Source organism: Manis javanica, chromosome 7, assembly GCF_040802235.1.
Source record: "Manis javanica isolate MJ-LG chromosome 7, MJ_LKY, whole genome shotgun sequence".
Lineage (NCBI taxonomy): Eukaryota > Metazoa > Chordata > Mammalia > Pholidota > Manidae > Manis > Manis javanica.
Genome location: NC_133162.1, coordinates 76,476,577 through 76,548,665, shown reverse-complemented (window position 1 = coordinate 76,548,665; position 72,089 = coordinate 76,476,577). Strand labels below are relative to the sequence as shown.

Sequence of the window (72,089 nt, the reverse complement as noted above, 5' to 3'; positions counted from 1 at the left end):
AAATATTTTGATGGCTCAGCCTGGAGGTGGTTTATTGGTTTTGGCAGCAGACAATAAGTGAATATTTCGTGAAGGAGAGAGGCCTTAGTAGTTGTTTATACCATCTGCCCAGCCTTGGCCATGATTATTTACAATAGTGAATTGGACAATATTTCATTTCTCATGAGCTTGATGACTTCTGTTAATAGGTTGATTTTGTCACTATTCGCTCCACATGATTGGAAGAAAGTTCTCACTTCACGGTTCTACTCTCCTGCTCCCTGGAGGAACATCACCTAGGGTTTGGGGTGCCTGCATTAGACAAGCTCCTCTGGTCCAGTTGGGCGGTGGCCTGAAGAACATTCCTGCTGCACCTTTCTAATAAGCTTGCAAGCCTAGATGGCTGCCACGACTCCCACTACAGGGTGCCTGTCATCACAAGAGCTTGCCTATGCTTGTGAGCGTATCACAGCATGGTGAATGTCCACTCCACCAGGGATGCCCACTGTCCCAGGGCAGGCTGTGCCACATATGCACAGTAAGGAGATCCTCAAACACTCTGATGTGGGAGACTTGTGGATCTGTGTGGCCTGTTTATGCTTACAGTATGCAAAACATGCTCACACACACAAATGCAAAAACAAATCAATGGATCTCTTAAAGACACCAGGGGGTACAATAAAAGGGCATTTCCTTAAGACATGGGCCATCTGGCCTGTGCTGTCAGTACTTACTAGCTTTGCAACTTTGAGTGTCTGCCCTCTTTGGGGAAACCTGTCTCTAGCCTGATATGTTGAGGGGTTTGGAGAGTTGGCCTCTAAGCTATCATCCAGATCTGACATTCTATGATAATGATAAAAATAAATGATTTGAAGCAAATTTCTCTCATCATAGAACTAAGAAAGGCAAGTTTTAGTGAAATAACAGAGGTCAGTAGGTATTTGTTTGCTGCAGAGTTGGACAACAGACCGGTCGACAGGATTTCCCCTCCTCTACTTGCCATGAGCCATGGGCACATCACTGACACCCTCTGAGGCTCCATGTCGGCGTCAGGAAACTGGAGCCACAAGACCTGCCTCACCCTGATGTGAGGGACCAACAGAGATCATAAACGAGGATACACTGATGAAGAGAAAATACTGCACATGCATTATTTGTAGCATCAAAATAATTTCTTCAGTTCAGCCCACATGCTAGATACCATTTTTTCCAGGCTCCACCATTGGGAAAAGTAGTCCCTCTAATAGTTCCATTTATTATCTGCCAGGTGCTAAGCATTTAAATGGATTATCTCATTTAATTCTCAGAACTTGGCAATGACTGTGTCATCAACTACATTTCACAATTGAGGAAATTAAGATTTAAGGAGGTAACATGCATGTGTAGGTTCCACAGCTGACTAGGGTCAGGGCCTTCAGTCCAGCCTAGCTCTTTATGAAGTGATGAAGTTGTTCATAATCTCTCTACAGAAAAAAACTACCCAAGGGTAAGGGAAGCTCCTGAGCTCCTAAATCAGACTCTTTTTGGTGGATTTTAATATCTGAATAGCATTCTCAGTGCACTATAGTTTGTCACATGTTCTTTCAAGGCCTGTCCGATGACCTGGGCCTCTGGGACACCCACCCTGTCAGATGTGGGCTATGATGTGTCTGCACGGCCCGTAGGCAGGGTAGCACTGAATTGTCTCACTCTCATTTCTTCTCACAACGTGAGACATAAGCAGGGTATAATGCTAATCTTAGTTTTGGAGATAGAAAAATGTGGAGTTAGGGGTGTTCTTTTCCTGTCTCATCTCGGCTTCCCTCCTAAACAGAGCCACTGCTCATTTTTGTTCCATGTGAAACAGTTTCATCTTGAGGGTTGGGATAACACTGTCATCTAACACCCTCTGGTGACTCCCCACGGCTCTACTGTTCCCATTTCCAGTGACACTCGGGAAGGAGAAAATGAAATTTTTAAGTGAACCTGATTAGTTCAGGTACTTCCATTATTCATCTTCAGATTGGGGTAGGAATTTCCTTTACTTATTTTCAACCCATCCTGCAGCACAACTTGGTTGTAAATTTCAGCTGAAGGTGGTTTTCTACTTGTTCAGGAGGTGAGGGTGTGGCTGGTGGACCCAACCCCTCTCCCTGCAGGCTGAGGGGCACTGCCCCCGGTCCTGCGTGCACATCAGCAGCCTGGATGTGATGGCCCCTCCCCTGCTCTGTGTGCCATGACACCACCTGCTCCACTCCACGTGTGGTACTGCTGAGTACCACACACACACACGTGGAAGAATGCTTTCCCGTGAGATGAACATCTTCAATCATAACAATGTTTTATGTATGTGTGTACATGCACAAGTGCATACATATATATACACACAATATGCATGTAGGTGGCAATCTTGCATGCATACATAGGCCCCGCACAGGTAAGGCTTGGACCACTGATCCAAGTCTTGGCTGAATGCCTGTGACTGTCCAAGGGGCCTCTGAGGAACTGAGGAACTGCTGCAAGGCCATCTGCTTATCACCAGCCTGCCTCCCACGGAAGCTGTCAGTAGACTCTCTCACCTCCCAAATCCTGGTGAAGTTGGAAGCCTTCAGGCCTCCCCTACCCAGGGCACGGTTGTGGGCTCTAGAGCCCCTGGCCCAGGCTAGAAGTGGCCCTGCACCAAGGGCACCCACCACTCATGCTGCAGTCATCTAGCCACCTGAGCTTGGGTATCACCCTGGGTTAGAGCCTCAGGGAGCTGGTACCCTTGGCTACTCCTCCTGCTGCGGCTACAGAAGGACTAAACTCCCTTGTCTCAACAGGGCGCTTCGCTCCTTTACCAGCTGAACCCGTCTGGCTTAGCCCTCACTTTCGCCTTGTACTTGACAACATGGTGTGTGTGCATGTGCACGTGTGTGTATGTGTCACGTTTGTATGTGTGTGCATGTGCATGTGCATGTTTGTGTGTGCATGTGCATGTGCTCTTACACACGTGTGTGTGTGGTGTACATTTTTTAAAAAGAGAGAGATGGTGTCACTGCTCATCCCTCTGCAGGGCCATCCTTGCTCTTAAGGCTATTTTATTTCATCTTTTCTGGTGTTCATTCATCTCTTCATAAATTTGAAAACATGAAAATACTTCCTTATTTTCAATGCTAGGCTAGTGTTCATGATGGATGTGATGTCTCGGCTCCCTAAACACAGCACTCTGAACCTCCCCTCGCTTGACCTTTTCCAAATTCATGGTAACTTATCAAATATGTACATAATCCTTGCTACCAGGAGGCACTAAGCACTTTACAAATATCAAGTCCTTCATAACAACCTTCTTCATAACAACCTTGAAGCAGGCACTATTGCTAATTATGTTTTACAGATGAGGGAGCAAAGGTACGAAGAGTGTAACTGATTCACTCAAGGAAATGATTGCCACCTACATGCATATTGTGTGTATGTATGTGTGCACTTGTGCCTGTACACACGTGTATGACTGAAGATGTTCATCTCACAGAGCTGGACCTGGGATTTGCATCCAGAAAGGCACCAGGATATGGGCTTGAAACCACTCCTCCATATTGTCTCCTTTTGGTTTGTTATTTTGTTTGTTAATTTAAATGACATATGTGCATTTCTATTGCTTATTCTGGGTTTCCCTAGAGAAAGATGAAAATATTAGTCACTACTCTCTCATCTCTACTTTCTCAGTTTCTACCTTCTCTACTTTTTCTCATTTCTACATTCTGTCAGTTTTATTTTTATATTGTCAAGGTTTTTACAGTCTCAGTCTTGTTTGTAATCATAGTTATGTCTTCCATACATTGTCTATGGTTGAATTCAAAGGTTTAAATGTTAGTTAATGCTATTAACATTGTTATTACTAAAAGTATTGTCCATTTTGTGGCAAAGTGGTCTGTGAGAACTGTACCTCATATGGTCTCATGATATGACCCCTGGGTGACAAATTTTCACAGCATTCAGAATATTCTGCATCAATTACTTAAAATATGGCACATTTGCCTTTGTTTTACATTTGGGTCACAGTTGTCAGGGCTTCTGTTTTTCTTGGAGTTTCTAATTGTCTTTCTTGTTTCTTTTGTAAGAAGAATAATGTGCCTTCAGCCTATCTTCAATTTCATCCAGGTTCTCAACTATGACGAGTATGGCATGAAATACTCTATGTTCCCCCAGAGAGACCCTTCCTGGAGTTTTCTGCTTTGCTACCACAATCTCAGAGTTTGGTTCTCTTGGTAACTGCAGAGCTGTCATCCCAAGACTTCCATTTACTGCATCTCTGGGCCTCCCATTTATTTAGGAGCCCATTTCTTTAATGTTGTGTCTGGTTACCCATTCTGCTGGACCAGAGCCTCAGGGAACATTAGCCGCAAGTGTTTCCTCGGCTCTGTCTGTATGAGGCTTGTTCAGATACTTTCTCTCATACATTTTATCTTGTCTCTCTTTTTGTCCTTCTTACTCTACAGCTTAAACTTCATTTATCTTCCTTTTTCTTTGCATTTTTAAACATTTTTTATCTTGAGACAATTGTAGATTCACATGTATTTTTAAGAAATAATACAGAGATCCTGTGTATGCTTTATGTGACCGTTTTGTGTATTGACTTATGTGACCACCAACAGAGTCAAGATAAAGAACATGCCCATCACACAGGTCTTTGGTGCTGCCCTTTACAGCCACAGACACCTTCTTCCTCCCCACTCAGCACCTAATAACCACTAATCTGTTCTTCATCACTATAATTGTCAGCAAGCATTTTGAACAGTAATACCATATTTCAAAAATATTGTATAAATAGGACCACACAGTATGTGACCTATGATTGCCTTATTCACTGATGATCTATCCAGGTTGTATGTGTCAATGGTTCATTCCTTTTCATTGCCTATTATTAATATTATTTCTATTGAGCTACATACAATAATATGCACAAATTGTAGTGTACAGCTTGGTGAATTTTATTGCTTTCTATTCCATGGTATGAATGTATCACAGTTTGCTTAAGTATTCACCCACTGAAGGATATTCAGGTCATTCCCAGGTTGGGCTATTCCTAACAAAGCTTCTAAGAATATTCATGGATAGGTTTTTGAATGAGTATGTTTCCATTTCCTTGGGGTAAATGCCCAAAAGAAAATCACTAAGTCATGTGGTAAGAGTATTCATTGTTTCATTTTTGTTATAAGCTTCCATATTCTTCTTTAGAGTGACTATATCATTTTATATTCCTCCAGCAACATGTGAATGGTCCTGTTTCTCTGCATCCTTGCCCACTTGTGACATTGTCACTTTTTATTTTAGTCACTCTGAGAAGTGTTACTGAGATTTCATGGTGACTTTAATACGTTCCCCTAGTGGCTAATGCTACTAAATATCATTTGCTGTGCTTTTTGCCAACTGTATATTTTTTTGCTGTAAAATGTCTCTTTATATCTTTTACCTATTTTCTAATTTGATCTTTTCAAAATTTTTTACTGGTGAGTTTTTGAGTTGTTTATACACTCTAGTTATAAATCTTTGTTGGATATGTGGCTTGCAAATATTTTCTTCCGGTTTGCAGTTTATTTTTTAATTCTCTTACCAGAGACATGGAACAAAAGACTTAGGTTTCATTGAGGTCTCAGCTTGTCAATTTTTCCTTTTATAGATGACACATCTGTTGCCAAGTCTAAGAATTCCTTACCCAGCCCTATGTCCAATCACCCAATGAAGGACATTTGGATTGTTTCCAATTTGGGACTATTACTAATAAAGCTTTATTAAAGCATTTCCATATAAATCTGAAATGCATTTTTAGTTCATTTTTGCCTAAGGTATAAAGGTTTAGATAGAGTAAATTTTATGTATTTATTTTTTTGCCTATAGATCCCCAATTGCTCCTGAACCATTTATTCATTTATTGAAGAGGCTATCCTTTGTTCATCAAAGTACCTTTCTCCTTGGGCATATTTATGTGGCTCTATTTCTTTGGTCTCTGTTCTGTTCCATTAATCATAGAATGTCCTCAGTCATTATCTCCTTCAGTCTCTCATATTAAGATAAGATAGGTGTTAATGGTTCAAGTTTCACTGATATAGTCTGTGAGGCTCAAAGGCTTTCAGTGATGTGCCCTTGGTTATATGGCCAGGAAAGAAGGGATATTCTGTTCTAATGCTTATCTCATGCTCATTCTGCAGCTTGTAAGTGTCTACTGTCCTCTGAAATTCCACTAAATCTTTCCTTTGATAATGAGGGAACACTCCCAAACTCACTTTACCCTAAGATGAAAACTAGACAAGGACCCTACAAGGAAAGAAAATTATAAGTCAATATCCCTAATGTACATAGAAGTAAAAACCCTCCACAAAATAACAGCAAGCTGAATTTAACAGCACATTAAAAGGATCATACACCATAACCAAGTAAGATTTACCCCTGGGATACAAGGGTCCTTCAACATCATAGAAATCAATTAATGTGATACACCACGATATGGGGATGGGAGATGAAAATTACATGATCATCTCAATAGATGCCTAAAAATCATTTGACAAAACTCAACATTCTTTCATGATAAAACTTTCAACAAATTAGGTATAGGAAGAATGTATCTCAACATAATAAAAGCCATATATGACAAGCCCACAACTAACATCATATTCCATGATAAAAAACTAAAATCTTTTCTTCTGTTATCAAGAACAAGGCAAGAATGTCCACTTTCATAGTATATGATCTCACTTAAATGTGGAATCTAAAAACGCCAAACTCATAGAACCAGAGAGTAGAATGATGGTTGCCAAGGGCTGAGGGGCAAGAGGGAATGGGAGATGTGGGTCAAAGGCACTAACTTCTAGTTACAAGATGAACATGTCCTGTTGATCTAATGTACAACATAGTGGCTGTAGTAGATATTGCATGTGTTAAGAGTAGATCTTACATGTTCTCACCACACACACCAAAAAGAGGAAACCATGTGAGGTGATGAGTGTTTCAATTACTGGATAGTGGTACTCACTCACAATGTATATCAAATCATCACACTGCATACCTTTAAGAACCTTATGGTATAACCTAAAAATGTACAATTTTTATTTGTGATTTATACCTCAATCAAGCTGGGTAAAAATAATGAACTCCTGACATCAAAAACTAGAGCAGAAGATACAAACAAAAAGACAAAGATAAAAATCCCACAGTCAGCTTTGAACACTGAGCCATGCATATTTGCACATATTTGCTACATGAGTTCTGAACAGCAGCAGGAACATAGTTCCCAGTCTAATTGCTGGCTGTTCATTGTTCCAAAATGCCTTCAGATATTTTGACTGAACCAGGGATCTCAGCATCCCCATTTTTGTGAGACTGTTCTAAGTGGTTGCCTATCAGTAAGCACTGTAGCGGGGACAAGTTATAGTCTGTTCAGCCTGATCCTCTTTCCCAGGTTCCCATGGAGAGATATGGGAATCAAGGGAACTTGTTCCAGAGAACACAGGGTACCATGTGAATAGGTCAGCAGAAACCACAGCTAATTCAGCGGTGATCAATACTGACTACGCAGACAACTGGAAAGAAGAAATCCTCCTCTGGCTCTGATTTGCTTTTTGATGCATCTCCCTTGGTAAAGACTAAAAACAAATCATGAGCTATTTTTAAACAGGGAAGAACAGCAAACACATGAGAGCATTTTCTTTTTCATTGCTCAATTCCAGTGGCAGTTGGTTTAAATTCTACTTTTCTTTTGATTAGTGTTATTTTCCATTTGTAAGTATTGGCTCAAGTTTGTCTCTTGATTAAAAAGAAAATGTAAAATTTTAACAATTCTTAAAGAAGCTTTGACATTCTTTTTTTAAATATACACAATCTAGACCCAAGGAACTTACTGTAAAGAAAAGAAACCCTTTCTTTTACCTGAATTATAAATGGAAAAACAATCAAGGATTTAAGATTGTTTTAATCTAGACATTAGCCACAGTTCCCTGGCTTATCTACACCTTTAGGTTTCTTGAAGCAGGACATGTAAAATGAATTATAGTCATATATTATGCCTTCTAATCTTGGGTTGTTTGTAAATTTGTGCAAAATGGAAGTTTAACACATTTACTTTTGCAATCTGAAGAGAGCTAATATATGAACTGTTTAAAGCTAGTTTAGTTAGGAATGATGTAGGTATTATAATTCAGAAATTCCTGCAAGATTTCTTCTTGAGTTACCTGACAGTCCCTAACCCACACCCTGAAGCCAGATGATTTCAGGCTGGGAGGGTGGTGAACCCATTCCACTACAGTCAACAGTCACCATGAAGTGTGGCTCAGCGTGAGTACTAACCCCTAGACCTCGATTTCTCATACTACTTTGAAATTTTTTGCAAGTCTGATTTTATGATGAGAGACATATTCCAGATTTTTGGTTTTGAAGTAAGCTTCCTTGTAGATTTACAAAGAACATTGCCAAGAAACTGAGCTCTAATGAAAAGTCATCCTGAGGGGCCCATGTTGCTTTGGGAAACATCCACTGAAAGGATGCACTCAGAGGAATTCAGACATCGTTCGATCTCTGGCTCCTGTCCAAATTGCACACAGGCCCCTTTGGCACTGGCTGTACTCCAGCTTTCCCACAAGGCTCTGGAAGGGCTCCAGCTCACTTGGGCTCTACCTCTACCTATGGATCTGAGCACAGAAAGGAATCACGGAGGAACCGGCGCTGGCACCAGAGTCACAGAAGAGACGGTGAGGAGATGTAAAGAAGCAAAGGTGTTTGTTGGGAATGTTTCCCCAGTGACTGGGGGAGTCAGACCCTAGGCAGGGACCCCTGTTCTGGACCCCAAGGAGGGGAAAGCCAGATCTTAGGAAGGAGCTCTCAGGTGTTGGTGCCCAAGTTGCTCCAGCTGCCAGTGTGCTCACAAACAGGACACAATTGCCAGAGAAAGTGAGGACATGGTGCCAGCATCCACGTAAACAAAACACAAAAGACATTCACAGAAAGAGGACCTGACTTTCCTTCAAGAACCAGGGAGGGAAACGCAGTTTTAATTCTCTGACACCAGTCTATGGTTTGACCTTTGGCAAGTCTTTCATGTTCTCCATGCCTCAATTTTCCCATCTGCACAATGAGACACTGCTTGAGGCAGTCCATTGGGTCACTTCTGGTTCTTTTATTCCTGTGGGCTTAAGAACAACAGAAGAGAGCTCCTTCCAACTGCCATTCCAATTGCAAGTCATCAGCAATCAACAGATCACCACAAATAGAAATGACATAAGTGGTGCAGATGTGAATCCACAACATACATGCATTTTCCTTCCAAGGAAAGCAAATTGCAGTTCTCAAACCTCTTGTCTTTGAACCATGAGCCTTCAGGAGTGACATATTAGCAGTTGCAAAATAGAGGTAAAAAGGTGAAGAGATGATAAAAATGCAGCTAATAATTTAAAAACATAAAGTTATTACCAAAACAGTAGAAAAAGTTGAATACCCTGGAAAATGAGAAAAGGATATGAGATATGAACAAGAAGTTACCAAAGATGCAAATGGCCAGTTGACACATAAATAATCTTAAAAGCTATCATGTAAGTGCTAATCAATGAAGTATTATATCCTTATGTTGTCAGTGAAATGAATCAGCCAAATGCTGGTAGAATTATTAATGAGTTGTGCTTTCAATTTTGGGAGAGAAATTAGGCAATATAAAGCAAGAGTTTTAAATATAGTAAGTCCTTTGATTAGGTAATTCTGTTTCTCAAAATATACTCTGAAGAAATAACCAAAAGTGTGCATAAAACCTATGTGCTAATGTTCACTGAAGCACTATTTATAATAATAAAATATCTAAAAAATCATTAAATTTATTTTGACACATCCAAATGCTGTCATTGAAACATTTGCTTTTGAAAAACATATTATTATTTAAAAATGTCAGAAAGTAAGATGAAAATAGGATATATAGCATGATCCCAATTCTGTAATTATAAAGACTAATATGTACTTTCATTTTGTTTTACTTTACTGGTTTCCAAATTACCAATGATAATATGCATTACTTCTATTATCTTAAAAATAAACATTGTTTTTAAATTAATCAATATTGAAAAATCCTTGGTAATATCTACTCCATCTCAATATCCACCTACTCTATGACTGAGCAATTCCTCTCCTAGGCATGTGCTCAACAAAAATGCATACACATATTCAACAAATTTCATATCTTGAAACATTCATAGCAGCACTACTTATATTACCCCAAATCTGGAAATGGTTCAAATGCCCCTTAGTAATAGAATAAATTAATAAATTTTGGTATATTCCCAGTAGAATACCATAAGCATTGAGAATAGAAGATGCATAAACTGTGCACAATGATTCAGATGATCCTTCAAATGTTTAATTAAACAAATAAACAACAGACAGAAAAAAAGCACTTGCTTTATCATTTCATTTATGTAAATCACAGAAACTGGCCAAATTAACTAAGTTGTTAGTTATTCTAGGGAGGTGTTTAGGGGAGAGAGCATGGGGGCTTCTAGGGGCGCTGACTGTCATGTTCAACATGTGCATCCATGAGAGTCCACCCAGCTGTGCCTCTCTGTGCCCCAGTCTGTATGTTTTTTATATTCAATAAAATGTGTAAAAATATGTTGATAATATATCCGGCTAGCGTGATAGGTGAGGTGGGAAAAATGGGAGGAGAGAGAAAGGAGCAGGATGAGAAGAGGAACAGAGGAGACCGAGGGGGTAGCGCCTGTTCCAGGGAAGGAATGGGAGGCTGGGGTGGGAGGCTGGGGGGGGCTGACCCAGCATCATCCTGCGGTCCACACAAGAGCCTCAGCTAAGGGCCCCGAACCTTCTGCTCACACCCCTCCAGCAACACCCTTTTGCCTCGCCTTCCCTTCACCTGGAACACTTATTCTCCCAAATATGTCCTGGGCTCACTCCATTCAGGTCTTTGTCCAAATACCACCTGCTTTAAAGGGCCACCTGTTGACCACTCATTTAAAATAAATAACTTCCCTCCAACCTCACACTCATCCTCTAGCCCTCAGGCGTCCTTTATTTGACCTCATAAGACTTATGCTATGTAGGATTAGATTGTACACACCCAGAAAGTGGAGAAGGTAGGTAGATATGTAGGTACATATCTAGGTGGGCATGTAGACACACACAGAGACACCTGTTTGCTCCACTAGAATGTAAGCTTCCCAGGGACACTCACTTTGTCTCATTCCATTTTTCCTTCTTTCATAACTTTGAACAGTTTCCAAAACATCACATGCTCAGTAAGCTCGTGCTGAAGGAACAGGACCCTGCTGGCCCCATCACCATATGATGCAGCCACACTTCATGGTGCACAAAGGGAAACGTCCTTTCCTGGTGCCCGCTCCCTGCATCTTCCTCTCCATGGCAGTCCAACGGTATCCTGAGCAAAGGGTGAGGCCCCGGCTGTAGCTTCCCAGGATAATTGGAAACAGCCTCAGCCTCAGCAACTGCTCACATTAAAGTGAGGCAAGTGGTTGTTTGGAGAATGGTTCAGTCCTAAGAGCCTTTGTGTTTTCCTTGGGCAATCTGAGCCGCTGGGCACATTTCGTGCAAAGGGTCAGCACCCTCCACTTGAGGACTAGATGATGAACAAAGGTCAAGACAAATTTGACTCCATATGGACCTTTTTAGTGTAGGGAACTGGTGTAAAATGCTGTGAAGTGTTCTCACGGGCTTGTGTGTAGTCAAGGCTTGAAAGTTCCCAGAGCGTTCCTTGCACATGTGATTGCCTCCCTTCGTATCGGATTACAGCGGCTCCTAGGAGAAGTCTGAGGTCTTCGCTGCAGCTGGCGGAGCTCCAGTGCTCTGTACCAGTTTGAGAAGAAATGTTAAAAATTCACCTATGGTCAACTTTGTGGCCCCTTTTGCAGACGTGGGAGCTGAGGTTCACAAGTGGTGGGTGTTGGGAGCCCATTTGCTCACCCCTATTAGGACAGTTACCCCAGATGGCCAGAGACACTTCTTGTCAGTCATCACCTGTTGAGATCAGATGGCAAATAAATAGTGCAGTTTGACCTCAAGTGTTTCTATTTTAAGATCACAAATAAAATCCTTAATATTTTGCATTTTTTCCTTGTCTTAATCATCTGTCCTTCCACTTCATGGCCAGCTCCTGGACTGTGTGTTTTAATTTTGAGAGTAATCAAATTAAAATGAGGACATCGGGGTGGGCCTTAATCAGGTATGACTAGTGTCCTTACAAGAAGGGGAAATTTGGACCCGGGCAGCCATATACGTGAACGTGAAAATGGCCATTGTTTAGCCAAAGAGAAGAACCTGAAACAGATTCTCCCTCAACCTCAGAAGGAGCCAGGCCTGTCAACAGCTGGATTTCATGGCTTTAGCCTCCAGAACTGAGAAACACTAACTACATTTCTTTGTCGAAGCTGCTCAGTGTGTGGTACCTAGTAACGAAGAGGTGAGCAGTTTGGGATGACTACCCAAAGTCAGGCACCCAAGCCTGGGTCCCACAAGACTGGCCAGGTCCTGGCTGCCCATCACCAGCCTGTCAGCTTGTGGTCAGGCCATGCAGCTCACATCCCGAAGTCTCCTCACTGCTCTGCACCCCGAGGCTGTGTTCCCTCCTTCTCCAAATGGCCTGTGCCTCCACTCAATCCCCTGCCTCCCTGACTCGGCCTGATTTTGACACATCCCCATTTGGATTCTGGATTCTATCTTGCCTCAGGCTACTTCCTGGCTTCACCTCTTCTTTGCCCCAGGTTTTCTTCTCCGCAGCCCCATCTCTTTTCCCAGCACCCTTAAGCAAAGTGCAGGGAGCCGTGCTCTCTTAGTACTTGTGGAGAAGCCTCATTGCTGAATTGAAGAATTGGGAACTTTATTACTGTCCGCATGCAGAATTTAGTCTCTCCCAATCAGAGTTCTTTCCTCATCAGCATATTTGTTATTTCCTCACATATACAGCAGCAGAGCCCTGAAAAGCACTTAGCACCAAGGGCAAAATATTCTGGTGAAGAATATTCAGCTTTTGAACTTTCTCTCTAAGGCCGGATCCTGTTCTTAAGAACAATGATGAACTCAGGATATTGTTACTACAGGCTTTGGCCCACTCAGTCTGATCTTTTTATTATCTTAGGAAGCTGGAAATGAAAAATCAAACACATGTCTGCTCCTACTTACAGCTGGATGATTGGTCTCTATAATGTAACAACCCACGGGCAGCCTTTCTTTACTCTGCAGTACTTGGGAAGCAGTGAGGCGTTTCTCTGTCATTGATTCAAACTGCCCTTTTCTGCCTGCTGAGTCTGCAGGGCACAACATAGGGGCTCTTCTGCCCTAATTCCATGCCTGATCCATCTCCACTGTGCACATCAGCAGCCCATCAACTGGGCATGTGGCGTGTTGGTGGAAAGGATGGGCTGAATGTGTGTCACTCATTTAAATAAGCACGGTAATGGGAAGTCCGTTGTGAGTATGTGTGCTTCAGCCAGCACAACCATCCTCAGAGTGAGATGTCCTCGGGCCTCTAAGACAAGAAGGTACCTTTGCTGTGCCCACACACAGGCTCACACAGGCAGGCCCAGGGACTGTGGCTTCCTGACCCTGTCTAATGCCTCCTACCTTTTATTTTCTGCCCAGTCTGCACTTTTTTGTTTGGCCACTGACATAGGTCTTTCATTTCATGCACAAGTCCTGCTCTGCCCACCGGGGGGTGACAGCCTAGTTCAGATGATAGCACCAGCCCCTTGGGCCCTGCCTTTTTGTACTTAGGGGTTGACCAGCTGGCCACTCCCCTGTCTCCAGGGTCATCCCAATTTACTGATGAAATGTGATTTGCTCAGTAGTTGCTTTTTTTTCTTTTCTAATCCCTTGAGAAGCTATTTAGTTTTGACAAGTAAAATATGAATATACCCATATGATGCATCTCCATACTTAAATAGAGTCCTCCACTGATGATTTATCATGTACATATGTGAATCTCAAGCTGAGTTGTCCATTAGAGAGCCATTGGCAACAGATAGCTTTTTAAATTCAAATGGTTTTAAATGAAATAAAATTTGAAATTCAGCTCTTTGTTCATAATTGTCACTTTTCACATGTCAAAGTCACATGTGGCCAGTAGCTACCATATTGAACAGAGATTACAGGACATTTCCATCATCACAGGAAGTTCTCTTGGGCAGCACTGATCTATAGAAATATACAGTTCTGTGTTTACATGATGTAGGTGCCTGTTTTTATTTTACGTAAATTTACCACACTGCAGATACTGTGCTGTGACTTTTTTGTCGCTGAATAATGTGTCTTACAGATCTTGGAATGTTACTGCATAAGTATGCCCCATGTCCTTTCAGTGCCTGCCATTTCTACAGTGATGGAGTTTAGGTTGCCATGTTTTTACTTTATGTTTGCTATGACAAATACTGTCATCATTAACATGTCTGCACATCCCTGTTCCTGCCTCTACATGAACATTCATGATTGTTTTTTAGGAGAATTATCAAGAAGTAGAATTCCTAATTCAATGTGTATGCCCATTTTTAGTTCCTACAGTTATCGTGAAGTTGCCTTTAAAGCAGCTATCTCAACAGATAGTCATTAACCCATTACCCCATGATAACCAGTTTTACCAACCTTGAACATCTTACCAGGGTATGACTTAAAATAATACCATTGCTGCTTTAAGTGGACTTTTCCAAATGAGAAACTGAGTATCAGTGAATACAGATTACAGGCAATTTGTATTCCCTTCACTGTGAACAACCTCTTCAAATATCTTGACCAATTGTCTGTTCATGCTTGGTTTTTATTGAGAAAAGATTATCTTCATTTATTTAGCATATCAGTCTTATATCTATTACATATATTACTAATACTCATTCATTACTATTTTTAACTTTTAAGTAATGTTTATTACTTTTGTTAGCCTTTAAAAATGTTTTGATTGTCTGGTTTTAAATGTTGATCCATTTGTCAGTCTTCATGAGTTTAGAACGCATTGCTTATTTCAGGCCTTTCTTACTCCAAGTCATAAACATTCTCCTGCCTAAATTTTTTTTTATTGTTGTTTAACTCTTTAACCCATCTGGAACTTATTTTTATGAATGGCATGTGAGGTACAGTGCTAACATTTTTTTTCCAAATTTATAGCTAAAAGTTCCCACACAATTACATTAGTCCATTTCTCTCCATTGATTTTAAACATTATTATCATGCATTCTTTCCCCACCTGTAATGTGAAATGCCTATACTTCCCATTCTTCGATATGTTTGTCTAATCTTGCACACTGTTACATTCCTTGCCTTTATTTAAACTATGACAGGCAGTAAGGAAAATGACAGCTTATTTTCCTTTTTCAAGCAATGCTGTCCCATTTGAACCATTGTCTTCTGCTTCAGGGGCTTGGTCCTGTAAAGTAGTTACTGATTTATGATAAATATTACATTGTTCAGGGAGGTGTCCCACTCTCACAAACTGGCATCTCAGCTATATTTTTAAGGTTATTTATATGCAGGCCAGGCAGGTGGTCTCTGGGGACGTGGTGTGTGAAGCCCACTGCACTGTAAAGCAGGCTGCTTGCCTGAGGTGATGTTGTGTGGGGTCCCATGTAGAAGGATTTAATGCTCCAAGCCCTCAGGTAGTGGGGATGAGAACAAGGACATGCAGACAGAAAAGGAGATCCAATACCCAGAACACATGATGGTCGCGGTCAGGACCATGCTTTACCCCTTTCAGGGTCAAGGGGTAACCAATTTGCCACCATGGGACTGGATGGTGTCCTTGATGGAAGGGGCTGGTGCCACATTGTGGCTTCAGTATCAGTCTGCTCCTGGCAGCATCACATTAGCTAAATCAGCCCTGTAAGTGGGAGCCACACTTTGGGTACCAACCTGCAGAGCCTCCATCCCTGCCACCCTGGATGTCCTGCTCATTCGCCCACAGTGCCAACACTGGGGTTGCCAGAGAATGGGGCTTTCTGATCTCAGCCAGCTGAGTCATTCTCGTGACTTGGCTGTCTTATGCCTTCTGTGTTGTGGGTGCTTTCTAAAGGGTGTTAACAAAGATACAAGAGTCTTCACACTCTCCTCTTCCATGGTCCACCAACATGCATGTTCCCCACGCCTTCTCGTTTCCAGTTTTCTCAGGTTTCTCCTTCCAGGCTCTTGGCCAGAAAGCCAAGAAATTTGACCTGCTCATGAGTTTATGTTTGTCCTTTCCTAAGACTACCGCTCTTTGTGTACATGTTGGATGGTTAGGTACACTGCCCAGTTGGCCCACTGGGAGTATTTTCCCTCCCCAGTGTCTTTCAGGGCTTCTGTGAGCGAAACTGGGATACAGCAGCCGTCCATTCTTGGTCTTGACAAACATACAAGCTGGCCCTCCTGTGAACCAGCCCTTTCCTCCCCCGTGAGCTGGCTGTAAGTGGCCACCATGCAGCCATGTGCTGGGAGTGGCAGGAATGCACAAGTGGCAGACGACACAGCCATCTGGGCCCTCTGCTCCAGCTGCCTCTTTGTGCTCTGACCCTCTCTTGTTCAATCCCAGATGTTCCACTGCATCCTACAGAAGGTTGTCCCTTGAGCTACCCAATTTTATGGACAGCTCTGCCATATGGTAAGTTGGTAACCATGATACCAGTCATAGAAGGTCAGATGCCCTTCCTCTGCCAGGAACCAGTAGTAAGCCCAAAGCTGTGTGTTATACATATTTTTTCTTTTGTTAAAGACGGCAAAGCTTTGCTCCAGGGCTTTAGAGTCTACTGTGTGATTCTCCAACTGGGGCTTTCCACAAATTCCACATGGCCTCTTTTTCCAATGAACATACTTCCAGTACCATAGAGTCTACTGAGCTGTATGGCCCATGCAGAAGATGTGCCTGCCCCACAGTCTGGACTTGCAACACAGTCTTTTATTGCCCTGAGTTCCTTCAAGGCTGGCAGCCTTCTACATCAGCAGTGAGTGACTTGGAGCAGTGCTTCAAGTGTGCTGGGGGCCGTGGGACCCAAAGGGACATCACAACCATCATGTTTCTTTCTTAGTTGTGAAAGGTACAAGCTGCATTAACTTATCCTTCACTTTGAAAGACATGTTCTGGCATGAACTAAAACCATGGGAACCCTTGAAAAATATTGATTGAATTTTCAGAGTTTATCTCTCATCCTCTGTAAACCTTATATCTTACCAAAGGTTACATGCAATTGCAATTTCTTGTTTATCAGTCTTACTAACATGATGTCATTGATACAAGGTAATGTCCCTCTCAGGCCCCTTTGGGTTGTTCTGTCACAGACAGTGGGAAAGTCAACATAGCCCTGAAATAAGACCATAAATGTGCACCTCTTCCCGCCCCACATGAGTGTGAACCGCCTCTGATCCCCCTTCCTGATGAGGATGGCAGAAAAAGCATCTGCCACTCAACGGAGGATGTGTTGATATGCTTCCTCTGGCACATCATTTACGATTAGGACAAATGATACAAAACATCCTCTGGCACATCATTTACAATCAGGGCAAATGATGCCAACAGTTAAGTTTAAAATACTTTACTTTCATTCCTCATGATCTATGAGGTTTTTGGAGAAACCAGGTGGATAAATCTAAATGGGGACATAAGGACTAGCAACTCTGTGTACTTTACGTCCTTACAGAAGGCACTGATCTTTGCTCTTCAGCCTGGCATATGATACTGGTTTTGCTTTTATATCTTGGCCCAGAGGGTGAGTGTACAACCAGAAGTAGGATTACTGATCACATGGTAATTCTATTTTTAACTTTTTGAGGAGCCACCACACTGTTTTCCATAGTGGCTGCACCAATTTATATCCCAACTGTGCACCAGCGTCTCCTTTTCTCCACATCCTCACAAGCACGTGTGATCTTTTTGATAGTGGCCATTCTGACAGGATTGAGGTGGCATCTCATTGTGGCTTTGATTAGCATTTCCCTGATGATTAGTGATGTTGATCACATTTTCACATACCTGTTGGCTATTTGTATGTTTTCTCTGGAAAAATATTTATTCAGATTCTCTACTGATTTTTTAATGGTACTATTTGGGTTTTTGCTCTTGAGTTGTATGGGTTATTTATATATGTTGGTTAGTAATCCCTTATCAGATACATGATTTGCAAGTATTTTCTCCCACTCTGTATAGTTGTATAGTTCATAGTAGCTCATATAGTTTGTATGTTCATAATCCTCTCTTAAGATCCGTTGTATTCTGTGGTATCAGTTGTAATACTTCTTTTTTCATTTATAATTTAATTTATTTAGGTCTTCTCTCTTTCTCTCTCTTTACTTAATCTAGCCTAAAGTTTGTCAGTTTTCTTTATCTTTTCAAATAACCACTCCGAGTTTTGCTAATCTTTTCTATTGTGCTTCTGTTCTCATTTGTTTCAAGATTTTTTAAATTTCTCCTTTGATTTCTTCTTTGGCTCATAGGCTGTTCAGGAAGTGTGTTGTTTAATTTCCACATATTTTCTGATTTTTTTTCCAGCTTCCCTTCTGTTATTGATTTCTAGTTTCATAACATTGTGGTCACAAAAGATTCTCAGTATGATTTCAATCATCTTAAGTTTGCTAAGAGTTGTGTGTACCTATTGTAAAATCTCTTGGAGACTGTTCCCTGTGCACTTGGGAAGAATGTTGGATGGAATGGAATGTATATGTCTGCTAGGTCCATTAGGTCTAAAGTGAGATTCAAGTCCAACATTTCCATGTTGATTTTCTGTCTGCATGATCTATCCCTTGTTGAAACTGGGATATTGATATTATTATTATATTGTCTATTTCTACCTTCATTTCTGTTAGTCTTTGCTTAATATACTGAGATACTCTGACATTAAGTGCATATATATTCATGATTGTTATACATTCTTGACTAATTGACCACTCTCACAATGACTTTCTTTGACTCCTGTCATTGCTTTTGACTGAAGTGTGTCTTGTCCTATCGAAGAATAACACCCCTGCTCTTTTCGTTTCCATTTGCACAGAATGTCTTTCCATCCCTTCACTTTGAGCCTATGTGTGTCCTTGGAACTGAAGTGAGTCTCTTATAGAGACTTTTGTTTTTTAGCCATTCACTATGTCTTTTGATGGGAGAATTCAATACAACACATTTAGAGTAATCGTTGGTAGGTGAGGACTTACCAGTGCCAGCTTACTTTTCTCTAGCTGTTTGTGGTTCCCTTTTTCCTTTCTTCCTCTCCTGCTGCCTTCCTTTGTGAACTGATAATTTTCTGTTGTGTTGTGCTTTGATTCCCTTCTCTTTATCTGTTGTGAATTTACTGCAGGTATTTAGTTTGTGGTTACCATGAGGCTTACATGAAATATTATGATACATATGGCAGTCTCTTTTATGCTGATAACAATTTAAATTCCAATGGATACAAAAACAAAAACTCTATCCTTCACTCCCCCTGACATTTCATGTCATTAATGTCACAGTTCACATCACATTATATTGTGTATCCAGTAACAAGTTTTTGAAGCTATTGCTATTTTTAGTATTTCTATTAACTTTTGCACTAGGGTTTATACCCCCATATTAGAGTGTCAAAGTATTCTGAATCTGATTGCATATCTACTTTTACCTGGGTGTTGTATATTTCACATGCTTTCATGTGACTAATTAGTATCCTCTCATTTCACCTTGAAGAACTCCTGGCAGTGTTTCTTGTAGGGCAGTTTTAATGGTAATGAATTCCCTCAGCTTTTGTCTATTAGGGAAAATTTTTATCTCACCTTAGTTTCTGAAGAACAGCTTTGCAAGGCAAAGACTATGTGCTGACTTCAGGGATGGAAGACTTATGCCTGTGGGTGGGAGCACCCTGGAGCCTGCTGTGACCCCAGGTCCAGTGGAGCAGGACACCAAGTGTGGGGGCCTGTGGTGGCACCAGTTCCAAGGCAGTGTGATGTCTCTCTGACTCAGCCACGGGAGTCCACAACACTGACAACTGTGGGCCTTGGAAAGCACCAAGGTGTGTCTACAGCAGGGGCTCCTTACCAGCACCCCCAGGTCCCGTGGCTATGCCTCAAGGCAGGCACTGGTGGTAGCTGGAGCCAGCAGTGTGCACACACTTACCTGCAGGGGCCAGCTGCAGTAGCCATGGAGTGGCAGTGGCCAGCTGCAGACACACACACACAGTGGCAAGCTGGGGCGGGCAGCAAGCTCCTGAGTCCCTGCAGGCTCAGAGGTAGCTGTAGGGGCCCTTGATGTCAGTGTGCTCTCCCACGGCTGCACACTGGCTCCCTGGGCATGCACACTGCAGTGAAGGCTAGTGGTGGGCATCAGACCAGCAGCCTGTCTGTGTGAAGATGGCCGGGCTAGCTCCAGGTGTGCACACAGCCGTGGCGGAGGGCTCTGGGCTGGCATCTTGCACTTGCAGAGCAACTGGGGCCTGAGTTTGCTGCCACTGTGGTCCCTGGGCTCCGATGGGAGAGGTGGAGGAGGGACTCAGACAGCTGGCTTCAGGTAATGCAAATACCTGCAGAGTGAAAGCTGGTGAAATCTGCGGGGCCTGCACAGTGGCTTTGCTGGCCATTGATCTCATCAGTGGTGAAATCTGAGCTATTTGTCAACAGAGCAGGTCACTGTAAATTTCAAATGAGTTGGGGATTAGAATAAGGTTCCCATTAGAAAGCACAAATCACATTTAGTACCCAGAGACCTGCTTAGACCTGTGTCCTCTGGAAAGCTGATTTATTTCCATTTATTAAATGCAGCTTTCCCCTTCTGGAGAGGCTATGTGGGGAAACTGCATATATGAAATTTCTATATTTCTATTTTTCTACCCATAAATACCACAAATATGCCCTAGGAAAACAGTCAGATTTTTTCATGTGTCTTAGGATGAGATTTAGGTGGGCCTAAATTCCAAGTCAGGTGATGCATTTGAAATTCATTCTAAGGGGCTCTAGGCACATTTCTTCTACAAGCCTAGTCAGCCTTCAGAGCAGCAAAAGCTAATGCACTATGAGAAAACAATCACCAGAGTGAGTAGTAAATTTTTTCCACATTAGCTAATGTATCTCTTGAGCAATGCTATGTAACCAGCTACTTGGGATATGTTATTCTGGACTTAAAGTCCCATCTTGCTCTATTTCTACAAAATAAAAGGAGCTTTCAACTTCTGGAGAGAACACGATAAAGAAGCAATGTTAGAATAACCCATATTGCATTCCTGCTGCTGGACTGACCGAGAGAAGCAAGAAAGGGCCTCTCTTCGCTGGAGGTAGGCACTTCCAAAAAGCCTCTGTGCAGCCGGGGTAAGTCAAGCTGGAAGACAGCTACACGCCCTGAGCTCTAGATCCAAAAAGGAGGCTGGTGGGAGGAGCATAACAGCCCCACAAGCAGGGGGACACACTTGCAGTAAGGATGGGGACATGGCGCATTGGAAACCAGCCTGAACCCAAGAAATGACATCCGGTCCATCTCCCCTGTCTCCAGTGTCGATGCTGTCAACACAAGTCACCACACACTGAGTGGCTTCCCTACATAGATTTGTTATCCTTCTTCTGGAGACTCTAAGACCTATTTCCTCACTTGGATCCATTTCCAGTGTCTAGAGGATGCCTGGAGTCCGGAGGCCCCTTCTCCATCTTCAAAGCATGTAAAGCTTCACCTTTGACCCTGTTCCCCTGAGCCTGCTCCATCAGCACATCTCTCTCTGACTACGGCCAGGGGGTTCTCCAGTTTCAGGACCCGTGCCATGACACTGGACCCACTAGGAGATCCAGACAATCTCCCCCTCCACAGTCCTTTACCCACCTTCAAGTCTCTTTTGCCATGAAGATAGCATAGGCACAGTTTCCAAGGTCTGGGACATGGACATCTTTGCGGGTACTATTCTGCCTGCCACACCACCCAGTGTGATGAATCATAAGGAATTTATGGTGAGAGTGGAAAGTGAGATTACATCTTGAAAGAAATAACTATGGTGCCAAGATTTAGGTGGGCCTAAATTCCAAGTCAGGTGATGCATTTGAAATTCATTTGCATTTCTTTACAGCTGAACTAAAGATTCCCTCTAAGTGGTGGGGATTCATCCAGTATCCCCCCAGTTACATTATTGAGGTCCATCTGTCTGTCAAGGGATCTGGTGAGCTTCTCCCACACATGGGCTATGCTTTGTAGAAAGTGGGCAAAGCAAGGGTTGAGGTGAGAAGGGGAGTGGGGTTGTCCTGAGGAGAGTCTTGGGTGACCTGGACAGTTTCAGGAGGAAGCAGCTGGCAGAAGCTCCTGCCTGTGGTGTGCACAGAGAGGGCCAACAAAGCCAAGGACTCCCTGAGCAGGCCTTTCAGACAAAAAGGCAGGGGAGGTGGAGGACACAGAGACTTGAGGATTTCAGGACAAGTTCATTCTGGGTCCCGAGCTCTGAGGAGTCTGCAGCAACAGTCTCCTCTGGGGAATTCTGAGACGACGGCGCTCTGACATGCCCATTGCAAACAGAACAGAGTGGGCCCAGGGCGTTTTCTGTCAAGTTATTTTCTACAAATGAATAATTTGGGGCTGACCTCAAGAGTTAGTTTTGCCAGAGGTAAGATTTCTAGGTGGAAGTCAGTGCCACTGAGAGCATGCCAATGCTTGCTGCTTGGTTGAGTGATTTCTTGTTTATGGTGCCCAGCTGGCTTCAGAGATGAAAGCCAGGAGCCATTTTGACAGGCAAGACTGGAAGAGACCTGAACAGATACCAAACTGGACCACAGAAAGGGTGATTCTGAACTGAAATCTTCCCCAAAACTGTCTCCAAGGAGCAAATTATATTCAGGATCTGCGAGCTTGTCTAACGTTGATGTTTCTGGGCTTTGGTAATGCTTCCCATGCCCAGGTCTTGTTAGTTGGCCACAGCAGTGAGCACGGCGGAGGCTCACTGCAGGAAGACAAAGAAACCAGGTCAGGATGGGCAATGAGCCCAGCATGGGTAGGAGAGAGGTATGCCCGGAACACCCACAGATGGTGTCCTCTGAGCTCCGGGCCCCTCCCAGGGAGAGAAGCCAGGGAATCATGACCAGAAGGGCCGTGATCCAGTGGCTTCAAGGGATCAGGCACACAAACCACAGGGAGGCACCAGAGTAGGATGCAGGAAAGTACCAGACTCGCCTTTCTTGGCTAATACCTGCCAAATTCCATTAGTGCCTCGGGTATTGGGCACAGGAGGAACAGAGATTGGGACCGCTAGAGGGCAAAGCACAGCATGGAAGGAAGGACCATGGGCTGGGAACCAAAAGAGGGGGTGGTGGGGTCCCTCCCACCTGTGGCTGATTCTCCTAAGCCCTAACTTTAGAAGAATGTCACTTATCTGCCTGCCCCACAGAAACACTATGAGCATCAGTCAGTTCCCAGGACTAGGATGACCACAGGGCACATCTGAGTCCTGACAGTGGATATAGCTTCAGAGGATTCCATCAACATTCAGATTTCTTTCTTGGCCTTATCCTTCCCTGTGCCTCCACCATAAGTATGCACAGGCACACACATGATTTACCTACATATCCTTTGGCATGTGTTGAGCTTGACTATTTTCATGAGTTTTTGTAAAGTGAAAAACCATAATATTATGTCTAGTTGTGATAGCAAAATCAACATCTGTGTGTGAATACAAAGATAACAGAGATGTTTTGCAAAGTAGGTATGCAGTCAGAAGCAATACTTTGGGCATGCATAATGAGAAGGAAAAATTGTGCTGAAAATTTATTCTAATTGAATATTTGTAGCTCATTTTCAATGGGCAAAAGATGCCACAACAAAGAGATGAGAGATACAGTGTGACTCTCTGCTGGAACTGGATGACACCCACAAAATCTGTTTCTTATATACTCTCAAGGTATGATATTTTGGATCTCTATATTTTGTTCTTGACATTTAGAAATCAGTTGTTTATGAGGGCTTGACATGCTAATCATTTGAATTAATGTTTTTCCTTTTCAGAAGAGTCTCCTCTCCTCCTTCATCCTGGGCTCTGGACTGGATTTGTACTGTGAGGGCCAGCTAAGGCCAGACACAATATTTACAATAGCTAAATTAACCAAAATTTCAAAGAAATTATATTGAGGTAGTCCTAAACATTGATAGTAGGAACATACATTGTTTCATCTTTGTGGAAAGTAACCTGAAAGTTCCATAAAGAGCCTTAAAAATCTCCATTTCTTTTAACATGTTTTTCTACTTCTAGGAAATTAGAAGCTTGGACACATACATGTGATAATGCGTTATTTATCCATAAAATGCAGCACAAACCAGCTCATTAAAACAATGGACTAGACCTGTACTTATTCAAAGAGAATGATACCTGTGATATTTCAATTAGTGAGACAAACAAAAACTATTTTAAAACCCTGCATACTGAACTCCTTATCCTATAAGTGCATGTGTGGGTTTGTGCTTATCAGCACATTTTATGCTTATGCATAAGGACAATGAAGGCAAACTGTGAAGATAAACAGAATCCCACTAACATATGTAGCAAAATTGCAGATGATTCCACTTATTTTGATTGTTTCAGTTATTTGAGATTACAGAGCATTCATTATATGTATAATTAGAAAAAATAAAGCTATTTTCATTTCAAATGCATTCATTGTTGAAAATTCAGAAAGTAAATGAAAAATAAAAAGTGAAAATCACTAGAGTGCCAAGATACAGATAACATCTGTGTGTATTTTCTATTTTTTGTTCCAGACTTAGATGGATCAGAAACACATGTAAATGAACATGTAAGTATAGATGCATGTATGGGTATATGTAATACTTAAATTTTTTATTTTAATCAGTACATAATAGTTCATCAAACCAATGTGGCTGCTATTATTCATGTGAATTTTCTCTTATTAAATATTTAACTTATTTACAGATATTTTGCTACTATAACAGTGATGAAATCTTTGCATACGGCTTCTTGCATACTCTCTGGTTAAACAATGGAAAATAAAATAATATGAAAAAATGATGAGCTGAAGTACATGCACATTTAAATATAAATCACACACACACACTCACACAAAGCCAGAGGGGTATGACAAGCAAACACATGGGAGAAACCCTAGGGAGTGGTCTCTTCTTCAAAATACAAACCCCGGACTCCTAACGGCTCAAGGAAGATGAGCTCCAGAACAAGTTCTTGCTGAAGATGCTCAAAAGGAATCATCCCTCTGCGTCCTGCATCTTTCTTCTGCTTGGAGTTTCCATCTAATTCCTGGTGCAACCCCAGATCCTTCCCCCTCCATATGGGACATCCCTTTAATTATTATTATTTTTTAATAACAGACCCTTTTTTTTGTTTGGTTTGCACCACAGATATGCTAGCATTTTCACTGAGAATTTATTAAACCTAGTAAAGAAAATGTGGGCAGCATAAAATAGCATGCTTCCTAAGAGATACCTATTCCCATCTGTAAGGAGGCCCGGGGCCCTGCACGATGACTCTCTGGCCTGGGGAGGCAGCCCACAACTGCTCTCTCAGCCAGTTCAGCCTCAACCACGTGGCCAGGTCCCTGAGGCTGTTTTCCTGGCCCCCTCGCTTTGCCTCTCACTGTAGACATTCTAAAAGTCAAGGGGGCTCATCACCTTAGCAAAGCCAGGAGAACCAGCTGGGCTCTGCAGACAGCAGATGCTTCACTTACGCTGGGGCCCATGGTGACCGCCCAGTGCTCTCCTTGGTGACATTACATCCCACATTTGTTTCCAAGGTGACTGTTTTCCATATTGTTTGAACATTTGTTTCATATCATTCTATCATTTTCCCCTCACCGGTTTATTTCAGTTGAAAAACAATACAGCTGATTTTTCTTATTCTAGTATCTCTAACATGTCCAGACTCCTCATTATAGCTGTGCCCAGGGATACCCCGCTTAGTGATCTAGAATGTCCAGGGGACTTTAGACCTCAGCCCCAGTGTCCTAAGAGAAGAATGTCTCCCAAACAAGGGATGAGACAACCACAAACTCTTCTTAGTCGAATGCCATTTCTATTCCAGTCATTTTAAATATTACTTCATTTAATGATTATACTGTTTCTCTGAGGTACATATTATTCCCATTTTACAGATGATGGATACTGAGTTCAGAGAGGCTAGGTAACTTGTCCAATGTCCCTCAGCCCAAGGTCACTCAGTGTGTTCATGTGAGAGCAGAGATGGAAACCATATATGACTTTTTCCAAAGCTGATGTTCTTCCTGTTATTCCACATGGACTCCCTAAATCTCAACTATGGGAATTTGTCTAAATTCCACTTATGAGGAAGAAGGGAAGGGTCTGGATGGACACTGTGGGTCATTATAAGGTGGCATGAAGTCCCATCTGCTTTCCCTTGGTGGATATAATTATTATTCTTTCAGTACATTAGGCAACTGATGGTTGTTTCCTGTCTTCACTCCTTCAATGAAGGATTTTAATCCCTTTAATCTGAATTTTTAACAAAAGGCTGTGTAAAAGCCATTTAAAAAGATTGACAGGGAGGGAAGACTGATCTCTGCCCCAAGTCACACCATGAAACGGCCCCTCGCTTGGGGATGAAGTACAGAGTGGATTAAACTGGACATCAGGAGGCCAGACCCTGCTATAAGGGTCCTTCACCTGAATAAACCCATGGCTATTCATTAGCTATAGTCCCCACTTTCCAAATGGCCTTCAGGTTAATATATTCATTTGACAAGTATTCATTAAGCATCTACTATGAGCGAGGCATGGTATAAATTCAACAACCCATTTAATAACCCAGAAGTATCTCAAATCCATTTTGTCCATGCCTGCCTCAAGCCCGGTCCTCCTCTGCATGTCCAGCTTAGAAAGTGTCCCCATCGCCACCCCATGGTCCAAGCCAAATGCTAGGCATGGCTCTCTTTCCCCTTCTGGCTCACTCTTCATCACCTCACCAATCTCTAGTTCTTCTGTCCTAGGACCAACACAGAATCTGGCCAGAAGGAGCCCCTGAGCTGTCTCTGCTCCAAGTGTATGGAGTGAGGGCCCAGCCAGTCTTGTAGCACATGCTTCCTGTTCTCTAAGCAGAAAGCTCTAACACCCACTTCCCCTTAGGTTCAGCAGGCAAGCCATCCTTTCCTGATTTGCCTGGTGCCAACAGGGCTGGTCCCTGGGCAGCAGTGGGGCTCAGACCTGGTGGGCGTGGCCAGTGCTGCTGAAGCTGCAGGGCAGGTGGGGCCCCCAGGTGGGACAGGTGTGGCTCCTGGGTTCACACCAGACCAGCTCTGGGTGTGATCTGGCAGCCATCCTGCCTATGGCTTAGCTTCTGCTGTGCCTAACCATCGTCTCAACTCTGTTTCATGGCCTTCCCAGGGGTTCTCTGGGCTGCCCAACAGCCTTCAGCAAATCCCCCTTCTTGATATGATCACCCACGGTCAGTTTCTGTTGCACAAACAAGGATCTCAGCTGAGTATTGGGTTTCTCGGTACCCTTTCCTGGTGAGAGGAGGGGAGGGGGTGAATCCTGGGGATGCCTGGGATGCTGGGACAGATAAGGTTCAGGCTGCAGGTGGAACAGGAGGGGCACATGCAGTCTAGACAGGTGCTCATGACCCAGCTAGTGAGGAAGGAGCTGAGATGAGTCCCCAAGTCCCGTGAGGCAGGATGGGAGCCTATGGGAGCAGTGGATAGGTGGGAAGAAGCACAGGATGAAAGTCCTAAGAAGAGAGGAGGGGTGGCCGGACATCCTGCCTGTGCTCCTGGGTCAAAGCCATGGGAGCAGAAATCAGCAGTGCTTGCTGACATCCTCAGATCCCTGCAACTCCTCCACCCTCCACATCTGGACTCACCCCACCTCCTCAAGTCCCCACGGTTCCAGCCTCTGAGTCGTTCACTCAGTGGTCCTCTCAGAACCACAGGACTCCAGGCTGTGAGAGGGAGAAACCAGGTCTGCATAGACTCAACACCATGCTCCAGGGCAGGGCACACACAGGCTCAATTATTGCCTGTTAATCTAGTGCCTAGGACAGGAAAAACCGACGGTTACAGTTAAAGGAATCTTAGCATTCCACTCCACAAGTCAGCAAGGCAGGGTCACTGCCCTGCCTTACAGTGGGGAAACCCACACTGATAGCACACTGTCATTGGCCCAGGGTCAGGAGAGCCTGACCCACTCCATGCCCCATTGTGTTGCACAGCCTCTCGTCAGCTCTATGCTGACGTCTAACACATGCAAGGGTCCCAGGGGTCACTGGGTTCCGCCGCTCTCTACCTGCTGGCTTTTGGGAAGCTGCTCCGCTCTTGCTCTAATCCATTGCCAGGAAGTTAGGTGGGAGCAGGGTGTGAGGCTGGTGGCAGGTGCTGCCCCAGGGCTGCTTTGTGTGAACAGCACATTGTCTCAGGACCCCGTTCAAGCCTTAATGCTACCTGCTTGGAGTTTGTGAGATTATACGCCTTGAGCTCCAGGACTATCTATCTGCACCCTATCTGCAACTCTGCAAACAAGCTTGTCTCTTTCCTCCTTCCCACACTGTTTGATGAGCCCGGGGTCTGCTAAGACCCAGACCCCCAGACCCAACAAGAAGATAGGTTACAGGATGGCTGCCTTCTTTGCTGTGCCAGTTATCCAAATGCTATTTAGAGCATTTTTAGGATAAAAGCTCAAAGATGTATGGAGACTCTCAGGAAAAAAAAGGGATGCGTACAAAAATACCTCGTATTATTCAAAGGAATTTAAACCATGTGTTTCTGCTTCTTTTACTGATTCTTTTACAAGTAAACCATTAAAATGCACTCCTCTAAGAGCTGTTTGATGTCCCAAGAGCTCCCAAATATTTTACAAGATGTTTTCCTTAGAACCAAAGGATATATTCAACTTATTTTAAAGGCATGGAAGATCTGAATGATTCTTTCACAAGCTTTGAGTTGGATGTAATAAACTGCCCGCCTCCAACCTCTGTGATGGGTGAAATGTGTAACCGTTCTTGTGAATCCAGGCTGATTGGTTTCTCAGAGCATGAGAAAGACTGTGCACAGAAAGAGGAGCCAGGACTTTAGGAAAATTGTGAAGTCTGTTGATGTGGCTTTCCTGATGCTGGGTCCCACCGTCCCAGCTGGAAGTTGCCAGGGACTTGGCCCAAGACAGCTGAAGGCCAGTGTCAGCAGCCTGCCCAGCTCAAGGATCTGCCCCTCTTATTTTCTTTTACAGGTTTGTGTTTACGAATAAATGTCATTTCTTTTTCCTCTCTAATCAGCACAGAAGATCACACTGCTTCACCAAGCAGATTCAGGCCCAGCAGAAAATAAAACATGTTGCATCTTCACCAGCTGGCCCCATCTTGCTGAGAATCAGTGCATGATTCACCTTGGCCCATGCAAGGCAGCCATCTTCACTTTCTCCCATCTCCACTTTCTGGCGCTGTCACCAAACAAGTTTCCCCTCCCAAGATATTATTTTTCATCCTGAACAAAAAAAATACAATAGTGGCTTAAACATGTCAGTTTGTAGAGTGATACAGTCTTTTCAAATTCCCACATGAATTTTCTGAATTAAGTCCTACTTATTATCCTTACAATAGCCCTGGGACAACTTCCTCATCATCCCATAATCCAGAGAAAACAAATGATGCCCCAGGTGACATTAGTAAAGACAAAATTGAATCTCAAGTTTGTTGATTTAAACTTCTGCTTTAGGGTGCAGTAAAGTACCCCTTGGGCACGCGTGACTGGCTCAGGACATAAATGAGTGACCCTCTAGCACTAAGGAGGCTCAGGTGGGGTGTGATGGGGGCTATCCAGGGGGTGGGCACCCAACCAGCACTTTGTAAGGTGAGCCCAACCGAGAGCTGGGCTTTCTGGAGACTTGAAGAGAACCATCAGCTAAAGAGAGAATTCAGGGAAGCTGAACAGGTTGCTGCACTTCCAGAAAGAAAGCACTCATTAAATTAAGAGATGTCTAGGACTGCCTAATTGTGTAAGGTAAAAAATAGCCTTGGGCAACTGGTTCTTTTCACAGCAAAGGAGCTGTTCAGAGAAAAGCCAGCTCATTGCAGTGATCACTGGCCATCTAGTCCTTGGCAGAAGGCCTCCGTGTTTGCAGGGCCAGGCTGATTCTAGTTCGGGTGCTGCTTAGGTCCTGCTTTGGGACACAGTGATGTAGAATGGGGACCTCTCTCACCCTCTCCATGTCCCGAGAGCAGGAAGAAGTGACCCGTGAGCTCATTGTCCTGAGTGGCAAGCATTCACGCAGAATAGGACTGAGCTCTTTTACACAAGTTTCACCAGCTTGAGCTTTGGCCCCTTATTCTGCAGTCCTTTTCAGCCTAACGTCTTTTGACAAAGACGAAGCAGCATTACAGGAGGTGAGGAGCTCTGCTTTCCATCCATAATTCATCAGACTCGCCCTCCTGGTCTCCAGCACCAGGCCTGAGCTTTCTGTGAAATTCATATGCAAAATGTCATTGTACAATAATGGAAAGGAACTCCTGATGTCCCTAAATGGTTACAGCCTCAGATTATCACTCAGATTATCAGAAGTCCAAAGCTGCCCACACCGTTCTGGGAGGCTGCTCACCTCATGGTCAGCCTCGTTTGGAAGAGTGTCTCAGAAACCATCAGCCTCGAATTCCGGGACTCCTTCCTCTGGCATCATGCTTCTCCCCTTTGTACCTGACACCCCGACCCCTCACACACACACACATGAGTGTGAGCACACACACTTCTGTGAGCCAACCCTTGTGTGTTATGATGATACTCAATGCTCAGAGAAGCCTTCACTATTTCACCCTGCACAAATGCAAGTTTTGGCCACGCCTCTCACTCTCAGTGATGCTCCCATGGTGCCCCCCAAAGAGTGGTTGAACCTAAGCCCTCCAGGATCACACGTGACTCACAAGCATGCTGTAGGAGTCAGAGAAGCTAGTGTGCCAACCACGTCCACACTGTAAAGTGTCTGCAAGAACCCCAATGATTTCTCGGTCCTCTGGCCCAGTTTTGTTGAACACAAAGACAATTTACATATCACAGCGGGGACTGAGGAGGGTTAAGTAAAGTTCTGCCTGCCAGGAACTGACATTTTGTGGCATCTGCTGTTGCTGTGTGTTCTGCAAGACCTGCATTTTGCCTGCATCTCCACAAGGGTGTTTTAATCATCAAGGGCTGCTCAGCTTCCCACAGCAAGGCGTCTCCTTGTGATGTCAAACCTTCAGGACCCTTGAGCTTGCTCCCCACCCAGACTCATGTCCTGCAGAACCAAGCTCTCTGTCCTCACCAAGACCTCCCTCCTCATGCCTCTAACAGGTGCTCCAGGCCCCAGCCAGCCCTATCGTCTGGCTGAGAAGTAAGGCACCTTGGCCAGCACAGGTGGGGCTGGCTCCATATACCACAGCCCCTACCACTCTCAGCCCTGGAGTGCCATTTGGGTTCAGGAAGGTCCATTCTTAATTTTCAAAATAACCTGGTTAACCTTTCAGGTGATCACATCCCTGGGCTGGGAGGAAACAGCCTTCAGCAAGCACTGCTAACACAGAGAGCTACAGGCCCCAAACTGGCTAAAGAAGAGACTCTTATTGGTGGCATTCAGGACAAGGCAGGACATTTGCAAAATCTAATTCAACTCGTCAAAGTAACCCTGAGAAATGAGGGAGAGTGATAGAATCCAGACAGGAGTGCTGCCTTTTTGAATAAGCCCACCTACCATCTCAGAGAGACCTAGGTATCATTTTACCCAGGCTACAAGCATTCTCCAGAGGACATGCTGGCAAGCCGCAAGTCAACCTATTCTCTAACTCATCCCCTCGGAAAGCCCGCTAAAAAACCTGGCCATAAATAGCCTCTTAGCCTGTAAGAAATGCCTTCTTTGTTCTGCTGGCCAGAACAGAGGGGTCCCTCTCAGGTCCAGCGATAAACCTGCGTGGACGGTGGAGTTAGTGGCCCTTCTTTTCCTTTCAGAGAGGCCTCACTCTCATTCCCAACTTTGTCAGTATCCATCACACACCAACCGCCTCCCAGTCATCACCCCATCTCTGTGTGTCTGCTAAGGCTGCTGTCCCTAAGTGCCACAGACTGGGCAGTTTAAGCAGCAGAAATGAATAGTCTTACAGTCCAGAAGGAAGACATTGGCAGGGTGGCTCCTTCTGGGCTGAGGGGAGGGTGTGTTCCCGGCTTCCCTCCTTGGCTGGCCAGCGCCGCCTTCTCCCTGTGCTCTCCCACGGGCCCGCTCTGTGCCTGCCTGCATCCTCATCTCCTCTTCTTATAAGGAACCAGTTCTGTTGGATTGGGACCCGCCCTACTGGCCTCACATTAACTTGGTGACCCTGCTTCCAAATAAGGTCACCTCTGAGGCGCTCTGGGCTCAGACCCTGACACAGCTCTTATGGGGGACACAACTCTACTTGTAACACCATCCTTCATTCGGGTAGAGCCTACATTGTCCCCAACCCTTGCTTCACCACACCCACATTACCCCCAATCCCTGTGCCCTTCCCAGGTCTCTCCACTTTTATATTTCTTCCAAATTCCTCCTTGACCAAATTCTTAATTTTCAAAATAACCTGGTTAAACTTTCAGGGTCTGAAATAACTCCTTGCCATGCCAACCCTGACAAAGGCAACCTGAGGTTCTTGTGTCTGGTCCAGGCAATCGCATCCCCGTGCTGGGAGGGAACAGCCTTCAGCAAGCACTGCTAACACAGAGTGCCACAGGCCCCAAACTGAAGGGACCCTGGGGCATCGAGCTCGTCAGGCACAGGGCATGTCCAGGGGAGCCTGAGTGGGTCAGAAGACAGGACCGGGAGAGAGGTGGCACTGCAACCTGCTGGCCCCTCTACTCCCATGTGCTGGTAAAGATGCTGTATCGTGCATGACCATTCTGTACCAGGTCTTCTGGACACTGCCATATGAAGATAAGGCCCCGGAGCTGTGCCTCTTTATCTTCTGCAAAATCCCAAGGGCTCAGATCCATTGGTGCCTGTGTGAAGCCCTCCCCCAGTCGGGCAGTCACTTTCAGGACTTTGCAGACCTGCTTCAGCCCTCTGTGCTCCCTCAGCTCTCGCTGCTGAGTGTTGCCCTGTCCTCCCAACAGCAGAGAACACAGAAATCTGTGGAAGGGAGCATGGACATCTTCCTCATCTATAACACTGGGCTTTCCAACCTCTGTGCCCGGCTGTGGACACCCCTCACCTGGCTTAGGTCTCCCTCCCACTTCAAGTACCCTCTCCTACACCTCAGAAACACGTTAATGACCAACCATTCTGTCTCTTAACTCAAACTTCTTCCTCTCAACTGAATCCTTCCAATTCATTGGCTTTTAAACAGTCAAATCCATGCCTAAATAAACTGCACCCAGACCCTTCCATCAGACACCACAGGACCCCACCTTCCTCCAATGTTCTGATCTCATAACCGCACACCAGGCCTATCCTTTCTGTCTCTGTCTCTCTCTCCTCATTTCTTCCTTACTGCAGGAAGCATGGCTGCTTGGCTCTCAGCCCCGCCCAGCCACTCATTCATTCAATCCACCAACACAGCTGTGAGCTGGCACTTTGCGGGGCACCGAGACTGCACTGATGAAAGCAGGTAAGATCCCGTACCCCATGGAGTTTACATCCTGGTGATGAGAGAGCAACAGGAAATGAGAAAACGCCATAGCTCATCGGGAGGTGAAAGGCCACGGAAAGCATGCAGCAAAGTCAGCTGATAGGGCGGGCCGCGGGGGAGCGCGTGCGCTGCGATCCGGAGCGGTGGGGACGGCGGCACGGAACCCACGCTCGCTGTCCAGGGTTCCTGAAGGCCGTGGCCCCTGCCTCCGTCTCTGCCCTCTCCTCCTCCTTCCATACAGGCGTAGCCTCCTCCACCCACGCTCAAGGTGGGCGCTGCTCAGGTGGTGGCTCCTGAGCTTTCTCTTCTCCTCTGCAGCCCTGGGATGTCGTCCAGCCCTGCAGTGCCACCACCAAAATTACATGACACACAGATGCCACCTCCAGCTGGGCCCCTTCTGACCTCTGGACTGGGATAGCCTGCTGCCCTCTGGACGCTCCTCCCAGACGGCCCACGAGCTCTCAGCTCAATCTCCCCAAGATGGAAGGCAACACCCCCACCTGCCAACCCTGCTCCTCTTTCCGTGTCCTCTCTCTGTGATGGCCATCCTTTTCACAGAGCAACTCTTTCCTCATCACCCGCTTTCGTCACTGCTGCCTCTTGAGACACAACCATCACCACCAACTGTCATTTCTCCAAATACCCAAAAGATGAATTCCTGGATTGACCCAAACCAGCTGAGAACCCCTCGCTGACCCCATTCTCATCACATGTCTTCGTCTGCAAAGGGCCCTGAGAGGTACTGTCTAGGCACCCAGGTGTGGGGCTGGGCCCCCAGCGCACACAGGAGGCCTTACAGCAACTCCCTCCAGGGCCACTGTGTGTGCTGATGGTGCCGCCCATCACTGGCACCGTAATCCCTCCTGGTTTCAGCCGGCATCACAGTGCCCTCCCTGTGCAAATGGTCAGCTTGGTGTCATGGGCACTGCAGGTCTTGTAACTAGTTGTGACTGTCTCATCTCTTTGGCCACAGGAGGCCTCTGCACCACACAGGCGGCCGTCCCTGGTGATCTGTGGCCGCAGAGGCTAACTCCTCCCGGCCTCCTGGCCTGTTTTCCCCTTGTTCATTAGCATACTGTTTCAGAATGTGTGGTGTTTCATTATGCTGTACGATGGCATTCAACCCTCTCTGAGGCATGACAGATACAGGAAGATAGACATGTGGACAGACAGCTGAACCAGCATCGGGCTGCTGCACTGGGGGTGCACCACGAGTCCATGACAGACACCCTTCCAACCAACAACGTGCAGCTCAGCCCAGCAATGGTGAGAGTGAAGGGCCACCGACCAACTTGGTTCTAGACCTTTGAGAAGTCACGCTGGAAACTGCTTCCCAATTTCTCAGGTGCTGGGCATTTTTTCTAGCTAAATTAGTTTAATAAGTTAATTCATTCATAAACAAACCCCAAACCGGCTATGAGCTTTGTATACACATATTTTCCAGTTGTGTGATAATTCATTGGTACAATCTTTTCACAAAATTATTTGCTAATATGTATTAAAGGAAATACAAATATTTATACTGCTCTTAATGTCTAACCCAAATCTGAAAAAATTAAATACTCACATGCTATTCATCATAGCACTATTTCTCATGACGTAATGAAAAGGTACATAAATAATAACGCCTACTTATGTGGAATATTATGATGTAATTAAAATTGACAGCCCGCAAAATAATACAGCAACATGGAAAACATAATTTAATACTAAGTAAAGCTATCGACATCAATATATTTGTTTGACATGAGAACAAGTCTGATAAGAAGATTCTGGGAATAAATGGTGACAATGTTTATATGCGGTGCTAAGATTTGCAGTGATTATTTCATCTCACCTCTGTTTTCCAAAACAGTTCATGATGTGGTCATCCTGCGTTTTAAAATGTTACCACTCAGGACACAAGCTCATTGTCTGAGAGGATGATGAGTCAGCCCAGAGGCCCAGGGTCAGGGCATGTGCAGAGATGCCAGAAGGGATGCAAGCAAACAAGGGCACACACCACGGTGCCTGCGTGGCAGCCACTGCCAGATTCACGGTGGCTTCGGGGAACAAAAGCCCAATGAGTCAGAATGTCCTGCGGGCCCAGCCTGACACTCCAACTGTCCGCCCAGAGCTTTCATTGTCACAGAGCAGCCTGGAGAGATACGAGCCCTGCCTGCCAGGCTGCTGTGGTCTGGATGCTTGCTGGCCACACACATCCATTGGGCACCGAAACAAGCCTGCAAAGGCAGCTGAATCACATTTAAAAGAGCGTAACTTGTCTTAGTCTGGTTTTGGTTTTCAGAATCTTGGGTAGAGACTGACGGCTGGAGGAGAGCCTTCTCAGAGTGGCAGTCAGACGTCAGAGAGCCTTCCCAGCCTGCAGAACCATGGAAGGCAATGGGCTGCGGCTCGGTCTCCTGGCCCCGCTTAGCTCTCTCCCTGATGTGGCACTTCTGAGAGCAAGTGCTCCCGAGGAGGCTGCACACCGCAGGGGGCACAGACACCTTAGGCTCCTTGAGCGCTGTCTACTGCTCACCATGGCGTAGCCTCCAATATGCTTCCCTTTAAGGGATGCTTTTTGCTCCATAGGAACTGCACTCGGCTGGACCACCCCAAGCGGCTGGGTGCTGCAGAGTTCCCTGGGCCCTGCAAAATGAATCGGTGCAAGGCAAGATGAGTCACAGGGCTCCCAGTTAGGAGCCCACGTCTGGCGAGCACCTAGGGCTTTGGGGGGCTCAGGAAGCCCAGGCCAGCTGTGGTCTCTCAGCAGTATCTGCACTTCCCCAGGGGAAACTTCTTCATCTGAACTAAGAGATGAGTTGGAAGGTCACTTGACGCATGTGTACCCGATGCTGCCTGACCTTGAGAAGGAGCAGAAGGAATGTATTCCCGTGACTTTCTCAGCCAGCCCAGGCTCCAGAAGCCTGTTTCATTCAGTGCTCCTCATGTTCTTTGCAACCCGAAGTTTATGCTGCACGTTATGGCTTCTGAAAGCAAAATCCCTCAAGCAGATGCTGTTTCAGTCTCACCTCCCCTGTCCCCCTCAGAGCTACATCCCTGGAAGGCCAGCACCAGCTCACTCGTGTGACATTTAAAGTGCCAATACTTCTGTGGGGTCAAAGGATGGAGACGACCCTAGGTTAAAGACTGCAGGGTTCAGCCTTGCATCCTGCCCACATGCCGCAGGGCACCTACCTTCCCAGGCAAACATGCTCTAATGAAATCTCTGGGCAGAGGGAGCAAAATTTGTGTTTTTCACTCCGTGTTTCTTGAAGGTAGTAAGGGACTTTCCCCACTGTCCCCAGTGAAGTCTCCCAAACTATCTTGTTTTTTTCTAGGCTCAACCTTTCCAGCCTCTTAATCATTTCTGGGACCATTCCCAAGACTCTCTGGCTCTCTAACCCTGTCCTAAAAGCCTTTCTTTTGTACTAAATAAGAGCAAGCTGAAACATTCTTTGGACTCAGAAGCCTCCAGCTTTGCATGGTCTGCAATTTTTCAAAAAATAGAAAAAATAGTAACAAAAAAGCCTGAAAAACTTATTTGACAAATGAGTCAGCAGCATTAAAGTAACTGCCACACAGTGGATTGTCTGCAAGAGCCTGATACCTGGGCTGTGCTCTAGACACTTCACATATGAGGGCGAGACAGTGATGCCTTGAGACCCTGCCACAGTTTACAGAGAGCACCTTTGCCTTCAAAAGCTTCTGTGTTAATCAAAAGTGATTAAAACCAGGTCTGCCACCTTGAGCCTTCTTTCACAGTTCTGAACAAGTAAAGAAAAGCAGAGGTGATTATCTGGCCAGCTCAGCAGGGATTTGCTCCTTTCTATAAAAATATACACACTGACAAAAAGACAATGGTAGATTTACAATTTGTCCGATTTGATCGCCTTTCAGCACAGGAAACCCTGGCTTGCGTCATCCATTTGAGGGGCTGTTGTGGGAATTGTCCAGGGAAGACGAGGCCCAGCCTAGGACCCAGACTAGAAGTCAAGCTTGGATGTCACCTTGAACCTAACCCTCCAGATCCAGCTAGAATGTTCCAGCCCCCAAGGCAGAAGGGGTCCCTGTTCTCTGTGCTCCCACAACCCCTTGGTCGGCTCTTGCACAGCACTCTGGGGCCTGGTGTGAGGTATGCACCCGCCCACCTCACCCAACAGACCGTGAGTGCCTCTATCTGCAGTGGGGCTCCACTAAGCCTTTCCTGAATCGTTAAGAGCTTCTCTTTCTTTAATGAGCCGTGAAATGGGAAGAGCCCTCTCCTCACTTCCACCTGGACTCAGCAGCACTCATCGATTCTACTGATGAGGCAGTTAGTTGTAAGACAGATCCAAGGGACCTCTCCTCGTGGGCAGAGTTCAACCAAAGAAATCCCAACTCATGGGGATGGAAACCCATTGCAGCCAGAGGGGCAAGGGGGTGCTCACCCCGGGCACCCACCCAGAGGGACTTCACCCTCTCCTTCCTAGAGAGGCCTTAGGAAGTGTTGTTCTGAGCCTTATTAGAAATCAGAAACATGGACATTAAAACAATGAGATGATACTCACAATCTATGAAATTAACAGTTTTTAAAAAAATAATAAACAAAGTCTGACAACTGTGTATATGTATATGGAGGAGAGTAGATATTGGTACACATTTTCCAAAAATAAGAATATATTCAAGAATGGTACTTACAGCTATAATACAAGGTATAGGTTTTAATATAGTAATTGAGGCTTTATTTTTAGAATAAGAAATTAAAATAAACTCACTATGCAATTAAGAAGTGACACACTAATCTCTGCTAAGCTAGGCAGCAAAAACAAGTAAATGTTGAAATTCCCATGGCTCAACACCACAAAGGTTCATTTCTCCCTTGAAGTCAGATGTAGGTTGGGCATCTCCAGGCAGTGTCCTTTCCAAGTGCATTTTCCCCTCCCAGGGACCCTCAGATCCAAGCTGCTTCCATCTGCCGTCCGCCGTCTGCCATCACTGATGCTGGGGAAGATTCGCAGAGAGTGCCGCAGCCTGCACAGCAGCGGCATCCTCATTTCCACCCACATCCCACTGCCTGGAACTGAGCCCTCTGACCCCAATCAAACTGCAAAGGGATCGGGAAATACAGATTTCCTAAGTGCTCAGAGAGAAGCAATGGTGTGGCGTAACCATGACATGACTGCTACAGATGGCTAAGTGACACGGTGACACATCCCATATTCGGATGAGGGATCACCTTGCAGCTATTAAGCTTGCTCTCAGAGAGGGTCTGAGCCATGTGAATGTCTTCAGAGCATGTGATGGCTGCAAAACCAGGAAGCCAAGACCAATACCTGTAGCCAGTGCCTCATCCCAATACTATGCACACGTGTGTGTGCATGTACATGTGTGCACACACTCAGCACCCCCAGGTAAGCTGGGTCTTTTCTACATTGATTGCTTTTCTTCATTCTTTTTCAACTTTTCCCTAATTTCTCTTCAATATGCACACATCCTTGTCAGGATAAAAACTTAAGTAAAAGCTCTTGATTAAAAGTATCATTAATACTTATGCCACATGTAATACGTTTACCAAGTAATGATAATGATGTGGCTGTGAGGCAGCCAGAGCTGTAAATATGTTTGTGCCAATCCTTGGAGAAGAATCGGAGGACTTTTTAACTCCCTGGGAATCTCTGCTGGACTACGTTGTTGCTGATGGGAATATGCATGTGAGGGAAGCAGAGAATGTTCCGAGTGAACAGATAATATGACATCTTGGCAAAAAAGCCAGATTTGGAGTTGGAAAATGTGGGCTGTTTCCACACTTTCACATATGTTCTGGTTCCTGGGAGAGGAAACTTCATCTCTCAAAGCCTCACTGTGTTCTCCAGGGTTGTCCTGAATATACAAACATTGTTTCCAAAATGTGCTCTTGAGGTATTCAGGGACAGAAGCATCCCATAATTTCAGTACAAACTGAACTCAGGGTAAAGTGGCTTCTTTACTGCAGGGTTTCCTGAGCTCTGAATACACTAATGTGTTTCCTAAGTATCCAAGTGGCAGATATAATTTCTTAGTCCAAGTACACTTTCTCTAAAATCATCTTATGGGACTGGCACTATGAAAAAATGCTCATTTACTGAGAAAATCGAGGTTAAAAGTACTCACAATAATAACATCTTAGCTTTCATAAGGATTTGCCATTTTCTGTTGCTGTCTTTTGTAGAACAATAGGTCACATGGTAGGGTCTCAACAGAGCCCGCGCTGTGTTCATTCCACGTGTCAGCGTTGGTACACCTGGAGGACTGAGGGCCTTTGGGGACAGTCTACATAGAGGACCAGGAGGCGTGCTGGGATGAGCCTTGTCCTCAGGGAAAGACAGTAGAGATTCTGGCAGAGACATGCAATGAGGCAGTGTCCTGGCTGCATGGGATGAGCAGAGTGAGCAGCATTGATTCCCACTGTGATAACACCCTGGGGCACCACTGGGCATCAGGAAAGACAGGCTCGAATGGGACAGGAAAGGGCAGGCGCTACGTGGTCATCCATAAAATTCACAGGTCATGCCTTGGGTCTCTCAGAACTGTGCAGAAGGAGATGGACAGACCTGGAGCCTCTGCAAGGGGAGAGGGAAGAACCTTTCCATTGCAATTGGGAGCAAGAGGTCTCATCAATAAATATAAGTATGAGGAAATGGAGTGTCCGATGTGGCACCTGGAACACAAAATCTACAAAATCGAATGGCTGTGGGGATCAGGCAGGCAATATGACAATGTCATGAGTGGGGCAGGTGGGTGTAACAATAAGGGTTGGTGGGGACTGTGGCAAACTGGAAGGCTCTTGCTCCATTCTAAAAGAGAGCAACAAATCACCTCCAGGTAACTGCTGCTGTGCAAGAATTTGGACCCATTGAAGTCAGGTCTTCCAATTGTTCAAGAAAAGCCAGAGAACCAGGTTTTTAAAGTAAGATATATCTCTGGCCACTTGTACCCTAAACCCTATCACTTTCTAAATTGGGCTTGCTTAGCCAACCCAAGGTTTATCATTTCGTCTACTTCACAATCTACATAATCCATCAGCATAGCCTCTCAACTCTAATTCCAAAATACCTTCAGCATGTGACCACTTGTCACACCTGGACCCTGGCGCCAACACCACCCTCTCCCTGCATTTCTGCAGCAGTCTCCTCACACCTGCTCTTGACCCCATGTCCTCTGGCCAGAGTGAATGCATTAACAAAAAACCCCACGTGCCAGTCCTCAGTCAGAAACCTGGATGGCTCCCCAGTAGGTCCAGAACAACAGCTAAAGTCCGTACAGTTTCTTATAAGGCCTCCAATGCCAACCCGCCCTTGCCACTCTGCCCCCAAGTTCCATCCCCTCCTCTCATTCCTGCCCTACAGCTCTGCTCCCTGCTCACAGCATCCCCTTGCTGACATCCCAAGAATGCTCCCAGCTCAGGGAGGTGGCATTTACTGCTGCTCCCTCTGAACACTGTTTGCCCAGAGAGCCAATCCTTGAGACTTCCCGTCTCATCTCCTTCAGTTCTTGGCTCACATACCACCTCCTCAGTGAGGACATCTCTGGGCAACCTATTTAAGCAGCTGCCCGCCCTCCATCTCCCCCAGCTCTCTTCCCCAGGGTCCTTTCCTTGATGTGCTTTTCTCCAGAACATGTACCACCAATGCTTTGTACTGTCCTCACTCATTTTCCTTATACTCTGTCTCCCAAAATGAGAACGAAGGCTTCATGAAGAAAGGAGTTGGGTTCCGTTGTTCACCACTCCACTTGCAGCCCACGGAAAGTAAATAAGCAAACAAACCTTTGCAGGAGGAGGAAAAGCAAAGAATGAATGAGCAGATATTTAACAAGGAGGGATGAGCTGGATCCCTGAATGAAAACCCATAAACTGGTTCGAAAGACAAGGTTCTGGTCATGGACAAAGCACAGCGGGAGACTGAGCTCAGAGGGGAAGGATCCGGCAGGGGAAAATGGCATTTTTTCTGCTTTGTTTGCATCCTTTCATGGGAGAGTCCCCATCATAGCTCCATGAGCCGCACGCCGGCACCAAAAGGCCAGGACCCCTGGAGGTGTGGAGGAAAGCATTCCAGGCTTGGGCTGGGAGACCCTGGGTCAGTCATCACCACACTTGGTATCAGATTTTCCTACTGGGAAATAAGAGGGTTGATCTCTGTCAGGCCCTCTGGGCCCTGGTGTCAGAAGACATTAAGATTCAAAAATTCTTCAGGAACCGAACTTTGTAAGAGAGATATTTCTATTTATCCCCAGAGATGAGCAGATTCACCTCACTTATGACACACTTTGACAATACAGTCTGGTGTATCAGCAAACAAAAAAATGATAACTTTGTCAGACCAGCAGGACAGTTTTGTGAACCCTTTGTCGATGCTGGGATGTCCATGTTATTACTTAGTTAACCTGGGGTTGCTGACAACACATTGTCCAGGGTACACTGAGGCTAAGAAGGCTAAGCAAGTGTTCAGAGGTACATGGGGTACAAGCTCAGCTAATATCCAACCTCCCACATCCTGTCCTTACTTGAGTGGGTGGTGGATTCATGAGGCACAGCCATCTAGAGGCAGTGGTGACTCAGAAAAAATAAAATAAAAAATTGCACAGTTCTTTTCCTTTCTTCAACAACTGAGGCCTAAATATAAGGAGCCTTTAGAAGACAACAGGAATGACAGACAAGTGCCAGGTGGAGTCAATCAGCTCAGGGTCCTAGCAGCCCAGGGGAATCTAGGCCCAGGCACTCCATCTCCATCCACCAAACCATTATGATGGATAAGGAAGGCCTGTCCCCAAAGACAGACACTTGAGATTCTTGGAGGTTCTATGTCATGCCCCCACGTCACCTTTTAAGAAGAACCAGCTTGAGGCCAAAGGGTCTTCTTTGAAACTGTGTTCCCTGCCCAAAGCGGACTACACAGGCTCCCTTTAGGCTGCGACCAGTGGCTTTACTGACTGTGGAATCAGGGGATGGTGTAAGGTTTGGGTGCTGCCTTCGCCTTCACTCCCAGGGATCGCCACCACTCGCAGGGGAGACAGCTAGCTATATCCAGAGGGCTCCACCTCCTCTGCTTCCTGCCTCCACAGCTCAGCTTCCTGATGTTCCTTCCAAGAGGCAAAAGTATGTGCACCTGCCCCAAACAACTCATTGGGAAGCCACAGATTCCGTGACCCTGGAGGAAAACTGCCCCAGGATCTCAAAACACTCCCATAGGATCAACAGAACTCCGCACATATTAGCTATGGACCACTTAAGATAAAAGGCCACTCCAAGTGTGGCGGAGTTGCATAATGGCAAGTTAGAGAGACTGAAACACAAAGATGAGAAAAAATGTATTTACCTGAGTAAATAAACAATTGAAGGAAAAAAGAAAGCCACTACAAAATACAAAGTTAGTAGACAAAATGGGAGAAATTAATCATTTGGTATCATTATTGGAAATCAGTGTGAATGGGCTGAATGTCCTTACCTAAATGTGAAGATATTCAGATTGGATAAAATTAAAATTGAGCAGTAAACTGCCTGGAAGAAACACACAAAAGTCAAAATGATGGAGGACTTCCACTTCCACAATGATAGGGCAGATATACTTACTCCTATTCCTCCTGCTGACTACAGCTAAAAACCTGGGCATTATGAAGGAAACATAAGAAGGCTGAAAAGTAGAAAAACGAAGATGGCTAGGAATCTCAGAACCCAAAGAATGATAGGATATTGTTCCTCGGAGTTTCTCTTGGCCTCACATAACTCAGACTGGGTATTAAAGAAGATCGCAACCTGGAAACTCCAATAGGTACAGACAAAAATAGCCCCCAGGGGAGGCGGAACCAACATGGTGGCATGAGTAGGAGAGTGGGAATCTCCTCCCAAAAAACATATATATTTTTTAAAATACAACAAATACAACTAATACTAAAAGAGAGACCAGAAGACACAGGACAATAGCCAGACTACACCCACACGTGTAAGAGCCCAGTGCCTGGTGTGAAAGGGGTAAGATACAACCCCCAGCCCGGCAGGACCCGAGCACGCCTCCCCCGAGCTCCCGGCGGGAGTAGAGGTGTTGGAGCTGGGGGTGGAGAGGGAGCCCAGGACTGCTAAACACCCAGACCCAGCCACCTGCACCAGAGCGCAGACACAGTGCATGCACAGAGGGCTGTAAACTAGGGAAAAAGGGCAGCAAGACCTCTGAGCAGGTTCCAAAGCTGATGCCCCTGTGACAAAGAAAAGCAAGTACTTTTTGAAAGTTTTAAAGGGACAGGGATGTAACAGCTGGAGGGAAACAACACAGATCACAGCCCAGTGGTTGGAAATTACAGGGAAAACCGGGCGCACTAACCCCCTGGGAAACAGCTCTGAGACCCCCCTGGAGGTAAACAGCCAAACAGCCCCCTGTCCCTTACACCTTTGGGCGCTGTGAAAGCAGAGAAGCAGCCTAAGACAGGTCATGCTCTCAGAAAGGAAGCTTCCTCCATACCGGCTGGGCAAGACACAAAGACCCAGACTACATGCAATTACCCAAAACAAGCCACTAGGTGTCGCAGTTGTCCCAGTAAAGAAAGGCCAGTAGCAAGTGAAAAGTTTGGCCCTCCCAGCTGACAGTCAATAGCACCTATCAACATGAAAAGGCAAAAAAATATGATCTAGACAAGAATAACCCAGACAGCTTCAGCATCTGCTACATCTTCCCCTGAGAAGGAACCTGGGGAGATAGATTTAACCAGTCTTCCTGAAAACGAATTCAAAACAAAAGTCATAACCATGCTGATGGACTTGCAGAGAAATATGCAAGAATTAAGGAGGGAGAATAGAGAAATAAAACAAGCTCTGGAAGGACTTCAAAACAGAATGGACGATATGCAAGAGACAATTAATGGTCTAGAAAACAGAGAACAGGAACGCAGAGAAGCTGATGCAGAGAGAGATAAAAGGATCTCCAGGAATGAAAGAATTCTAAGAGAGCTGAGTGACCAATCGAAACTGAACAATATCCGCATTATAGGGGTACCAGAAGAAGAAGAGAGAGAAAAAGGGATAGAAAGTGTCTTTGAAGAAATAATTGCCAAAAACTTCCCCAAACTAGGGGAAGAAATGGCCTCTCAGACCACAGAGGTACACAGAACTCCCATGACAAGGGTTCCAAGGAGGGCAACACCAAGACACATAATAATTAAAATGGCAAAGATCAAAGACAAGGACAAAGTATTAAAGGCAGCCAGAGAGAAAAAAAAAGGTTACCTACAAAGGAAAACCCATCAGGCTATCATCAGACTTCTCAACAGAAAACCTACAGGCCAGAAGAGAATGGCATGATATACTTACTGCAATGAAACAGAAGGGCCTCGAACCAAGACTACTGTATCCACCACGATTATCATTTAAATATGAAGGAGGGATTAAACAATTCCTAGACAAGCAAAAGTTGAAGGAATTTGCCTCACACAAACCACCTCTACAGGGAATCCTACAGGGACTGCTCTAGATGGGAGCACTCCTAAAAAGAGCACAGAACAAAACACCCAACATATGAAGAAGGGAGGAGGAGGAATAAGACAGGAGAGAAATAAAGAATCATCAGACCGTGTTTATACTAGCTCAACAAGCTAGTTAAGTTACACAGTAAGATATTAAAGAAGCGAACCCTGAACCTTTGGTAACCACAAACTTAAAGCCTGCAATGGCAATAAGTACATAACTTTCAATAATCACCATAAATGTAAATGGACTGAATGCACCAATGAGAAGACACAGAGTAATAGAATGGATAAAAAAGCAAGATCCATCCATATGCTGCTTACAAGAGACTCACCTCAAACCCAAAGACATACACAGACTTAAAGTCAAGGGATGGAAAAAGATATTTCATGCAAACAACAGAGAGAAGAAGGCAGGTATTGCAACTCTGGTATCAGAAAAAACAGACTTCAAAATAAAGAAAGTAACAAAAGATAAAGAAAGACATTACATAATGATGAAGGGCTCAGTCCAAGAAGAGGATATAACCACTATTAATATATGTGCACCCAATACAGGAGCACCAACATACCTAAAACAAATATTAACAGAACTAAAGGAGGAAATAGACTGCAATGCATTCATTCTAGGAGCCTTCAACACACCACTCACTCCAAAGGACAGATCCACCAGACAGAAAATAAGTAAGAGCACAGAGGCACTGAACAACACACTAGAACATATGGGCCTAATAGACATCTACAGAACTCTACATCCAAAAGCAACAGGATACACATTCGTCTCAAGTGCACATAGAACATTCTCCAGAATAGACCACATACTAGGCCACATGAGGACCCTCAGTAAATTCAAAAAGATGGAAATCCTACCAACCAACTTTTCAGACCACAAAGGCATAAAACTAGAAATAAACTGTACAAAGAAAGCAAAAAGAATCACAAACACATGGAGGCTAAACAACATGCTCTTAAATAATCAATGGATCAATGACCAAATCAAAATGGAGATCCAGCAATATATGGAAACAAACGACAACAACAACACTAAGCCCCAACTTCTGTGGGACACAGCAAAAGCAGTCTTAAGAGGAAAGTATATAGCAATCCAAGCATATTTAAAAAAGGAAGAACAATCCCAAATGAAAGGTGTAATGTCACAATTATCGAAATTGGAAAAAGAAGAACTAATGAGGCCTAAGCTCAGCAGAAGGAGGGACATAATAAAGATCAGAGAAGAAATAAATAAAATTGAGAAGAATAAAACAAGAGCAAAAATCAATGAAACCAAGAGCTGGTTCTTCGAGAAAATAAACAAAACAGACAAGCCTCTAGTCAGACTCATTAAGAGGAAAAGAGAGTCAACACAAATCAACAGTATCAGAAACGAGAAAGGAAAAATCACGACGGATCCCACAGAAATACAAAGAATTATTAGAGAATACTGTGAAAACATATGCTAACAAGCTGGGAAAACTAGGAGAAATGGACAACTTCCTAGAAAAATACAACCTTCCAAGACTGACCCAGAAAGAAACAGAAAATCTAAACAGACCAATTACCAGCAACAAAATTGAAGCAGTAATCAAAAAACTACCAAAGAACAAAACCCCCGGGCCAGATGGATTTACCTCAGAATTTTATCAGACATACAGGGAAGATATAATACCCATTCTCCTTAAAGTTTTCCAAAAAATAGAAGAGGAGGGGATACTCCCAAACTCATTCTATGAAGCTAACATCACCCTAATACTAAAACCAGGCAAAGACCCCACCAAAAAAGAAAACTACAGACCAATATCCCTGATGAATGTAGATGCAAAAATACTCAACAAAATATTAGCAAACCGAATTCCAAAATACATCAACAGGATCGTACACCATGACCAAGTGGGATTCATCCCAGGGATGCAAGGATGGCACAACATTCGAAAGTCCATCAACATCATCCACCACATCAACAAAAAGAAAGACAAAAACCACATGATCATCTCCATAGATGCTGAAAAAGCATTTGACAAAGTTCAACATCCATTCATGATAAAAACTCTCAGCAAAATGGGAATAGAGGGCAAGAACCTCAACATAATAAAGGCCATCTATGAAAAACCCACAGCCAACATTATATTGAACAGCGAGAAGCTGAAAGCCTTTCCTCTGAGATCGGGAACTAGACAGGGATGCCCACTCTCCCCACTGTGATTTAACATAGTACTGGAGGTTCTAGCCATGCCAATCAGACAAAACCAAAAAATACAAGGAATCCAGATTGGTAAAGAAGAAGTTAAACTGTCACTATTTGCAGATGACATAATACTGTACATAAAAAACCCTAAAGACTCCACCCCAAAATACTAGAACTGATATTGGAATAGAGCAAAGTTTCAGGATTCTGTGGCTTTCCTATACACTAACAATGAACCAACAGAAAGAGAAATCAGGAAAACAATTCCATTCACAGTTGCATCAAAAAAAATAAAATACCTCGGAATAAACCTAACCAAAGAGGTGAAAGACTTATACTCTGAAAACTGCAAGTCACTCTTAAGTGAAATTAAAGGGGACACTAACAGATGGAAACGCATCCCATGCTCATGGCTAGGAAGAGTTAGTATCATCAAAATGGCCATTCTGCCCAAAGCAATATACAGATTGATGCAATCCCTATGAAACTACCAGGAAAATTCTTCAATGAACTGGAACAAATAATTCAAAAATTCATATGGAACCACCAAAGACCCCAAATAGCCAAAGCAATCCTGAGAAAGAAAAATAAACTAGGGGGGATCTCACTCCACAACTTCAAGTTCTACTATAAAGCCATAGTAATCAAGACAATTTGGTACTGGCACAAGAACAGAGCCACAGACCAATGGAACAGACTAGAGAATCCAGACATTAACCCAGACATATATGGTCAATTAATATTTGACAAAGGAGCCATAGACATACAATGGCGAAATGACAGTCTCTTCAACAGATGGTGCTGGCAAAACTGGACAGCTACATGTAGGAGAATGAAACTGGACCATTGTCTAACCCCATACACAAAAGTAAATTCAAAGTGGATCAAAGACCTGAATGTAAGTCATGAAACCATTAAACTCTTGGAAAAAAACATAGGCAAAAACCTCTTAGACATAAACATGAGTGACCTCTTCTTGAACATATCTCCCCAGGCAAGGAAAACAACAGCAAAAATGAACAAGTGGTACTATATTAATCGGAAAAGCTTCTGTACAGCAAAAGACACCATCAATAGAACAAAAAGGAACCCTACAGTATGGGAGAATATATTTGAAAATGACAGATCCAATAAAGGCTTGACATCCAGAATATATAAAGAGCTCACACACCTCAACAAACAAAAAACAAATAATCCAATTAAAAAATGGGCAGAAGAACTGAACAGACAGTTCTCTAAAAAAGAAATACATATGGCCAACAGACACATGAAAAGATGCTCCACATCGCTAATTATCAGAGAAATGCAAATTAAAACTACAATGAGGTATCACCTCACACCAGTAAGGATGGCTGCCATCCAAAAGACAAACAACAACAAATGTTGTCGAGGCTGTGGAGAAAGGGGAACCCTCCTACACTGCTGGTGGGAATGTAAATTAGTTCAACCATTGTGGAAAGCAGTATGGAGGTACATCAAAATGCTCAAAACAGACTTACCATTTGACCCAGGAATTCCACTCCTAGGAATTTACCCTAAGAATGCAGCAATCAAGTTTGAGAAAGACAGATGCACCCCTATGTTTATCGCAGCACTATTTACAATAGCCAAGAATTGGAAGCAACCTAAATGTCCATCGATAGATGAATGTATAAAGAAGATGTGGTACATATACACAATGGAATACTACTCAGCCATAAGAAGAGGGCAAATCCTACCATTTGCAGCAACATGGATGGACCTGGAGGGTATTATGCTCAGTGAAATAAGCCAAGCGGAGAAAGAGAAATACCAAATGATTTCACTCATCTGTGGAGTACAAGAACAAAGGAAAAACTGAAGGAACAAAACAGCAGCAGAATCACAAAACCCAAGAATGCGTTAACAGGTACCAAAGGGAAAGGGACTGGGGAGGATGGGTGGGTAGGGAGGGATAAGGGGGGGCAGGGAGAAGAAGGAGTGTATTAAGATTAGCATGCATGGGGGGGAGGGAGAAAGGGGAGGGCTGTACAACACAGAGAAGACAAGTACTGATTCTACAACATTTTGCGATGGTGATGGACAGTGACTGTAAGGAAGTTTGTGGGGGGGTACCTGGTATAGGGGAGAGCCTAGTAAACAAAATATTCATCATGTAAGTGTAGATTAATGATAACAACAACAAAAAAAAAGCAGTTCCTGTGTGGTGACCTCCAATGAGTTCTACACAATGGTATAAAGGGCATATCAAAGTGTAGGCAAAGGGTCTGTTTGTGTTTATACAGAAGATCAAAGCCTAATTTGGCTACCCAGAAAATGAACTAAGATACAATATGAAGAAAAACTTCCAACATCAGCACTCTCTGGAAGACTCATACCAGAAGATGATCATCAAAAAACCTCAACAAAGATCCAGGCGCTGCTGCAGCTGTAGCTGCATTCATCCCACCGGGTCCTGGACTTGCCATGGGAATGAAGAAGGAGACATCTAAGCTGGCCTGTGCATACAGTAAAACAACAATTTTGACTGGATCTAAACTGTTGGAACTCAACCAAGAATTAGGAGAAGTACAAGTTGTAGTGTTCCAAAATCTTACAACTACAGACTATGTACTGTTAAAAGAACATATGGGATGTGAACAGTCCCCAGGAATGGGTTGTTTAAATTTGTCTGAATTCTCTCAGACTGTTCAAGTTCAGCTGGACAATATCCACCATATCATAGATAAGTTTTCACAAATGCCTAAGGTACCTAACTGGTTTTCTTGGTTTCACTGGAGATGGCTGGTAATTATAGGTCTGCTTTGGTTATGTAACTGTACTCCTATTATGTTTATGTGTGTGCACAATTTAATTAGTAGGTTAAAACCTACACATGCTGAAGTTACTCTACAAGAAGATATGTCAAAGAAATAATCAATCTTCCCGTGTTTTCTTCCGCCTGCTACTTCTATAGCTTTTCTTCTTCCTTCCTAATTACAACCCTTAAATAGAATTCATGACTCATATCAAATTTACTGAGTATCATAATTCCTCCAAGTGGTAAAGATACCTCAAGACAAATGCTGGGCATAGAAGCCACAGGGCATAAATATGCAAAGAAGTAAAAAGCTAACCTTTTCGAACAATATGGCTTCTCTCTCACTTACCAACTTTACATTTCCCTGTATGGCCCCGGAAGATGACTGGTTAGCCAGAGACGTGTAAGATTCCTCAAGGGAGGAACATCCTAAGACAGGCACAGTCGCTGGGGGCCATCAGGTGAGAAACTGGGGATCAACGGAGGTGAGGCTTAGAACCTCACCCCCCCTGTTCTGAGAGAAATCTTCTGCATCCGTGGATGTTTTATTGCCCGTGTCTAGCTTGGATTAACACATAGTCTACAGGCACACACCTGATCATCTACATTTGCTCTCCTACAACACTAAACTATGTTTTCTACCTTTATCTTGCATCTACCTACCACTGCAGCATTTTATTAAAAATAATAATAATAAAGAGAGAAATGTGGTATCCACATATAAATCAAGTATAAAAGTCAAATGAATATTCATATTTGAACTGATTGTTTATAGTTCATAATGCATGATCAAAACCGAAAGTTTCTGTGATGACTGCCCTTGCACTGTTCACCATGTAAGAACTTATCACTATGTAAGAATTTGTTCTCCATGTAAGAACTTGTTCGTTGTGCTTCAGAAGATCGGAGACTGATGAGAATTAGACTTGAGGTGGATTAATGATTGTGCATTGAGTCCCCTGTACAGAATTTTATTGTTGTTAATAACCATTTGATCAATAAATATGAGAGATGCCCTCTCAAAAAAAAAAAAAGTACAGACTTCCAATTGTAAAATAAATAAGTAACCAGGATGTAATGTATAGCATAAGGAATATAGTCAAAATATTGTAACAACTTTGTATGGTGATAGCTGGTAGCTAGAATTATCATGTATATAAATGTTGAATCACTGTGTTGTACACCTGAAACTAATGTAATACTGTGTGTCAACTACCCCTCAATAAAAAATAATTATCTACAAAAAAAGAAAAAAAGCCCCCAGGAAGGCTTTCTCTAGCCAAAGGTCCAGAATTGGGGCAGCCTCACAAGACAGAAAAGGTTTTGACAATACCATTTTGCACCAGCCAAACACCACAGAAAAAACTGCAGCTCCACCTCCAGCCCCACCAGCAAAGACTGAGGGAAAGCCTACACTTCTACTCCCACTGGGGTGTAATGAAGTTCCTCCAACCCTCCCCAAGATGGTGACAAAGTAGACTAAGTGGGGAGGCTGGAATTTTCTCTTTGCCAATCCTTTGCTCCTCCATACTCCACAATGTCAAGCTACCATCTCAAGTGCCTGACTTCAATACTCACCAGCAGGAATGAGGCACCCATCCCATTCATGTATGGCTGGGATAGTGTCAGATGAGGCCTGCAAAAACCCAAGATTTAATGAATATCAGGAGTTTCATAATATAAATGCTACAATGTCCAGGATTCAAATATACCGACATCTAGGCGGAGCTCAACTTGTATTCAGAGAAAAGAAAATCAATAAACAACATCAAGATGGCGTAGATGTTGGAATATTCTGACAAGGATTTCATAGCAGCCATCAGAAAATGCTTCAAAGGGTGTTGCAAATATGCTGGAAACAAATGGGGGGGAAAAGGGAAAGTCTCAGCAAAAAAAAAAAAAAAAACCCAGAAAAGATATAGGGAACAACAAAATGGAAATTTTAGAACTGAAAAACACAAAATGTAACAGAAGTGCAATAAATGGCCTCAACAGCAGAATGGAAAAGTCAGCATACTTGAACATAAAATAGAAATTACCCAATCTAAATGACAGATTGAAAATGCATTGAAAAACTTACGAAGAGAGATTTAGGGACATGTGGGATTGTAACTAAAGAGCTAATATTTATATCACTGGGGTCCCAGAAGGGACTTCCCTTCTCCCCTTGGATTTCTAAATTATGATTGACAAAGCAAAATTTGTAACAATGCCCAATGCAGTTCTCAGTGTACATAGAAGAAATATTTAAGACAATTATATTATAAATGCAAGAGGGTAAAAGGATGTAAAAGGAGAATAAGTTTCTATATCTCATTCAAACTACTAAAGTGTCAATACCCATAGAGTCTGATTAGTTATGGATATATAGTATAATATCTATGCAATCACTTTAAAAAGTTGTATATTAGAAGATACACTGCAAAACGCTATAGAAGTCAAACTGGAATTCTAAAATATGTTCAAATCACCTCAGGAAAGAAAAAAACGGAAAAATAAAAAGTAGATCAGAAAACAAAAAATGAAATGGCAGACTTAAGCCCTAGTGTACCAATAATTACAAATGTAAATGGCCTAAACAAACCAATTAAAACACAGAGGGTGGATTAAACTAAAAATATGATTTAACTATACACCACCTTCAAAACAATTCATTTCAGATACAATGACAGATAAATTGAAAATAAAAAGGTGGAAAAATGTACTATGCAATATTAATCAAAAGAAATCAGGAGTGATTATATTAATATCAGGCAAAGTAGATACAGAGAATGACTACAGGGACAGGAGACACACAAGACAAAGGGGTCAATCCACCAAGAAGATACAGTAATCCTAAATGTACACACCAAACAACAGAGCTGCAGAATATTTGAAGCAAATGCTGATACAACTGAAAGGAGAAATAAGACAAGTTTACAAGTATAGTTGCAGACCTCTCCCAAAACTCCATCACAATAATTGATAAAACAATTGGACAGAAAATCAGAAAAAATATAGAAGACTCAACAGCATGCTCAATCACCAGGATCTAATTGACATATATAGAACACTCCACTCAAAAACAGTAGAATACACATTATTTTCAAGAATCTAGAGAACATAAACCAAGATGGATCATAGCCTGACCTGTAAGACAAACTTAACTAATTTAGAATAATTTAAATTATGCAGAGATTATTCTCTGATTCCAATGCAGTCAAACTAGACTTCACTAAAAGAAAGATCATAGGAAAACCTTCAAACACTTGGAGATTAAACAGCACACTTCAAATTAATTCATGGGTCAAACAGATGTGTCAGAAGAAGGTAAAATATACACAGACCTGAGAAAAAATGAAATATAAAAAATAAAAATTTGGAGGATGTAGTTGAAGGAGTGCTGAAAGAGAAATTTATAGCAGTGAAGTAATAATGTAAAAGTAGAGGGAATGTAAAGTGGAAATGTAGTATAGTTGTAAAAAATGTTACTCTTCATAGCAGTATAGTGTAAAGGAAAAAGGAAAAGTATAAATTCAAAACCCAAGTTCTTTAGAAAATAGAAAAATAAGAGAATAAGCAATCAGAAGGAAGGAAATAATAAAGAACAAAAGTCAATAAAATTAAAAACTGAAAAATAGACAAAAATCAATGGAATAAAAAACTGGCTATTTGAAAAGTTTAGTAAAGTTGGCCAACTTCTAGCAAAACTGACAAAGAAAAAAAGAAAGATGACATAAATTACCAATAACATTAACGAAACAAGGAATATCACTACAGACTCTGCAGACATCAAAAGGATAATACGAAAATGCTATGAACTTCTATACACATAAATCTGATGACTTATGTAAAATGGACCAATTCCTCAAAGAACACAAACTGCTAAACGTCACCAATATAATGGAGGTAATTCGAGTAATCTTTCATTCAAATAATAATTTGAGTAACTTTTTATTCAAATAATAGGTCAAATAAATTTTGTGGTAAGCAAATTGAGTTTTAAACACAAAAAATTACCAAAAACAGAAATTTCCAGAGCCAGATGCTATCTCTGGAGAATTTTACCAAAGATTTAAACACAAATTAACTTAATTTTTCACACACTCCTACCGAAAATAGAAGAGGAAGGAACACTTCCAAATTCATTTTATGAATCTAGTATTACCCTGATACTAAAACCAGACAGAGACAGTAAAAAAAGAAAGAAAGAAAGAAAGAAATACAGGCCAATAGCCACTGGTCAATATGGATGCAAAAAATCTTAGCCAAATAAACAAACAGACTTGAACATGACCAAGAATCAGGACTGATTCAAGAACGCAAGTTTGGCTCAATATTTAAAAAATCAATGTTAATCCACCATATTAACAGGCCAAAGGAGAAAAATCTCATGGTCATATTTTTTAATACAGAAGCATTTGAAAAATCCAATACCAATTTATGGTAACTCAAAGAAACAGAAATAGACAACTTGAAAATATGAATCTATAAAAAAATATCTATAGCTGTCATATTTAAGAGTGAAAAACTCAATGCTTGCCCCTAAGATCTGGACTAAGGCCAGTACATCCACTCTAACCACTGCTCTTCAACATAGTATTAGCAATTCTTGACAGAGCACCTAGGAACAGAAAGGAAAATAAAGGGACATAGGTTGGAAATGAAGAAATAAAAGTATCCTTATTGGGAGATGACACGATGTTTTACATAGAAAAAAAATTTATTAGAAAGAAAACAAAACCTAGAACAAGTGAGTTCAGCAAAAACACAAGAAAAAATATCAACACACAAAAATCCATCACATTTCTGTATACTAGCAATAAGCACATGGAAGCCAAAATTACAAATACAATGTAATTTACCATAGCCCCTCTGACCCAAATACTTGGATATAAATCTAACAAAACATGTACAGGACCTGTATTCTGAAAACTACAAAATGCTAATGAAAGAAATAAAAAATGATCTAAGTAAATGGAGAGACTTACTATGTTCACAGATTGAAAGATTCACATGTTAAGATGTCAACTCTCCCCAAATTGGTAAACAAGTTTAATGAAATGTCTATCAAAAATTCCAGCAAGAATTTTTGTAGATATAGACAAACATACATATGCAATGCAAAAGAGCTAGAATAACTAAAACAGTTTTCAAAACAAAGAATAAAGTGGGACAATTTATTCTACATATAATATAGTTTTGTTACTTAAGAATATGTTGTATTTTGAAGGGGGGAAAACAGCATTCAGCAGAAGAGGATAAAAAGTCAAAAAACAGGCTCACAGGATAGCACCAACACATTTTTTACAAAACTAAAAAGCAATTCAGTGGAGGAAGGATAGTCTGCAGCAGATGCTGTTGGGGTAACTGGGCAGCCATAGGCAAAAAATAATAAAATAACCTCAACTTAAGCCTCACCCCTTATACAAAATTCACTCAAAACTTATCACAGATGTACATGTCAAATTATAAACTTTTAGAAGGTAATATAGGAAAAAATCAGTACCTAGAGGTTGGTGCAAAGTTCTTAGACATGATACCAAGAACATGATCTAAAGAAGAAGAAAACTGATAATCTGGACTTAATCAAATTTAAATGCTCATGCTCTGTGAAAAGCATGTTAAGAGAATGAAAAGATAAGTTTCAGAATTGGAGAAAATATTTGCAACCTATATACCTGACACAAGTCTCACATCTAGAATTTAAAACAAATCTCAAAACTCAGCAGTAATAATAATATTTTAAATTCCAATTAGAAAATTGGCAAAAGATGAGATATTTCATCAAAGAAAATACATGGTGGGCAAACAGGAATATGAAAAGATATTCAACACCACTAGTCCCTAGGGAAATGCAAATTAATACCCTAATGAAATATACTGCACACCTAGGAGAACATCTAAAATAAAAAATAGTAACAATACCAAATGGTAGCAAGGATGTGGAGAAACTATACCTCTCATACATTGCGGTGGAAATGTAAAATAGTACAGTTACACTGGAAAATAGCAGCTGTTTTTTTTAAATTAAGCTTACTCTTACTACATAATACAGTAATTGTACTCCTAGACATTTATCCCAATGAAACAGAATGCATCCACACAAAATCCTGTACATGATTGTACATAGCAGCTTTATTTGTAAGAGTCAAAAACTGGAAATAACCCAAATGTCCTTCAACCAGTGAATGGCTAAACAAACGGGAACACCTGCACCATGGAATACTACTCAGACAAAAAAAACAAAACAAAACAAAGAATTATTGATACATATACAACTCAGATGGATCTCAAAGACACCATGAAAAAAAGGCAGTCCAAAAAGTTCATATACTGAGTGATTCCATTTACATAACATTCTTGAAATTTAAAAAAAGTACAGAAATGAAAAATAGATGAATGGTTGCCAGAATTAGAATGTGGGGGGTGTAGGGAAGCAGATCTGACCACAAAGGCCCAGCACTAGGATGACATTTGTGGTAATGAACTAGATATGTGTCTTGAATGATCTGGTGGTCACATGAGTCTGCACACATGACTAAATGGCATAGAACTACACACATATATGTTGTACCAATGTCAATTTCTTGATCTTGACTGGGTAAAATATACCATTATAGGAAACTGGATGAAGGGTACAAACAACCTCACTGTGTTATCTTTGCAACTTCCAGTGAATTTATAATTATTTCAAAATAAAAAGTTGAAAAACAACAACAAAGATGGGTTCAAATGAGGGATGGCCAAAAAAACAGTAAGTAGACTACAACACGAAAGAGGATTAGTCAATATTAGAATCAGATAAAATGGAATTCAAAAGCCAAAACTTTAAATTGAGAGAATTGATAACAGAACCAATAATGAAAGGTAGGATCCATAATAACATATACAATAGTCATTAACCTCTTTATACCAAACAGCCCAGGTGTAAAATAAATTAATTAAGTTAAACCTTATGGAAATACTTTTAAAACCTTTACAAAGAAGCTCAAACATTCATTCTGATCAGGTATAGAAAATGTTAATATAATAAGGGAAATTGCACGAATATATAGAAAGGTGTCTGCTACAACTCTACAGAGAATATTTTCTTGTCTTATTCCATATTTCTATTTTTACAAAAGCAAACCATGCAGTCACAAAGAAAATCTCAATTTTCACACATGTTATGTTTATAATAATAATTTAATAGAAACAAATACAACCAAGATGATGAAAAATCATCTCTAAGCTATCTCCTGAGTCAAAGAGGAAATTTGTTTTAGTTTACCTCTATAGTTACATGAAAAGGAGACTTTCATATCAATATCTACATTCTACATCTGAAACCATGTTCAAAGACAGTGTTTGGCTTTGAATAGTTTATGGTTTTAAAAGGCTGACTAAAAATAATTGAACCAAGCATAAAATGGCATTCTGTATCTACACGAAAAGGTCTGGAAGAAAACACACAAGACCCTGACCATAGTCTCTCTAAAGAAAGTGAGAGTGGAATGGATGGGTGTGGAGGACTTTTGCTAATCTACACTGTTTGAAGTTCAGCCCTGAGCACACTCATTATTTATGCAACAAATCCATTGACTTTTAAAATAAGAAAAAAGTGATTAATAGCTAAATACATGGCACATCTAATTCAGAAAAACAGAAAACAAGAGATTAAAATTTGGAAAGAATACACAAAGCCATGGGTGATGTGAAAATCATGAGACAGCACCGAGTGAAGTCATCAATACCAAGCTGGACGCAGTGGTAATAGAATCTGGTGTGTCCCCATAGTCCCCTGTCCATGCCCACGGTTTTCCTGGATTCCAAAAACCTGAGGACCCTTTGGCCAAACAGGGGAGCTTCAATGCTACAGGAAGAGCCATCGGATTTGGATAACTCTACCTGGCTTCAAATTCCGGCTCCATCACTTAGCAGTTTTGTGGCCTGTATAAGTAGCTTACCCCATCTTAGCTTCAGTTTGTTGTATTTTAATTAGGATGGATGGATAGACAGACATCATTCTCTCTCTCCACACCTATATACATACAAGAAATATAATGTACATAAAATTTTCATGTGTATAAAAATATACATAAAAGTTGGTTCTAGATCATCAATAGTGATTGTCTTAGGATGGTGTGACCCCTGGTGATGTTCCCTTTCTTCTTTATAAAAGAAACCAGACCCAGGGCTGCCCTCCAGCTGTGTCCCTGGGTGCAGTTCCTGGTCCCCTCAGTCTCCTAGGAAGTAATGCCTCGGTTGTCAGTAGGCCCTTGGGGGTAGGAGATGTTCTAGGAACAAGCAAGGACACTTTCTGGGGGCACTTGAGTGACACTGAGAACCTTCCCTGATAATTGGCACATCTTATTTTCCCACAGCTGGGGCCATGTCAGAGGCATTCATCTGCACTTTTTAAGTACCTCGAAGGCAGGCTGGGGCTGCAGCTAAGTCAGACAGGCTGGCTGGGTGCCAGTATCCCAGGGTATTCTTGGACACTCTGGCTGAGTCCTCAGAGCCTGGTACCCCTGTGGCCCAGAATCAGAGAGGCATGATGCCAGGACAGCCCGGGGGTTATGCAGAGGCCAAGAGAAAGAGGTCAGGCATGTGGCCCCTAAGATTGGGTCTCTTTTAACCTTAAAAGAAAGTCCAAGTGTCTTTCTGCAAGTCCCTAAGGAGACAAAACCCCAGAGGCCTCCACTGACAGAGTTGACACGATACTTAAAAGTCCTTGTCAATCAAATGTTTCTGCATCAAACCATGTTCCATGAAATGCAAACATCCCACAAAGAACCTATTCTTTGTGGAGGCTATTGTCAATCAAGCAAGCAGACTGCCTGCAGAGTAGAAATGGAACCAACCCTGACAGGGAAATGGGGATTTGGAATGTATGGTGGGGAACTAGGAGCTGATTTCCTGGAACACAGACCACTAGTGTGATCCGAATCAGCCAGCCCCTTGGTAACCAGTAACCAGATCATCACATAGGTGGAGACAAGACAGCGCCTACAAGAGAATGTCTGTTTAAAAGCTGAACCCCGTGTGGTGGTGGGGGGTGATTATACTTTAACATGTGTGTGCATGCATGTGTTGTATGTATGCACATATATTTTTGACTCTTTTCTTTTTTCATTTAATCAATTTTGATCGTCCTGCCTTCTGCACAGAACTGACTTAGCTGATCCTGCCTCAACTAGGAAAATTAGTTCACGGTGTGACTGAGTCATTGGGTTATGTTTCCTGCTTAATTGTGCAGTCCAGAGTCAGCTGGGGTTCCCTGTGCCCCTGACCATTTGGGCTCATAGCCTGGGGGCACATTTTCCTTCTCCTCTGCACATAGGCTGAGCAGAGGGAAGCTCAGGGCACTGGGGCATCCCCAAAGTCCTTCCCTCCAACCTGCTTTCTGCATGGCCCCCAATGCTCGCTACCCTGCTGTTCTAAGCTGGGTGAGCTGCAAGATCTGTGGGAAAGCCTGGTCTTCCCTCTCAGGGCTGAATGGTGGAAATGTGGAAATCCAGCTTCCAGCTAACAGCCTCCTATGATCCAAAACATCCTTCATGTCTCAAGACTATTTATGGCACAAATTTGAGTCTTCCAACCCCTTTGCAAGCTTTTTTTCAATTTCTTCATTTCAAAGGTGAGCACATGAACCCATCTTGCCATTGCAAAACTGGAGAATGTGCATTCTTAAAGGAAGATGGGAAGATGTAGCTTATTCAAAGGCTCAGACCCTTGAAAGAGTTCAAAGTAACAGAAGGATCTTAAGAACTAGGGTAGCAGGAAGAGTAGAGGGTAAAGGTGAGAACATTCACTCTACAAGCATTTACAGAACATCTTTGCACACCAGGCTTCTGTCAAGTGATGGGGGATGAAGTGAGAAGGACACCCAGGGGCTAGAAGGGGCAGGACTCTGCAGGGCCCACATGACGGTCCTTCTGTGGCATTGAGGCTTCTGGAGAACTGTGCTGAGGGCCCTAGTCACACAGCAATCCCTGTCCCTGACTGCAGGCTGCGGCGCTACGGGGAGCAGACGCCATCCTGGTCCAGCTCACGGGGCAGGAGGAGCAGCCACAGAGGTGAAGCACTTGGCGAGAAGAAAGCGCTCAGACAAGCCGAATTTCAGTATAACTCAATTTTTAAATAAAATCATCAGATCAGAAATCCAAACAATGAGCACTTAAGAGCAAGGAGGAGTATAAACTAAAAATGTGCTGATTTCAGCACTTTTTTGGATGGGTGAGAGAGTTATGACCATTGTGCTTTTAGCGCCTGGAAGGGTCATAAATAGCTGAGGGAGAGGGGTTTTCCCACCCTACATGCATTTTCGAGCACCCGCAGACACACACACACACACACACACACACACACACACACACACACACTCAGAGGCATATTTTAGCACCACCTTGTATTTTTCAGATGGTTCCAAAATTTGAAACAAATGACTTATTGGGATGGAGATGTAGAGTGTGCCAAGTTCTCACCAGCAATGACTTAAAGCAAAGGAGCTAAAAGCATGAACGTGTGAAATAGTTTCAGGATACAAAGCAGAACTCTGACCCTTGTTGGAAGAGAGCAGGTCCCCCTCTGAGCCAGGCTCCTGGGAGGGTGGGCATATGAGGGAGGGGTCCCGTGGAAGAGCCTTACCTCACTGATCGGGCAGAGCACCTGGGTGCAGGACTGTGGACCCTTCCTGATGTGCTCAAATGGCTCCTGCCACGGGCAGTGCCCAGCGCCCAGCCCACCAGGTAGGGCTGGGATGTCAGGAGAGCATTCTTTGTCTCTCAGGCAGCTTGTCACTGGGACCTGAAGGGTGGGAGTCAGCTCTAGAGGGTGGAGTCCTATTTGTAGTCAGTCCTAAAGGGAAGCTTTTCCGAAGGAGGATGAAGATTTTAGGGTCAGAAACCAAGGCCCCAGGAGGGGAAGATAACCGATAACTCAAGAAGTGGGTCTGGCTGGCTGTTGTGGCAGGTCCCTTTGTTTCATCTTTGGACCATTTCTACGGCCACCTAACTTCCCTGGTTGAGCACCTGACAAGCCTCCAGGTGGCTCTGGCCCCAGACTCTGCCTGGGCTGAGACCCAGTGATTCACAGAATTCCCCAACTTCTGGCCTTGCTGGCATGCCTCCCTGTTTCCACTTTCTCCCTGGAGAAAATGCACAGGACTGGGAGAACCTATCAGAGGGTCAGAGGGCAGACCAGGTCAGGGACTTGCTTTCATTTCAGTCTAAACCATACACAGGAAAAATTAGAACTTTCTCATTCAGGGTCCCCCATCTACAAGCTCTTCTTTTCCAGTGAAAAAATCAAGCTGGGAGATATTTCAGGATTCCCCAGTCATGACTTCTGCCACCTACATATGATTTACTCTTGTCCAGGCAATGATCAGAGGAAACCAGGCTCTCAACAGCGCTGCCGTGTGAGCAGGGCCAGGAAGAAAGTTAGGGAGGAGCTGTTCCCTTACTCGGGCGCTGCCACACCCCGCTTGGAGGGCATCCGCGGACTAATAACCGAGCTGTGCACTTTTTGGTCCATTCATCTACTTATTCTTTAATAGCTTTTTACTGAGCATGCTGGGCACTGAGGGCTGAAAAGGGACAAAAATTTGTTTATTTAACAAATGTATATTGAACACCTACTCCATGCCAGGCCCTGTACTAAGGGATGCAGATCAGTGGTGGGTAAGACCAGCAAGCTCCCTTCTCTCATGGTGCCTAAATTTTGCTGGGAAGAATAGACAGTGGACAAAAAAACATATAACTAAGCCAGAGGATGACCAAGAGAGAAGTAACAGGGCAATGAGGTGGGCATTACCTGGGAGAGGTCAATTTGGAAAGGACATTTCTGCTAAAATCTGAAGGTTAAGAAGGAAGTAGTCACGTAAAGAACCAGGTAACTATTTCAAGCCTAGAGAAAAGTGCAAAACTCAGAAGTGGGAAATGCCATGGTGTGTGATTATGGCACCGAAGGGAGGCTGGCTGGGGTGCCAAGCAGCAGAGAGATGCGCTTTGCGTGAGGCTAGAGAACAAGAGGGCAATGGTGGGGATCGTCATGAGGGTGATGATGGGCTGTGCTTAGGCGGCCAAGAGAGGGGATCTGATTCATGTCTGCAAGGTGACTATGCAGGTGTGCAGTTAGTGATGGAAGAGGGACAGCAGTGTTGAGACCACTGTGGAGAAGGGACAGAGGGTGGTGCTTTGACGCAGAGGGTGGCAGTAAAAGGGGAGACACGTGGAAGGAGTATGAGGCATATTCGGATCTAACCATGGATTCTTTGTGGAAAAGTCATGAAAGGAGAATGAAGCCCAACTCTCAGGCCTTTGGATGGAGCAAACAAAATATGGTAGTGACCCCTCCCGAGATGTGGAAGCCAGGGGAGGACTCAGGTGAAGGTGGGGAAGAGGGATGTCTGTCAGACCCTGCATGGAAGGAGCTGACCTGTATGTCAGGAAGGCAGCATCACCCCCAACACACACATGAGCATGAATGCAGCCTAAGCCCCATGGACAGTGGGGTGCAGCTCACTGGCCTGCCCGCCCTACCTCCTGAACCCCTGTGTGGCTTGTTCGGACTCCTAACAAAGACGGGGTGCTTTCTGCAATCACACGTCAGTGAAGCAGGGACAGGGAGCTCCGGATGGGGCTGAAAGATCCTGCTGCTCAGACATCTCTCAAGTGCTTGTAAGCACAGCCACAGAGAAACTGGAGGAGCAAAGTCTGCAGTCCCTGAGAAATTGTGTATTTTCCCTTAATTTTCAGTCACTGAGAAATTGTGTATTTTCCCTTAATTTTCAGCAATGAAGGAAGGACTCGCATACTGACCTCGGGTGCATTAGACCACAGAGCCAGCAGCAGTGCAGCACTGTGCGACTTCAGGGGCGCTGGGAGTGATGCGGCTGCCTGGAGAAGAGGGCTGTGGGCAGGTCAGGGTGTGGATTCAGACGGGAGGATGGGTGGTGGGGGGCCTAGAGTCAGCATGCAAACCCATCCAAGGTCAGAAGGACTCTCTGTGGTGAATGGACCCCCATATTTTACACAAAGCACAGTATTACCAAGGAATCTGGGGAAAATTGCCAAGTCTCCTTTTATTCAAGGGTAAAAGGGTGAAGCCTTGGTTGCAGAGGCAAGGGGGGAAATAATAAGTATCATCAAGGCCACTAGCACAGGGTCACTACACTCCTTTGACTTCCAGAGGTAGTTTGACGTTAGTCATCACCAAAAATAAACCATGTCCCCCTATGTAGATACACATGCCACTGGGAGCCCCAGCCTAAAGCTCTGTGATGTGAAAACCTGCATGCTTTGAAGTCCTTTAGACAGAGGAAATGCAATGTTCATATGCATCTTGCCCAGATGATAAACCTACTGGTACCTAAATGTTAACAGTGAATTCACTTCTTTAGATACAATTTGCATAAAATTATAAATGAACTACATTTCAAAAAATATATATATTTTTTATGGGTCACAAGAATTTTTTTAAATATATTTTTTACTTGGACATAAGAGGACTATCTGTGTGTCAGGGAGCAGAGCTGAATCTCCACTTGTTTGTTGATGCTGTACCCCAACTCTGGTGGGCCTCATGCAGCTTTAGCCAACAGCTGCTCCTCCAGGGCCGTAAGGTTAGGGCATTCTGGAATGGAAACCCTACTGCTGTGTCATAACCACTAGAGCAGGTTTGGAGACAAGAGCTTGCTAGTACAGGGACGAAATGCATGTGACTTTGCAACAGAGAAAGTGCTGGAATGCATTCAGTCACCAGAACATAGCCCTGGATATCATGTGATTGGAATCCTAACTCCACTGTGTTTTATGGTATTAATGGTCCTATGCCTGCCAATTGCAACGATTTTCAGCTTGACATGTGAGCCTGTTAGACTTTGGAGCTGGTGCTCTAAGGCAGCTCATTTAGCCCTCACGGCCATATACTGGTGATAGCTGGGTTTAGAAATCTGACAGACAAAGGCAATGATGGAATGTTAAAAAATACAAACCCCTCTCTAAACCAGTAGCCTCTGATCTGACATATTTTGCCTGGTACCCATATGGGAAACACATTTTAACTGCTAATGATGGGCACAAGCTTTGGCATCATGCCAGCCTTATCCTTGCAACTGTATCTGGATGTTTCCAGCAAAAGCAATAGCTTACCTGTTAGTTAGGAGTGAAGAGCCCAATGACGAACCTAAATTTGCAACGGTTGATAGATTATCAGCTTTAAGAAATAAACCAGTCTACAATTCCAAGCTGCCTGAGGAGAAATGACCGCAGAATAAGAACTCACAACCAGGGAATGATGAGGCATTATCAAAGCAGCCCTTAAAAACCAAGGGAAATATGAGGCAGAGAAGGCAGCAAAGCAGGAAGGCAGAAGGGACAAGCCCAAGACTTGGCAGCTACCTCTGTCCCACCAAGCACACCATGAAATCCTGCATCCTGGTTAACATCTGGAGACGGACAACAAACCCAGGAACCTAAGGAAGGCCTGAAGGCAACTGATCCTTGAAAGACCAGCGGCAGCTGAAACACAGCTAGAAAAACAAAGAGCTGGAGAAAATTTAAAAAGGATATCACCCTTCTCCAGGGGTGGGAGGGTTTGGAACTGATTCCTTTAAAGGTTCACAGAGAGCAAGTTGCTGGCATAAGTCCTCTGTGTTAGGCCCTGAAAACCGCCTGCCCATCACCTACCCACACTTACTGATCATCCGTAACTCAACTATTTATCCAAGCTTTGGCATATATGTGAAATTAGTTAATAATATCCTTTAAATGGACTTTCCCCACCTTTCCATACATGTAGAAAGGAGACCTGAATTTCTTGGATAAGCTCAACAGATTATAAATCAAATATCATGGTTATGCAGGGTTGTTTACCATATAAATGACTAAAAGCATTTTAAATTAAAACAAATAAATGGTACCCAGAAGATTGGCTAAAAGAAGTCAGTGCAAACAAGCAAGCAGAACAAGTTTTTCTGTGACTTTCAAATGAATATTAGCTTCCTTCTCTTGAACTTGTATTAACTCACTAAATTGTTCAATGTACTAATACAGCAATTTTCTGGAAAACTGAGTTGCTTTGCAGTCCACTTCCCTCCAGAGCCTTTGAAGTTTCCATTACTGCATTTTTAAACCAATACTTGAGCTTTGCTCTCTCCAGTGAGGATCCCCAGAAGAGTCTGAAAGGGTGTCTGGGTGTCATGTCTCCTACAAAAAAGAATGTGGGAGATCTCCTTGGTGGCCTGGTATAGTTAGAGATGGAACTGAACACAGAAAAAAATCCCATGTGAGTCTGTCAGGAAGGATTTCATATTACTTGTGAAGGTTTCTAGCAAGCAATGGAACTTTAAGGAAAAGAAAATGTAGTGAATTAGGTGTTGAATGCAGAGAAGAGGACGCATATGTCAGACATCCTGAGAAACTGCTTTGGGAAACCAGAGGCAGCAGCTCCATCAGCTCCTGGCCTGTGGTGCCATTTAAGGAAGAAGCCTGAGAAGTTAAATTTCCCCAGCTCACCCCGAATTTGTGGTGGTCTAGACCCAGCTGCCCAGCAAAAGCGCTTCTCTGTGAAGTGCCCACTGTGGGGGCAGATGACGTGAGGTTTCTGGGGAGGTACCGTCCAGAGGGTGGCCATCTTCCAAGGCTCCTCTGTTTTCAGTTTTTATCTTGACTTCAAATTTGAGTTGTCTGCATTGTTGCAGGACACAGAATTTTTCTTTTAAACCCCATGTAGCTTATCTTAGGTATGACCATGGTCCATGCTCTACGACATTTTGGAAAACTATGCTACTCACCCTGTGGGTGGCAGGATGGTCTTCCCAAGACATGGAAAGCAGGCCAGGCCTGGGGCATGCATGTCCCCACTGCCATGCTTTTTATCACCAATATGGATGGTGGCTAATGCCACAGAACACCTTCAGACTGAGGTTGTTGGGGGAAAAAATGTATTCTTAGGGCAACAGCTGCTTGGAGATGTGGGAATCTCTTCTGAATGGAAAAGGCAATTCTCATGGATGAAAAAAAGGCTCTAAAGGCAACATATTTTGCCATGCAAAGGAGGGATAATAGAAATAAAGCGCTACTTTGCTTCCTGTGTATCCTTCCTTAAAATAACTCAGCCAGCCGAGCAATGCCACTGGCTTCCCCACATAGAGCCTCATAAGGTGAGACAGGCTCCGCGAGGAAAGCCAGGGTGGCTTCTGCCCAAAGGAAACAGGCCTTTCTGCGAGTCCTCACTCCAGGACCCCACCCTTTCCTTAATTCTCTGGCTGGAGAAACTGCAGTAAAAGCTTTTCCTTCCCTCAGCTCCTGGAAATTATTTGAAGACTGGTTCCCATCATTCCTGCAGCCAGGTCCCTCCTCTGGAGAATCTGATTGAAGAGCATGACCAAGAGATTTACTCTATGGGCTGAAACCAGAGATAAAGGAAGGGTCCAGAAACGCAATGGTGAATAAGAATCCTCAAGATCAAGCCAAACCTCACAGGTTCCATTGGCGCTTGGGTGGGGGAGGGGAGAGGAGAAAAGAAGGACGTTTCTGCCTTCTCTTCTGTTCCAGTCCAGCTGAGAAACCAAACCACTCAGCGCCCATCCTGCCTGACCTTCGGGATGAGGGTTTGAGGACCCAGCGGGATATTTGTCCTTCATACTCTTAGAATCAGCGCCCTAAAGCAGGCCTCCTTGGAATCTGCTCGCCATCCATCCTGCAGTACAATGTTGTTTTGTTCACATCGGTGCACAGTTTGCTGAGAGTCATCCCTGGGAAAACGCAGGGTGAGGCTCCAGGGACCCAGCAGTGAACAAGGCAGAAATGGCTCCTGAACTCGGTCAAGGAGAGTCAAGTGATGGTACATTGTAACAAACACAGTGAAGAAAACAGAACCTGAGTCATGACATATACTAATCGTTTAATTAAATGCAAATGAAACAACAACAAATGTTGGCGAGGTTGGGGAGAAAGGGTAACCCTCCTACACTGCTGGTGGAAATGCAAATTAGTTCAACCATTGTGGAAAGCAGTATGGAGGTTCCTCAAAAAGCTCAAAATAGAAATATCATTTGACCCAGGAATTCCACTTCTAGGAATTTACCCTAAGAATGCAGCAGCCCAGTTTGAAAAAGACAGATGCACCCCTATGTTTATCACAGCACTATTTACAATAGCCAAGAAATGGAAGCAACCTAAATGTCCATCAGTAGATGAATGGATAAAGAAGGTGTGGTACATATACACAATGGAATATTATTCAGCCATAAGAAAACTAATCCTTCCATTTGCAACAACATGGATGGAGCTAGAGGGTATTATGCTCAGTGAAATAAGCCAGGCGGAGAAAGACAAGTACCAAATGATTTCACTCATAAGTGGAGTATAAGAACAAAGAAAAACTGAAGGAACAAAACAGCAGCAGAATCACAGAACCCAAGAATGGACTAACAGTTACCAAAGGGAAAGGGACTGGGGAGGATGGATGGCAAGGGAGGGATAAGGGTGGGGAAAAAGAAAGGGGGTCTTATGATTAGCATGTATAATGTTGGGGGGGCATAGGGAGGGCTGTGCAACACAGAGAAGACAAGTAGTGATTTTATAGCATCTTACTATGGTGATGGACAGTGACTGTAATGGGGTTTGTGGGGGGAGATTTGGTGAAGGGGGGAGTCTAGTAACCATAATGTTACTCATGTAATTGTAGATTAATAATAATAAGATGAATTTTTAAAAAATTAAATGCAAATGGATACAATTCCCAAGTCAAAAGGCTGGAGGGAGAAATGGGAGTGACTGAACACAGTCTCCTGTGGAGGTGATGAAAACGTTTGGGAAATAGCCATTTGTGTTCGGAAGAGCTAACATACAGAGTGCTCCTCTGCAGGTTTACGGGATGACCCATAGACGATGACATCACTGACTTTCAAATACCAGGATGTGTAGGTCTTTTTCCCTGAGTGGTTCTGTTGTCCTGGGAAAAGTCCTACTGTCTTCACCTCGGAAGTAAGGGTCTGGGGGTACCTTGAAATCAGTTGTTAGCAACTGATGCAAATCTACTTTTTTCACCCATATTTCTCAGGTGCCTAATTTCTCCAAATATGGAGCTTCTTTGTTCCAGGCTCTACAGCAAAAGAAATCTCAGGTCATCTGTGTGGGTGACCCAGGTGACCACGCTGAGTTGTGACACATGAGGCCTCTTATTCAAAAAGCTGGACAGAGGTGCTGTTAAGAGTTCTAAAATATAAAACTTTTCCTTTCTTCCTTGATTTGATTTATTTTCAAATCATTTAGGAGTAATGGATTAGAGTTTTTATTGTCATTAATTATTTTAAAAATCAATACTTATTTAGAATTAATAATTAACTATTTTGGCTGCAACTCTTCTCTCCGTATTCCAAGTCTTCCTCAATTTAGATATCAACATTTTTGCTTTATTTCATTGAAACTAGATTCTCAAGAAATTTCTGATAAACTTTCTGAGTCCTTAAAGGGCTTTAAAAAAATAAACTATTTTTACATTGTATTTGATGTTTTTTTCTTGGAATAGAATTCTATTCATACCAACAACTTTGACAGTATTAGTCTAATGCTTTCAGAAATCCTCTCTCGCTTTTGAGAACTCTGGGTCCAATCTGATGCTCCTTCCTTTACAGAGAATCTGCCTTCTCTTTGGTTTCGCTTTGTTAGCCTTTAGGATGCTTTGTTTCGTTTTGGTGGTTTTCTGAAACGTCACCTCAGTAGCATTTCCATCCACGGTGAGTACGTGTGGTATGGCACACGAAGGGCTCATGCCTGCCTTTCTGAAAATTTGTCTTCCATTATCTATTTCCTCCTTTCAGTTCTGTTCTGTTTTGTTTTTTCCTCTTGCAAGTTCAGTAGGCAGAATTTGGAAGTCTTTGATAAACCCGCTCTGTCTCCATGATCCTTTAATGCTTCCTACTTCTTTGGCTTTTGGGGCTACATTTTGGAAGGTTTCTCTGTTGCCATCTTCCAGTTTACTAATTCAATGTTCAGTGATGTTAATTCTGCTGTTTAATCCACTTGTTAAAATGTTATTGATCCTATTTTTCCTGAGATCGCTAAGGTTTTTTGTTTGAATTTACATGCAAAATATTCTTATCCATTTCTGCAATCGTATTTCATATGTTAACGTTAATTTTACTGATTCTAAAGAATTTCCTAATGCTCTGAACTTTGTTTCCAAAGTCAATATCTTTTTCGTGTAATTTATAATTTCCATGTAATTTTGATGTGATTTAACATACCTCTGATGATGCTGATTTTCCCCCAAAGTTTGGCGACTCTTAGAGTGACCATCTTAGTGTTTGTTACTTGGCAGACATATATCTGCTGGGTAAGATTTACCGTGTGTGTGTGTGTGTGTGTGTGTGTGTGTGTGTGTGTGTGTTTGTGTGTGCGTGTGTGCCTGTGTGTGATGTTTCTATGTACATTTATATGTATTGAATGAATAGCATCACTTTACCCAGATAATCTACTCTCTGAGTAGATTATTTAGCTTCTCTGAGCCTCAACTTTTTAATCAATAAAGTGGGTACAGCACAAAAATAAGGTGAGGACTAAGTTCAACGTTGCAAATCAGTACCCTAGTGCCTGGCACATAGACAACAATAATACAAATATTAAATGCTGTTTTAGTTGGTTCTGATCAGAACCCAGTAGTGGAGAAATTAACAAACAGAAGGAAGGAGTCACTTGTGGTAGAATTGGTAGAGCGTTGATGAGAGAAATATTTTCAGCCAGAAAATTTCCTGGTACATGGCTGCTGTCCCCTCACAGAAGTCTGCCGCTCTGTCTCTGCTCCTGGAAGGTCAGACGCAAGGAGCCCTGGAAGCGAGCAAGCAGGCCAGGCCCAGCGGAGGAGAACTCCATTGGGTGTTTGCAGCTCTCAGCCAAGGACGGGAACCCAGGGGACCCCTCAGGGCTTCCGTCCTCCTGGCCCAGCTGTCTGTGTCTTTATTTTGATTTCCCCTGTAGTTTTTGAGGACAGCTGAGCATCTTCTTTCCCCTCAAGAACTGAGCAAGGCAAGCTAGCCAAAATCAGCAGCTGTTGGTTTGCTTAATAGGGAAAATATCTCCCAGAGCTGCCAAGGGTACAGGATAGAAGGGAATCGAAGAAGCTGGAGTTTCTTTTCCTACGACATAAAGCACACTTCAGCACACAAAAAAACTTCACATCACTCAACTCTGCCTTGGATTCCAAATGCAAGACCCCACTCATTTTTCAGAGGTGCTGCCCAGCCATTTATGGTGGTCAAGTTGGTCTGTAAATACATTGAAAGTTGTTCCTGGTTGTCTGTGCTCTCTCTACATGGCCCAAAAGCTCCATGGAGCTGGATTCCCAGGATATCCTGGTGGCAGGAGAAACCCTGCATCCAGGAGTAAGTCACTCCCAGACTAGCCATCGTCCCAAAGTCTGAGCCCAGCCTGTGAGCACAGTGGTTTCCCCAGGCATGGAGAGACAACACAGGGTGAGGACATGGGCAGGTGGCCTTGGGAGTCAATGAAGGCCAGCCAATAGCAGCTGACTCCTCAGCTACAGTCCTGGCAGATGAGAAACTGGGGCCAAGAAGTCATTCCCCTGCCTCACATTCATTCCTGTCCTCCCCCATTCTTAGTGCCCCACCTTGGGGGATGTGCTTGAGCCAAATTGCCCCCAGCTGCTGGGACTCAGCTGCTGGGACTCCCCTGCTGCTGAGCTGCTGGGAAGCTGGCTGACTGCTGCTGCCTTTTCTCCAAGTGCTGGAGGGAGGGGAAGAGTCCAGCTGAGACCTTGTCTTCTGAAGTGCTTCCAGCCCAGCAGGTCAGGACAGAGAAGGTCTGCAACCAGGGTTGCATGTGGGTCAGGAAGGAAGAGACAGCCTGTATAAACACCAACAGCCCCCTGGAGCTGGGGCTGGAGCTGCTGCATGGCCACTGGCACCTCAGTTTTTCCATGACTAGCCTTGCAGTGCGTCCAGAGCAAGATCCTGAATCGAGGACAAGGGAGGAGGATCGGGGCTGAGTCTCGCACTGGATGGGGCCGGCCTGCCTCACAACTGCCCTTGCTGGATTCTGCTTGCCAGAGGCTAGTGCTACAAGACAGCCCTTCCTGCTAGGCCCCCAACCCCTTCCCTGTAATCAGGCTCTACCCAGCTCTGTCCCCTCTTAGGGAAGGGCTTTTCCTGATGATAGCCAGCATTTTGTATGGTGCCAATGACTCAGGAAAGAACAGTAAACTTTCTCTCTGTTCCTTCCATCCAGGCATCGCCCTACCTGCTCACACCTGGACTGTTTTGACAGTTACCTAGATTCTAGGTCCTAAGTTCCTACTCAATACCAAGAGGCACAGAGCTGGGGAGAGAGATTTAGAATCAGTTTTTCATCTGGACTTCCTATCTGTGTGACCTTGGGCAGGTCACTCCAGCCCTCAGAGCACTACAGCCCTCAGCAGTGAGATGGCTGGCGCAAACTACCCTGGCAGCTTCCATGCAGAAGGAGCTTTGCGCTAGCTGGTCCCCTTGGCCCTCCCAGCCCTCCTCTGACCATTGGAGAAAACAGAAATGCTGCCTCTCCTCTACTCTCTGGCCTGGCCCTCTGCTACATCTGCTCTTAGCAAAACCCCTGCAGGGTTGGGAGAGCTCCCCTGTTTACAGTGCCTCCCAGAACCCCACCTGCACAGAATGAATCTTCCCAGCCTCTCCTAGTCTGAAAATGGGCTGGACCTCATCAGAAATCTACACCCAGGCTCCAGCCTCCTTGTACTGCTCTCATTACATCATCTGCCCAACACCGGGGACACCGTCATTACACCATGTTCCCAATGTGGGGGAGCCCTGGCTGGGGCTCCCTGGGGGCAGGGACCAGGGCACACACCCTGTTTTGCAGGAGTGCCTTGTGGTGTTTCATACCTAGCGGTTTGCTGGGCTGAAAGAGGAGGCGTGCCATAAAGCCCCCAGCCGTGGACTGGGAGCCCAGAGAACCCTAGTTTCACACAGCAAGTTTACACAAGTCACCCACGCACTTCAGCATGAAAGCAGCCTCACACTGGCTCCTCTCGCTTCTTCTGCATGGAGAATGGCCCCAGCTGCCACTCAGTGCCAAAGCCAGAAGCCTGGGCCCCTCTGCCACCTCACCTCCCTCCACTCTGCTCCAGCCAGCCAGGCTTCGTGTCCCGTCACTTCTGCTTCCTCCAGCTCCCGGGTTTCTTCTCATCTCTCCATGCCCACTGCGTAACCTTGGTCTTTTGTAGTCTCTTTAAGACACAAATCTGAGCA

The 72,089-nt window shown here is 43.7% G+C and overlaps 1 long non-coding RNA gene and 1 pseudogene across 1 annotated transcript; both read left to right on the top strand.

The window, feature by feature from the left end:
- The first annotated feature begins 21,064 nt into the window (after nucleotides 1-21,064).
- LOC140850595 (uncharacterized) lies at nucleotides 21,065-24,497 on the top strand. The gene is made up of 3 exons (XR_012133536.1): nucleotides 21,065-21,173; nucleotides 23,656-23,765; nucleotides 23,870-24,497. It is a non-coding gene; the product is annotated as an uncharacterized lncRNA (long non-coding RNA).
- Nucleotides 24,498-33,530: 9,033 nt separating this feature from the next.
- On the top strand, nucleotides 33,531-64,252 carry LOC140850309 (eukaryotic translation initiation factor 2A-like; annotated as a pseudogene).
- The last annotated feature ends 7,837 nt before the right edge of the window (nucleotides 64,253-72,089 follow it).